Genomic DNA, 68,326 nt, shown 5'->3' with positions numbered 1-68,326 from the left:
TTGAGGGTCCCTGCTCTGAAGAGGGGTTGGCCACCTGGGGTGGGGGGTGGAGTGCGTCTTGGCCAGAGGACCTAAGTCTTGGAGGGCGAGCTGAACTGCACTGCGCCTGCCACCCCTCTGTGTGCATACGCACCCACGTGTGTGAGTGTGAATGAGAGGTTTCTCCTGGGTACCCGTGTCCCCACCACCATTGGGGTCAGGGTTGGTGCTCCTTCCCCACCAGCCGTAACTCAAGCCTGCCTTCCAGGCTGGGCGATACACACCCCATCGGGCCCCAGTCAGGTGCTTCCTCCCATGGCCTGGCTGGGCCAGGACGGATACTGAAGGAAGGGGGCACATGAGGCCTTCACCAGGACGGTTTCTGTGTTCAGTAAAACCACCATTGCCGAGGGCCATGGGGACCTTGGAATTCATTCTCTTGGGCAACCTGGACTGCTGGGGAGGAGGACAGTGAGGGGGCAGCCCTCCCGGGGCGGGGTGGAGGGGCAGGGTAGAGGTAGACCATCCTTAGTTTTCCTACCGGTGAGAGGGGCAGTTGGGCTGGGGAGCCTATCTGAAGCACTGATTTGCCCTTGGCTAGGGGAGCCAGGAAAGGAACGCCTCCCTTCACCCGTTGGTATGCAGCCTCCTGGAAGAGCAGGCCACGGCAGTGTCTTGAAGGAGGGAGGAGTCATCAGAGTGTCTTGGGTTCTTTCTTACTTCTGCCGAGTCAGGAGGCATCTCTCACCTGCCTGAGGGCTGCTTTTCCCCTGGACCAACTTGCTCCTTTCTACCCACCCTAGGTAGCACCCGGGTCACACAGCCTTCCAGGGAGGCAGCCTGCCTGATTCTGCTCAGAACTCTGGGCCCAGGCCACACTTGTTGGAAGGAATCTCTGGGAATGAACCCAGGAGTCTAAGTTATAACAAGCCTGCTTGACGCTGGCAGGCTGGGAAGGTAGACACTCCCACCTCTTTTGCTGACTGTCCTGTGCGTGCACCGCCCCCTCCGCACACACACACACAGAACCAGGTCTCCAAGGCCACAGGCAGCCCATATAATCTCTGAACCTCAGCTACACTAATGCATTAATGGAAAGCCTGAGACTCCGGAGCCAAGATGCTCCCAGGTGTGTCTAACAAGCATCTTATGGCATCATGGGGAACCCCAGAGACAGGCTCTGAGGGTGGATGTCAGGCCACGGGGCCAGTGAGTCTGAGTGTCCAGCCCCTGCCATGGAGCCTGTGGATATGTGAGGGTCACTCGAGACCAATGGTTGCACATGTCAGTCCTGAGCCTGTACCAGGACCCATCGGATGTGACCTGTGCTTCCAGCTGCCAGGCTGTCCTGGGCCTCCTAAGAGGGTCCTTGGTGGTGACAGAACAGGAGCCTTCCTGCCCCTCTCTGGACCATCACACTACACCAGGGTGCTGGGTCCTGGAGACGATGCCAGCCACCTGGAGGAGCCACCCTCCCAGTGTGCGAGGCTTCCTCAGAGGATTACATGGTTGTCCTCCAGACGTCTTGGAGCTGATTCCCGGCCATGTACTTTTCTTTTTTGGGACGAGTAACTGATGTGACTCCCAGACTGCCACTTCCTAAGGTCAGGAGCCACTGGGATGGTCTCCAAGCCCCAGGCTCTGCCCAGTTAAGCAGGCTCAGGATCCCCTAGGGGCCCCTAGGCTGGAGACATGTGAGATAGGAATGAGTGGTGGGGGCTAGGGGATTACTCCCAACCGTCTTTCTCCTCTGATCCCATTGCTGGAGTGGAAGCGCCCAGCCTGACCTAGCCCCTGAAAAGGTGTGGGGGTGTGATCCGAGGCTGCATAGCGTCCCCCCCCACACACACACACACAAAACTGCAATAGCCCAGGCCCAGCCTCCTACACCCACCCCCTCCGGCCACATCCCAAATCCCCAATCCCAGCAGCAGACCTCGGTGTTTGCCTGTTGCCATGGTAATGGGATGCACCTTTCTGTTACCATGGCAACCAGCCAGGGGTTTTTAAAATTCAGTTGAGGTAATTTCCACCCCTCAGTCCTCATCCTCAGACACCTCATTCTTCTCTTCTCTGAATCTTAGAAGGCTGGGGAGGGGAGCCACAGCCACCAGCCAGAGGTAGAGGGTCGGAGGGGCTGGTGGGAAGACTCCAGTCCCATTCCTCCCTGACGCCTCCACCCAGACTAGACCTTGGAGAATAGGGCAGCCTCTTCCCCATTTCCTCTTTAGGCCCAGTTTTATAGGGAGAAGATGCGAGCTCTGCCTGGCTGGGCAGGCAGAGGCCAGCATGCCTGGGGAGCCTGGCTGGGTGCAGCCTATGTGGCTGTGTGCCTATGCAGGAGCAGGGAGAGTCGGCAGGGACCATCCCTAACCTCCCCACTGGGTCCCCAGGACTCATGTGAGGCTCTCAAGGCACCAAGGCCCAGACCTCAGGACAATAGGGGACAGATGTTGTTTACGCTGTGTCCTGGGCCTAAGGAGCTTAGCTTATGGAACCCGGGCTGGCTGGATGTGGGCAGAGGGTATCAAGAAGGATGGAGGTAAGAAGGATGGACCCCTGTCAGCCCCTCCCCTAGGGTCCACACACGCATTGGCTTCTTTAGTTTGGTTGTTGTAAAGTCAAGAAGCCTAGCGTCCCCTCCCTGCCCCCACTGGCCTCCCAGCTGGGAGAAGAGGAGCTGACAGCCCACGACAGACAGGTGGATCCCTCCCTGAGCAGAGTAGACTGGCCATCAGGTGGGTACCAAGGCCAAAGGGAAGTCACTTCCAATTTTCCTGTCCTTTGGGCTCAAGGGCCAAGACCCTATAGCAACAGCCCTTTTGGGGCACAGATGGGCAGGCCAACCTTGAGGGGCTACAGAGAACCCAGTTTGAGCCTAGACTGCCTGAGGCCCTGCCCACTCCTGATTCTCCATCACCCAAGGCAGGCAAGTCTCAGAGACCAGAAGGTTTGTTTGGGGAAGCATTGCCCTCCCCCATCTCCTCTAGGATCTAGCAGCCCTAACCCGAGTCCACTCCACCTGCTGCCCTCCCCACCAAGGATCCACAGGGCCCTTTCAGGGTCCCCAAGTACCTGAACACCTAGGTCTGCAGCCCCCACATACAGGATAATAAAGTTTCGGTTTGACACTTTTCATGAGTTATTATTCCCACCAGCCCTGTAGGTTCCATTGGCCCAGACAAAGCCACGGGTTTCTCAATGGCAAGCATGTTAACTCTTTTCTGTACTGCCAGCCGGAGGGAGAGCTAAGGGAGGAGGGGTTAAACCAGAGACGTCTGGGAAGGGGTGGTGGGGCCTGGGGAGAAAGGATGGAGAAGCTTGTGGACACCACCCACTACCTGCCCACTTCTCTTTCTGCCCCTGCTCTTCTCAGGCTCCCAGACCAGGGAGGCCTCAAGCCAGGCTGGGGAGGAGGGAGCCCAGACCAAGCCCTAGGTGAGTGAGGATGTCTTTGGTGGGGACACGCTGGTCCTGGAGCCTTTCTCCACGCTCAGCCGGTAGGCACCTGCGAGTCTCTCTGCTTACCTCCCAGGCACCTCCTCGCTACATTCCACGACGCCTCCCGGGGTTATGGGACCCAGAGAGAGCCAGCCCCCATCTACGCAGTAATCTGTGGCTCCCGTGCCCCCCAAAGAGCTTCCTGGTACGAGGGAACTGAATGTGAACCACATGACAACTCTGCCAGGGCCTCCCCCTTGGAGAGGTCCGGAGGTTTCTCACGGGAGCAGCTCATGGTGAGCCTTACTCAGTGTGAGCTGCTGGTGGGGGCTTGGCGTCAGTGAGCGCACTGGACAGCTGGGCGGAGCCTCCAAGCAGGTCTGCTGGCCCTGGAGGCTTGTGCAGCACTGGAGACCCCATTCGGAGTCGGAGGAGAGGGGCAGGTGAAAGAGGGACGGGGCGGGGGGGGGGGGCACGGCAGGGCTGATCCAAGACCTCCACTGGGAGGATGAGGTCAGGATGGGAATAAAGACCACCTCATCCTAGGACACCTGATGGCCTAGCTTCTGGGCACCTTCTCTCCTCTGGGGTCAGAGGTAGCTCCCTGTCCCCCACACCCTGTGTGTATATATGCAGGGAGCAGGCCTCATCCTCACTGGTGGGACCCCTGACCCCCAGCCTGACCCCTGAATACAAAGAAACCCTCAATTGCCCTGCCTCGCTGGAGAGGGATCCCTGAGGTGCAGGGCCAGGGATCAGGACCCAGAAGCCTGCCTCCCCAGAGGCCATTTAAAAGAGAAGCTGAGGAAACGCTAACAACTGCTTACAGCCTGTGTGATGTGCCAGCTTGAATCTAGGACGCATGCCCTCATTCTCCTGCCAACCACCTGCCAGCCAAGGGGCAAGCATACCTGCTTTAGAGATGGGAGACCCCAAAGGTTCAGACAAAGCAGGAGACCTAGCTGAAATCCCACAGCACGTGGTCGGCACAGCCCTGGGAGCCAGACGGTGGGGGCAGGCAATGCCTAACCCAGGGCAGCGTGGTGGTGGGGAAACTGAGAGGGGGCATTACTCAGATTGCCAGGGCAGGGCTCTCGGCCCGGGACAGTATGGGCAGTCCTGGTCAGTGGGAAAAGGTGGCTGAATAGACCTCCTGTAGGGGAGTGAAGAGCCCAGTCCCCCCTGCATGGAGTTAAGGCTGTCACACTGTCTGCAGGGATGGGTGTGGGGTGGCTGCCAAGGAGCAGAGGATACAAATGATCGCATCAGTGGCTTAGGTGACCTAGCCACAGAGGCAGGGGCAGATCAGAGCTGGGAGCAGAGGGGTCACTGCCTGTCACTGAGGCTGGTCCCCACTGCTAGCTGAGCAGGCTGGACTTTAGAAGCTTAGTAAGCGCCCCCAACCCACCCACCTGATGACTCCACTATCCATGGAGCCCCTGAAGGAAGCACCCCTGCCCCAACCACCACAGTCCCCCTGGTCTCCTGATGCTCTCGCAGCCCACCCATCTCAGGTCTCTCTGGGCTCCTCTGGGACCCAGGGGCATGGCACCTATTCCCCCAGCCCCAGGTCTGTCCTCCAGGAAGATTCTGAGATCCAGGCAGGCAGAAACCATATCTGCCTAATGTCCACACCCCTCCCCACACCCTACCCACCCCAGGGCCCAGGAAAGAGGGGCACACAGGCTGTTCATGTGCGAGGCAATGCATTTGCCTTAAAGCTTTGGAAATGTATCTGTACGTTGTGGTCAGTTACTCCATCAGTTGGCTGAGTGGCTTCCCAGGTCTGCCAGGACCTGGGGACCAAGTGTGACTGATACAGAGATGGTCTCCATCCGTCCAGAGCTCTCAGTCCTATGGGCATGGAGGACAAAACAGATAGATTGGTTCAACTGTGATGAGGGCCACAGAAGAGGTGACACCAAGGAGGAGAGACGGGTGGCCTCTCCGAGGAGAGGTCCTGAGCTGAGCTGAGCAGGTCCCGGAGTGTCCAGTCTGCAACCCCGAGCAGCAGGGACATCAGGACCCAGGAAGAACCCCTTATGGCTGGAGCTGTCTCTACAGACTCTCCTTGAGAGCAAGCAGGTCTCAGTGGAGGATGATGGGAGGGGAGGTCAGAGGGGAGTGTAGGGAATACTGCTTGTCCAGAACGGATAGCCTGGGGACGTAAAGCTAAGACAAGGTAGTGTCAGGCCTGGGGTCACTGCCTGTCAGTGACCTGAAGTACAGGCCAGCTCAGATCTCACCGGCAGCTGGCTCCACGGATCTGCCTGGAGACTGAGAACCCAACCAGGAGGTGACCAGGATTATCCAGGCCAGTCACACTGGGGAACAGACTATGGGGCTACTTGTCACCTCGGCCTTATCTGGACCCAGGTGTGTCCCTTTCCAGTAGGCACAGCACAGCTGTTGTTGTGGCAGGTACCCCATTCCCAGGGACTGGTTTGTTTCCTCCAGGACCTACCAGCGGGTGACCCCCAATGCACCAGTCAGACGTACACCTGTCCCCCTCGTCCCCAGGGACACAGGTGAAACCCATTTCTCACCAGCCTTCTTCCTGGGAAACCACCTGCCCAGCTCAGGTTCCCTGAAATGGGCACCAACATCTGAACAAACAGCCCCGGACCCAGTTGGGGGGGAAAGGAGGGGGGCGCCATTCCCCGCAGGCCTGCTCTGGAGCTCACAGAGTTCCCACAGCTGTCCAGTGGTCCAGTCCTGCCCGATGGCCACATGGGCTTCCAGCCCCACTGCCGCCCACACCCAGCCAGGCTGAAGCTCTCCCCAAACAACCTGGCTTCGCGTCCCAGCACATGAATAGCCTCAGTTTCCCTCTAGAAAGACCTCTCGCGTGGTCGTCCATTCCTTGCCACCACTCCTCGAGCTGAGCATCCTTCCCAGTGCCCACCACTGCCATAACGCAGGGACAGGCTGGCACAGTGGGTACTCGGTAAACACTTGCCCACTGTCATGAATGACTCTGCGGTGGGTGCTCCCAGGGATGACACCTGAGTAGTTCGGGCCAGTGGTTCTTCCTGCTCCTCTAGCCCTGAAGGCCTGACCTGGGCTCAGTGTGGGGCTGGGCGCCTGGTGGGGAGCTGCCATCTGAGGACCACACTCAGTCCAGCTGTTCCTACCCCTGCCCATTCGGGGAAAGAAGGGACTGGCACAGCCCCTCCCCCATTCCCCTCACATCTGGCATTGGCCTGGGGTTGGAGGAGCCCTGTGACCTGGGGAGGAGCTTCAGCACTCTCTGAGAAATGGGGATAATGTGCTGCCAGGACCTGGGGACCAAGTGTGACTGATACAGAGACGGTCTCCATCTGCCCAGAGCTCAGTGCCACCGACAAGGAGGACAGCCATCTATGGGATGTGAGGCTGCTATGGACATAGGATTATGACCCTCCGTGCCTGACACCCTCAGAAGGCTTGGGCAGGGGGCAGGGGCTGTATCAGCCTCGCTGAGTCTTTCCCAAGGACTGTCCGGGCTCTCGGTCTCCTGATAGGGAAGGGATGGGTCTGTAGGACTGTATGTATTGGGGGCGGCTCCCCAAGGACCCAAAGGCAAGGGCACACAAGTATCCCTGACCAGCCTGCCTGTGCCCTTGCTATGAGACCTGGGCCAGTGGGGAGTGTGAGGTGTGCCAGCCCCACCCGCTGGTACTCCAAAAAGCAGCGAGTGCACCCCCAGCTTCATTTCCCACTTCCTGTAGGTCGGGTCTCAACCTGACAGGCGTCCCCTCTCACCTTCCAATTACCATTCCTCCCGCCCCTTCCCTCTCCCCCTGCCCCCCTTCGACTCCCCACCCTTTCCCCCACCTAATCAGAAGCGCCCACCCCACAGAGTGGTTTCCTCTCGCAGCATCTCATTCCCACCGCAGAGAAGGGGAGGCCATCACCCAGCCCTGCCTCCCTGGGTCCCAGTCGTCTCCCCTCGGTCCTTCAGGAAGCCCCCACCCCGTCCTGAAATGCCCCACCCTTCTGGATCCCTCTTCCTAACCTGGGATTCAGTGTCCCGGGGCCCCCACAACCAGCAAACTTGGCTCCTTTCAGCTCCCCTCCCTCGCGGGCAGAGGCAGGGCGTTCAAGTCCATTTAATCTTGGCAGAATGCAATTTCCTGCTTCAGGGAGCTGGCGGGTTTAGGAGGCTTAATGAGGGGGGAGGGGGGAGACACGGGGAAGAAGAGAGGCTGAGCCGAGCTGGGAGATGGAGACCCAGCCACTGAGAGGGGTGGTCCAGGAAGCTCAGGGAGGTGTGTGTCTGGGGGTGGCCTGGGGGGATCTTTGGGATCACGCTGGGGTCAGCTCTTCAGCTTCAGGCTCCCACTGGTAGGTCAGGGCTGTCAGCAAACGTCCCAGCCCCAGCTATGTGGAATGGAAATGGGGGAGGGGAGGGGCCTCAAAGTGGCCCACTGTCAACAAAATGGGGGAGGGTCTGGGGCGCATGTGTCTGAATGACTAGGGTTGTGGGGGTGCAGGTCCGAGTGTGCAAATGGGAGAGGGGGATCCAGGGGAAAATGTGCAGCTGGGAGGGGCTCCTAGGTGGATTGTGCCCTCTGGGCGGGTCCTGGGGAAAGTGTGCAGCTGGCAGGCCCCAGACCCCCAGGTGGGGGAATGGGCAGCTGGGCTGGAATTTCAGCCCCAATGGGATGCTTATCTGGATACTGCCACCAAGGAGGTGGGGAAGATAAGGGACAAAGGGGCCTCTGAGCTGCCGGAAGCCCCACACCTGGTGGGGGCAGGGCGGCTAAGAGCCCTGCCTGACATCCAGAACACAGACAACCCCTGGGGGAGACTGAGGCTCGGCTTCCTTCTGCAGGCTCCTGCCTGCAACCCTGCTTGGCTCCTCTCCTCACCCCTTCCCTCCTCTCCCCCCACCTTCTCTTCCATGCCCCTGCAGGGGAAGGAGGGGCACAACTCATAAACTCCTGAGACAGGGAGTCCCCAGGCCAGGCTGGCAGAGCCGGGTGGTAAGGGACCAGTCCAGGACCACTGTCAGCCCACAGGAAGCAGGCAAGGGGGCAGAGCGGAGGGCCCTTACCAGGAAGAGCAGGCAGCCCGGAGTCCTCCAGGAGCTGTGCCCTGGGTAGGGAAGCTCTGAAAGCCTAGGCCCCGCAAGAGGGGACAGAGTAAAGAGGGTGCAGAGGGTCTGAGGGCTCTGGAAGGCAAGCCTGAGGCAGCTGGAGGCACCTCAAAGCCAGCTTGCCGTTGCAGCCCACTCTTTCTGCTGGGAATTTTCATTTATGGGGCCTGGGAAGAAGGCCCATGGAGACCATGGCAGGCGGGAGCCCTCAGCCCCTTGCGCCCTGGGCCTCAGTTTCACCACTTGTGAATAAGGGTGTGAGGATAGGATCTCTGAGGAGGAGCCCATGCCTCATTGAAGCAGGCGGGCCCTGCCCCCACCCAAGGGTCATCAGCAGGTGTGCTTGAATGGCAGCCAGGTGTGCAGAGGACAACACTAGGAAGCTGGGGAGGATAGAAGGTAGGAGAGGGACACAGCCTTTGGCCTTGTGTCCTCCTGGAAGCCTGAAGGCTCCCAGCTCCCACCCCTCAGGAAAGCAGCATGTTCTCCAGACAGGCCATCCCACTGGGGGAGGATAGCTGGGAATCTACCTACCAAGAGCCTATGCCCAGAGGCAGCCAAGCCCACGGAGGCGGGGGATCGCTAGGAGCCCCCCACCTCAGCCCCTGTGTAGGGTTGACCTGCTTCCTTGCACCTCTGCTTCCCTTTCTGACTAGCTCACCAGCTGCCCAGGCTCAGCGGCTGCCCCCTCACTGGCCTCTTCTTCTAGCTCGGGCCTCCCCGAGGACTGTTCCAGGGCCTATATCTGCCTCTTTGCTGAGCTCAGCCCCGGCCCCTCCTGGCTCTTATAAGGGCCGGTCAAAATGGAGATCTGGTGCCACTGCTACCCCCACCCTGCCCTTGCCCCGTGCCCTCTCCCTTAGATTCTGACACTGAGTCCTGCTAACGACGGCTCCACAATCTGGCCTCCAGGACACACTTGGACAGGTCTTGGCCCCAGGCTCTAGCTCAGGTTGTTCCTGCATCCTTCAGGCTGGGAGATCTCTAATTGGTTCTTTAAGGCCCAGTGGCAGCATCACCTCCTCTATGCAGCCTTTCCTTAATCAATCTCTGAGCCCTCTGTGTACCCTCCATACACCTGCCAGGATACCTCCCTGCTGACTTGGAACTGAGCTGGGAGCCGCCTCATCACCTTGCCAATTACCACAGCTCCTGGTTCTTAAGTGTTTGGAGGAGTTGTGGGCTGGACGCTGGGGTCAGGGCTGGAGTGAAGCTGGCCTGCTTAAGGAAGGAGGCAGGTGTGTGGCCCGGGATTCCCAGGTGGCCTACTTTGCTAGCACTATGTTCCCATGACTATCTGGATGAGGGCCCTCTCCTGGGTGGACAGTGAGGTCGCCTTTGCTGGTAAAGGCTCCAGAGGGGCCAGTATGTGTGCTGTCATGCGGGTCCTAAATGCCTGACAAGCAGAGGCAGTGGCGGGATATGGGGTAAAGGCTGCCCCACCCTGAGGGGACCCATCCGCTGGATGAGAAGCAGACGCCTATCCACTCTCTCCTGGGGCCCCAGCCTGTGGTACAGCAATTCAGGCAAGCCCTCATGCCCCTGGTGATGGCTTCTGGGTCTCTCTGTCATCCGCTGAGAAGGGACAATGAGTCATAACAAAGGTGACGTGGGCAGAGTGTGCCCTATATGCCGCTCCTAGCAATTTGCTCTTAGTGGCTTGTTTCATCCTCCCAGCACCCTGGGAGGGAGGGGCTTGCTCTTATTTCACAGATGGGAAACTGGGGCCAGAGAACAGTCAATGAATGCACATGGGGCGGGGGTGAGAACCTCACAGTCAGGCATAGAGTTGGTCCTTGGTGGGGCCAACAGGAACCTTGCTGTGCATGTATGTGCTCACGTACAGCAGCCCCCGCCCGCTGGGCAGGTACAGTGAGGCCAGAGCTGCAGGGCTGTGCTGCTGCCCGAGCTCACACCCGTGTCCGTACTTATGTGAGCTCAGACTTCTCTAGATGTCAGGCCCTTTCCTGCCTGGGGTCCATCTCCCAGTCCTCATGAGACCTCTCCAAGGTGTCGGGTCCAGGAGAGGCGTGGGCCCTACAGGGACTTGAACCCCCAACCCTGTGCCATCAAGGTCTCTCAAGGTGGCCCCCACCCCTCAGCCCCAGGCCTACAAGCCTAGCTACTATTCCTTGGAGACAATGTTGAAATTTCAGGCCAAACTGAAATGGAGAGTCAGCAGTGGGGGGTGAGGTTTGGTGGCTTCCTTAGCCAGTCAGGAGCTGAGTGGCTGTCTGACCCAGAACCAGCCCTGCACCGTTAGCCCAGGGGAGACCCCATTAGACCCTCTGGAGTTCATGGTCCAGGACCAGGGTGAGATGTATGGAGATGTCAGCCTCTGTGGCCTACCTCTTGGCACAGGGTTGGGCACATATGATGTCTGCGGAATGAATGACAATTGACTGAGACACAAGGCAGAGTGAGGGCTTCCCTCCAGAAGCTCAGAGGACTGAGACAAGCTGCGTAATCAGGAAGGCTTTTGGGGGAGACAGCATTTGAGCCAGGTCAGAAGGACCAGGAGAACCTCCTTAGGGAGACGGAAAGACATTCCTGGAGGGAGACTGGCCTGGACAAGGGCTTGAAAACAACATGGTATTAAGGGTGACGAGGCTGTGTTCGCCCAGGAATCCCGGAGGGACCCAAGGAACCACACAGCCAGGCCCTGGGCCCGAGGCGCACTGGCACTGAGGTTTATCTGGGAGCCCCTGTAGGACCCCTCTGCCTGAACTCCTGGTCCCAGAGCAGGCAAACTGGGTTTTGCTGGTTCTGACTCAGATTCTCAGGACCCTCATTTTGTTTTCCTCATTTGCCAGTTGGTCTAGCCTGGTAGAGGGTGGGGGTTCCTGGCATGGGAAGGTGTAAAGACCCCATCATAGGACCCCATGGGAGAGCAGAGGGGTAGGGGTGAGTTCTCTAGAGCTCAGGCTGGGGGACGGAGAGGGCGGGGAGCAGGGTAGGGGGGGGTACTGCCCTTGATCGGCAGGTGACGCAGGTGACGGAGGGAGCAGGAACTGGCAATCCCCACAACAAGCCCTGTCATGAGAAAACACCAGGTCCAAGGGCGCCGAGGAGGAAGAGGTGGTGCTCAGGGGTTCAAAAGAATGTCTCCTAAACTCTGGCTGGTGGGGGCACACGCCTTATGCCCTCCCTAGCTCAGCCCTTACCTTGTCCTCCAAGGCTCCTTTCCTAGTTGAAGGCGCCAGGATGATGGGGACCCAGCCTGGACTACCTTGTGCAACCCCAGGCTACAGAACCTGAGACCTGAGCAAGCCAATGGTCCAGGACTGTGTCTCCTGTCGGGGTAACTAATACCAGTAAGAAACACCAATGTTATTCAGAGAATGGGCCCCAGCCAGCCTTGCCTGGCCCCTCCTGGGGGAACTGGGCCCCCATAGCTAGCCTGGGCCCAACCAGATCCTTGGCTGGGAAATGTGGGCTTCCAGGGCCTTGGGGTACTGCCTAAGATCCCATGGTTGCCCCCCCCCCCCCCCCCCCCCCCGCACCCCTCCAGGGATTCAGACCCCTCTCAGTCTAGGGTATAGATAGATGTCCTTGGCTGGGAGGTACTGCTTGCTGGCGGAGCAGCTGCAGGGAGAGCAAGGCCTGCTGGAGACAGACTGCTGTCAGGGAGGGAGATGAGACATAATCTATGGGACACGCCCTCAGGGGAATCAGATGCAGGCTGGGCTGGAAGGAAGTGCGGCAACTTGTGTGGCCATGACTGACATGGAGGTGGCACACAGTAGGTGATCAGGCAGGCTGTGCACATGTGAGTGAATCCTTCTCGGTGGCAAGATCAAGGTCCTGCAAGTTCGTCTGGGGATGCTGGAGACAAACAGGGCAGAGGGCAGAGTGTAGATTTCTGAGCTTTGCAGGTCCTGGTCCCTCCCTCCCTCACCCCCTTATCTGTCCATCTAAGCTGGTCCCTGTTCCTTCCTGCAGCAAACATGAGCTTTGTGGAAACTTGTCCTTGGATTAAAGCTTAAACCACTGTCTCAGGAGAGGGGGCAGGGAGGCCAGCAAGGCCACATGTTGGGGGTGTACCAGGGCCAGGGAAGAGGCCTCTCTCCCCAGCCCAAAATCTCAGGTCAGACCCAATGGATGGGCTCCAAGGGAAAGTTGAGGGGACCCTGGCTGAGTCTGGGAACACCCAGCAGCACTCCCAGTGATCAGGACAAGTCCCTGCTCTGTCTCCTGAATGCCCATAGCTTCATTTGTGCAACCCCACCCTCCCCAGGAGCCAAAGGATTCCTTTAAAATCTTTACTTCATCACCCTTGGGTCAATCCCAGTCTTTTCTCAATCAGAGGCTGCACCCCAACATTCAAGGGATCAGAGCCTTTTGTGTCCCCACCCTGGTTCATTCTGAACTCACCTGAGAAGCAATTGCTGATAGGTCCCAGGGCGCCCGTGTCTGGAATCCCCAGACAAGGTTGCCCAGGCCCCTACTCCACAGATAGCACAGGTGGACGCCCAATCCCTGGGTGCAGGGTCAGAGGCCAGGGATGGCCAAGGGGTCCACTCTGTCCAGCTATGTTTGGAAATCAAACCCTGATAGGACAGGAAGGCACCCTATCCTGGGGTAGGGTGCATGGGCTCAGCTTTGCTGCCCTGCCAACATCAACACAGGGAGCAAAGAGGTTCTCATCACCTGGATGAAGTGCTTATCCAGCACAGGTTGGCCAGGACAGGCTCAGCTCCCCATCACATGGCATTAGCCCTGCTACCCAATCTTCCTCCAAGGCAGAGGCCATGAGCTGGAAGGGGGATTCTTTGCAAGGAGCACTTCTCCTTGGCCAGTCCCCATGTTTCTGTGCCACAAAAGACTTGCCACCCGGAGCAGGCGATAGTGCTGGCCAACATCCTGCATTTCCTGGCTCAAGGGGGATGGAGACCAAGATGGGATGCTCTGGCCTTAGATCTCTGGTCTGAGGGTACAGACAGTCACCTCCTAGTACAGCCCTTCCTTGGAGAGGACCTGGAGCCAGGCTGAGAGAAGAGGATCAGGATGGCAAGGTGCCCAGGGTCTGCCCACCAGCCCCTCCCCCTTCCGGGGGTCTGCCTTTATCGGGGCCCCACTTCCCTGCTGGGAGTGAAGGACCAGGGGAGGCCAGCCGCCACTGTCACGGAAGGGACATTCCCCAGTCATTTGGAACTAAGTAAGCCCAGATCCCAGTTTGCAGGCCTAGCTGTAGGACCTTCCTTGGGCCTCCCTCCCCCAGGACTGTGGCCACACAGACACATGGAGGGGGTGTGTACAGCAGATGCTGGCCTGGGAGGCAGCCAGAAACCCCACAGGATCAGAGCCCATCGCAGTCAGCCTCCTCAGGGAGCGGCACAGGTCTCCCCCAGTTCTCCCCACCTCTGCTAAGGGACAATGCCTGCCCCTGGGGGGCTCACAGCTAGAGCCTCACTGCCTTTTAAGTGAAGGCCAAGTCTACCTGGAGTCCCTGCTGCTGCAGCTGGAGACACTCCCTCCTCAGCCCAGCTTTCAGGCAGAGGGGTAGCAGCAGCAAATGGGCTTCCACGCCTGCTCCATCCTGAGCTCCAAGTGAGTGTGAGCAGAGGCTCCAAGATGACGGTATAAAGCAGCTCCCAGCCCCTGATTAAAGTACACTCCATGCCTCCTGCCATGTAGTCAGCGGGAGCCTGAGGCTGGAATGTGCCTGGTACGGGAGAAAGAGTGAGGAGGATGCAGCCAAAAGCAGGACTCAGAGTCAGAGAGGTGGGCAGGGGCTGAGGGAATGGCCGCTGTAAGGATTTGGCTTTGACTCTCAAGGAAGTGGGAGCCATTGAGAATTTCGGGCAAGAGAGAAATGTGACATGGCTTCTGTTTTAACAGGGTCTCTCTGGATGCTGGTTAACTAGATTGTAGATTGTGCAAGAGCAAAAGCTAGGATTCCCTTATGGAGGCTTGTGTACTTGTCAGGAGAGAGACCTACGTTGCCTGTGGAAGTGGTGGCTACATAGATATTGGCTGCAGAGCTGGTGGCCAGGGAGCAAGCAGGAAGCGGTCACCTGACGTTTCACATATTTTGAAGGTAAAATTGAAAGTATGTGCTGATGGTTTGAATGTGGATGTGAGTGAAAGAGAGTCCAGTCTGATTCAAAGGCTTTTTGGCCCGAGCAGCTAGAAGCATGGAGCTGTCCCCAATGAGTTGGGAGACGCCAAGCGGTTGCTAGTAGGTGGCTCCCAGGTTGGGCTCCAGATCCAAGGTCTTCTCCACACAGACCCTGTCTCCATAGCTCCACTTGAGCCCCGTGGCTGGAGATGCCCAACCATTATTGACCAGGGCCCAGGCACTGGGCGACAAGGCAGAGGAAACCCAGAATCCCTACCTCTGTGTGGAGGCCTTTCTGGAGCCGGATAATGATTGAGCTCCAGGCCCAAGACCTGGAATCCACAGCAGGGGCTGGGTAGGCCCAGGAGGCGAGGGGCAGCTGTCTGGCCTCTGTCTAAACAGGATAAGCTTAGGTTGGCCAAGGGTCATGGGTCACTTGGCAGCTAGCCAAGCTTGGGCCCACCCAGCCCCCGCCTCCCTCACTCCCCCACCACACAAATACATACACAGGATGAGGAGGTGTGGGGTAACATGTGAGGATCCGAGCTCTGTGTTCCCCACACTTGTTCACTCTGAACTCACATGAGAAATAATTGCTGATAGTTCCATGTGGGGCCCCCTGGGAGAACCCAGAGGGGCCTAGGTTCTCTTAGTGTCTGGAGGGATGCAGGACCTGCAGGGGCCCAAGGAAATTCCTGACCCAACTATTGGGATTGGTTCTCTGGGAGGTAATGTCTTCCTGGAGGCTTGAAGGATCTAAAAGGAAACCGGACAAGCGTTGCAGGCACAGGGAAACAGCATGTGCAAAAACCCACAGATGAGAGTGGTGAGCTCCTTGAAGAAGCGTGGGGTGCTGGCTGAGCTAGAGTGTTGAAGGGGAGGATGAGGCAGCCTCAGGAAGAAAGGCCAGATCCTTGTGCAGAAAGGAACAGTGTTTGTGGGTGAAGGAGGTGGACAAGGGCTCTCTCTGGTCTAGAGGAAACACAGGGTTTACACTGGCGCTGAAGTCTGGGAAGAGCATTCCTCGTAGAGGGGACAAAGCAGAAAAGGCCTAGAGGCAGCTTTGGGGAGCAGCCAGAGAGGTGGGTCATTCCAGCTTTTGATCGGCTCAGAGCCAACCCCTGGGGCAGGCTGGGCAGGAGAAGGCTGAGCCGAACCCCATCCTGGGCTGCGGGTGACTCCACAATGCCCGCCCCCTCCTGCTGCTGCCTGAGCCGCCTCTCTGTACCCCGTCCCTGGCCCCCTTTCCAATACTCCCTCTCTCTGGGATCCAGTTCCGGGCGGGTGGGGGCTGGGCCAGAGAGCAGGCAGCGCCTGGGGCAGGAGAGATGAGAAAACCAGAAAGTGGGGAAACCTGAGCCAGCAACGCTGGGGCTGGGCGGGCCAGGGCTTGCTCAGCCTGCTAGGCCCGGGAAACAGGTTCCCCAGAGATAGAGCGAGAGGAGGGAGTGCTGGTTTAGCCTCCACCTTCATCCAGGGGGCATGGCTGGCCTCTGAGCCCCAGGCCTACCAAATCCAGACTTCCAAGTCTGGCCTTCCATACGCAGAGACCAGAAAAGAAGTCTTTCTCAAGGTTACCCAGTGTAGTGGGCTCCCCCGCCCCACCTGAGGATAGAGGTTGTAAGACCTTACAGAAGACAGTTGGGCAGCAGGAGGCCAGGGATGCACTTCAGTGCCCCACAGCATAACCTGGAAGAGCCAGAAGGAAAAGAAACAGGCATGAGCACTGCCAGAAACAAAGGCTGGCCAGGGGGAAAGGGTGGGGGTTTGGTGGGAGAAGACCTTCAAAGCTCTCCTGCCTGCTGCCAGCACTACCACCCAGGGTGGGGCCTGGGACAAAGGGGGCCAATTCCTTCCCAATTGCAACCCCTACTGCTAGGTTCTGTGGCACCTCAGAAGTTCCTGGAGACTGAGCCATGAGCCCATGGCTACATAATCAGGATGTCACTCCAAGAGCCGATCTTGTAGGCATTCAGTGTCCATCTGGGAAAGGAGAGGGGGCTGCTCCAGGAGCGGGACCCCAGACATTGCATCGGTGGGGAAATCAGACCTGGCCTAATCATCTCTGCACCCCCTACCACCTTGTGTGTCCAGAGGAGTACCAGGCTGGGCCATGGGGGAGCTGTGGAAGCATGCCTGGTGTCTGAGTGTCCCACAGAAAAGGGAGGGAGGCCTGGCAGAGGCGACCCCATAGAGCACCCTGGCTGGCTCTCAGGTGGAGCTAGCAAAGCTGAGTGGCTTTTGGAGGGGAAGACAAAAGACTCTGAGTGGCAGGGAGAGCGTCAGGTGGGGGCAGCCAGTCCAGAGGGGATGGATAGCAGGGCAGGTTGTTGGCTACTGGCCTCTTGGCTTTTGGCTCAGGTTCCCTCTCAGATCTGGTGCTACAGAGATTTGCTCTCTTCTTCATTCAATAAAGACATATTGACCTCCATAAGTGCCATATGGGGCTCCACACTGATTGCCAGCCCCGAGCGCCTCTCTGGGTTGCAGGCCCTTGGCTCCATATGGGCCCCATGGCCTGGCCCTTCCCTCCTGGAGCCTTGCCATAGCAGCTTTCTTCTGACACCACAGCCTTCTTCTTCCAGTCACTTCTTCCTCCTTTGTACAATGAGGACGCCAGGACCTGCTTCATGGCAGGATCGTGAAGTGCCTCAGGGTGAATAACCACAAACCCTGTTGGCAGACAGGGCCTCCCAACCTGGCATCTGGGGCTGGTTTCGAGGGATCTTTGGAGCCCCCAAAATGGAAGGCAAAATCATGGGAGGCTCTACAATTTCCTCCCAATAACGCATGTTTTATATATATAACACATGTAGTAATTCAAAATGCTCAGCCCGGCCCGGACACAGGGCAAGGGTGTAATGCAGACTCACTGCTGTAGCCATAATTGTTCTTATTTATATTGATTACTCAGCCTTCTCAGATTGTTTAGGAGAGGCTTAGCATTGCACTCTGCATAGCCAGCCTCAGCTCTAGCTCTGTTCCCTCTCCCTGTCCCCTTCCCCCCACCCCCCCTGCCCTCCAAGGCCTATTCTGTGTGTGTAAGTGGAGCTCCCGGGACAAATCAACTGAGTTTCTTTGCTTCCCAACCAAGCACCCTAGAGTCTTTGGCAAATCCTAACGGTTCTGCTTTAGTGAGTGACCCTGCTGATGATCATGCTGGCAGCGGTAACAGAGGTGGCCAGGCTATGAGGGGACAAGGGAGGCTGGTGGAAAGGGTGGCATTAGAAACCGTAGTGATGGTGGCATAAGCTGCATTGGTGATGGTGAGTCAGTGGTGGTGATCAGGGGTCACCTTGGTATGGAGGAGTGTACGGAGGAGGCATAACTGTCCTAGTGTTTTAAAGAAGGCACGACAGAGAGGAGAGGCAGGCACTGAGGCAGGCACTGTCACCGCAGCCATGTGACTCCAGGCTGGGGTTTTTGCCTGCAGCATGTGGGCCTTGGGTGGGCCAGCAGGATACCTAACATCCTCCCACACACACACATTTGCAGTCAACCAGGCAATGGGTCAGAGGGAGAGATGCCTTCTCCAGAAGGTCTGGTTAGCCAGGAAGAGAAGGGTGAGGAAGGGGGAGGGAAGAGGAGAGGAGGGAAAAAAAGGAGGGAGAAAAAGAGGAGATAGGAGAGAGGAGGAAGAAGAGCAAAGAATAGAAGAAGAGGGAGGGGGCAGAGGACAGAGAGGGCCCATGCCCCTTGGGACCTCAGCAAAATGCAGGGGGCAGGGCTGAGACTGTGGTCCTGGCCTTGGGGGTTGGGTAGAGGTCCCTTCCAGCTCGGTTGCTGGGTCCTGGGGTCATCAGGAAGCCATTTGAAAGCAAATGTCCCTTTCAGGAGAGGAGGCCAAGCCTCTCTGGCTTCTCTGGGTTATGGACCTATAATGGGTGGGTCCCTGAGGCTGCCGGCTTGAAGTAAGGCTGGCCGTTCGGGGAATCACAGGGACCCTTGAGTGGCTGGACAGAACTGTGAGGCTGGGCTGCCGCAACCTGGCCTGGGCTGGAGGGGGCAGGCAGGTCCAGCGGTGTCAGCCGTCCCAGGAGCTGCACCGCCACCTGCTGAGCGGCCGGGGCAGTCCTAGGTCCTGCGCTGAGGGGCTCACACGAGCGGCCAGCCGCAACTGGCAGCGAGTGGGAAGGAGCCACACGGCAGGGGGTGCGCAGGTGAGCGCAGGCTCGTTGCTCCCCGGCGCGCCTGCCCTTCCCGCCTGGGAGTTGAGTGCCCGGGTAAACACCAGGCACCGTGTGCGCAGTGTATCCACGGAGAGACAAAGCCAGGGCGGGGCGGGGGCGCCGCCCGCGAGGCCGGGACAGGGGCGCAGAGTACAGACTACCCTCTCCCGGAGCGTGCTGCCCCACCGCCTGGGAGACCCCAGCCCAGCCCGCCGACAGGTGGAGCGGGGGGCGGGGCGGTGGCCGGGCGGGTCCCGCCCCGGGGGTGGGGCCGGGCGGGGCGGGTGGGGCGGGGCCGCGCTATGCAAATGTCGCCCACGGGCGGCCAATTGCGGGCGCTCCCCGCGCGGTTCCTAGCGCCCCGTCCCGCCGGCGGCCGCGAGACCAGACCGAGCGAGCGAGCGAGCGAACGGTCGCGGTCCGCCGATTCCCGAGCGCAGCGCAGGGCCAGGGTGCTCGGCGAGGAGCGGCGCAGCCCCGCACGGCCGCCCGGCCCCAGCGCAGCAACCAGGCGGGCACAGCGCCACCGGGCCGAACCGAGCGCAGCGCCCCGAAGCCGAGCGCACGGTCGCCCGCGCCCCGCTCCCTGCGCCGGGGAATGCGCCCTCGGCGCGCCGGCCAGGGGGCGCCCGCAGCCCACCCGGGGGGAGGCGGCCCCGAGCGCCCCTGAGCCTTCCCATGGCCCGGGCTGGGGCCCGGGGCCTCGGCTGCTGACGCGCTCGAAACCCTCGGAACCGGTTAAGCCCGGGCCGCGGCGCCGACCCGGGCTCAGGCACAGCGGCGAGAGGGCGCGGGCAGGGCCATGGCCCCGGGGGGCCGCTAGCGCGGGCCGGCCCAACCCGGAGCCGCTCTGCCGCCGCGGTAGCCGCCGACGCCCGGGAGCCCAGGCCCCGCCACCGCGAAAGAGGTGAGTGCGCCAGGGAACCGGGAGGGAGCGGGCAAGCGGCCGGGCCACCCCGCGATCCCTCTGAGACCCGCGGCACTGCAACTCTGCGGAAGTGTGCGTGGCACGGGGCATGGAGAGCCAGGGACCTTCCCGCAGACGCAGGGGCGACAGGTCTAGAGTGGGCGCTGTACCTGTCTGGCGTGCCCGGACGCTTTGCATCGGGGCGACGTGGGGTTGTGTGGATGAGGTGACTTGCGAGGTCATCAGTGTGTAAAGCAACTTTTTCCCGTAAGGTTCTTGGTAGGTGGGTGCTCCCTTACACCCACACCCCCACGTTCCTGGAGCGGGAGTCCGGATGCCCCTTCTCCTGGCTCAGCTCTTCCACTCACTAACGCTTCTGGCAGCGCTCTTCCCCGGTAGGTGCGCCCGCCCTGCCTCAGTGTTCCTGCCTCAGTGTCCCGATCTCGCGATCGTCTGCTGGAAAGGAAGCGCTATCCTGGCTGCCCCCACGTGGAGGGTCTCCCGGATCTGCAGGGCAGGAGGACTGCCGGCCCCCAGGCTTTTCTCCCGGCACTGTGCCGGCCCTCTGATCTCCAGCTACCAGCTTGGGTTTCTTTGCCAGCAGGGAGTCTTGTCCGTTAGAGGCCGGCTGTATGTGGGGTGTAGGTGAGCTGGGGAAACCTGCAGTCAAGCCCCCGTTTGGGCAGGCTGGGCCCCAGTGGTGAAGTGGGCAAGGGACACGAGGAGCTTGGTGGGCTCTCCTAGAGCAGGTGGGACCAGGGAGTGTCAAGGTGGTCCAGGAACAAGGCAGGCATGGCAGGAGGGGTCATCTGGGGGAAGGGTTGGGGCCTGGCTGGATAAATAACTTCTCATTCTTGAGATAACTGTCTTGTGAGCACCAGCCCATGAACACCTGGGGGAGGGATGGAATTGAAGGCACTGGTGTGTCCGCCCTGGAGCTGGCCAGGTTGGGGGTTGCTGTCCTCCTGAATTCACCAAGATTGTCTCCCAGAAGCTCCTGTCCTAGTTGCAGAGATAGGGAAACTGTACCCAGGGTTTGGGAGGCTCATCCCAGCCCAGGGGGTTGTTTGAAGCTGGGGCTTTATCCCAGTCTGCAAAAGGATTGTGCCTGGACCCATGGGGGACCATGTCCTGGAATGGTGTCCTGGAAGGCGAGGGCACTGGGCATGCCTACCCCTACTGCAGCCCCTCAGTTCTGAAGGAGTCAGGTCCTCCGGAAGTGTGTGTGTGTGGGGGGAGAAGGCCAGCAGCCTAGCCTCAGCACCCCCACCCTGCTCTGCTAGGCCTACCTTAAGGGGGAGGATGGAGCCTAACCCAGGTGACCTTGACTGGGAAACCCCCGACCACCACGAAAGGAGGAGTTTCAATCCCAGCTATGCTAGGGTGGCTCTGCTTCCTGGTCCTTGGGGTGTTGGGGGAGGGGGAAAGCCAAGGAGCCAGGAAGGAGCTCTGGCCTGCAACGGGGAGTATCTGAGGGGCTGGGTAGGGGGTGATGTACTGTTAATAATTTCTTCCCCATGTTCCCCCGTAGCCCCTGCTTCTGTCTCCCTTCCATCCTGGCAGTTCTCAGCTCAGAGGAGTAAACCTCCCTTCCCTGAGGCTGTCTACCCCTCCACCCCCACTCTAAGCCTGGGAGGTCTGGAGCAGGCTCGAGGATTCGACCACCTAGCCCCCTGCCCCGCCCCCAGGTGCCTCCGGACCCCCTCGATCGGCAGCCCCTTTCCTGCACCCCTTGCCAGCCCCAGCTCCTCGGTTCTTTGTTCGCGTCTCTCCTCCGTCCCTCCCTCTCTCCTCCCTCTCTCCTCCTCCCTCCCGCCTGCCTGCCTCCCTTGCTCCCTCCCAGCCAGCCTTCTTTCCTTCCTTCTCTGCTCTCCTCCTGGTGGGCTCCCAGGTGGCGGTGGCTGTTCCTTCTCTGTCCACCCACCTGGACCTGCTGACTGGGGGCTTCTCTGGGGCTGGGGCTGAATGGAATGCAGCTAGGGGCTGGCAGAAGGGAAGCAACTATAGAAATGCCCTCCCCTTCCCACCCGCTGTCCTCCTCCTCTCCTTCCTTCCTCTCCTCTCCTCCATCCCCCAGGCTGCTAAAGAGGGGGCTTGGAGGCCCCAACAGACTTGAACATTCCCCATTCACCCCTTTAAAGGGCCAGAGCACTGTTGGAGGTCCCTGTAGGGATCCTTAGGGTAAGACCCTCCACCTTCCTGGACACCTTGGGGGACTCCAGCTGTCCTTGGTGACCCTGACCTTGTCACCGTGAAAATGGATGCAGGAGAAATGAGGTTACAAGGAGGGGGGAAGTGAGTGAACCCGAGCACCCCGATACATAGGATCAAAGCTCTCTGAGGGACCCAGACTGCACCTTACCCTCCCAAAGCCAGGACAGTGTCTCCCAGCTTCCTCGAGCCCCACCCCACTAGCAGGTCAAGTTCTTGAGCAAACATGCCTGTGAGGACGTGTGTGGGCATGTGGACGTGTGTATGCATCCACAACTGTTAGTGGGGGCCTCCTAGGTGTACCCCGAGGGTGGTGGTGGCTGCAAAGCCCTTTCTCCCACCTGCCTCCCTCATCAGAACTTGTCATTCATCAGCACCATCTTGGTGCCCCAGCAGGCAGGGGGAGGGGCTGGTTCTGATTCTGCCCTCCCCCAGCCAGCCTCCCCAGGAGGGAGCATCTGTGATGGGGGATTTTGAAGGAACCTGAGAGGTGTGTCAGGCACTCTGGAGAGGGTGTTTCCACAGAGGTCACCACATGGGGAATGGGCCAGGAGGCCTGAAGCTGCATTTCCTGCCTGAGGAACCATAAGTGGTTTGCCTAGGCCGGAGAGGCAAGGGTTCTGGGGAGGTGGGCCTAGGGAGGGCCCCGGGGTCTGTCTAGGGAGGCCCGACAGTCAAATGCGGAACCTGGGCCTTGCCTCAGCGTATGCCAGCCAGTGCAGGAGTAACAGGCCGTAGTACCCCTCACCCCGCCCCAAGGTCCTAACATTGGCCTGGGGTCCTGCCTCCCAAGTGAGAAGGTAATAGGGCAGATCTGGGGGATGGGGCTCACACTGTCATTCTTGGTGCCCCCACCTCCAGTGCATCTGGGTGGGGGGGTTGGGAGTTGGCGCTGGCTTTTGCTGGGAGGGAGCAATATGTTGCGACAACTGGTGCTAGGCTGCGTTTACCCAACAGCCAGCCTGCCACGGGAGACAATATTTGAAAAACAGTATCCAAACTTGGACCTGCTGGGGGTGTGGGAGTTTTGCAGGGGAGACTGCAGGCCTGCCCAGGCCAGCTAGCCATCCTAGCTCCCCTTCTTCACCCTCTAGAGGTAGAGCTGGAACTTTTCCTGGCAGGAAGTCCTTCCGTATGTCTGACCTGGATCCCTCCTGCTGTGATTTCAGTAAAAGTATACACTGCTATTCTTTGCCTCTCCCTTTCTGGCTGCTGTCGCTCTTTCACTTTAGGCTGTCTACGTGTGTCTCACTCATCCTCCACTCTCTCCCATGCACCCCGCCCCAATAATCAGGTCCAGATTTTCCTGTACTTGGAGGAGAGGTTTTGCTGGAGCAGGCAGGGCTGGACCCACCTCTTTCCCACATTCCTTGAGATGGCAGAGGGCAGGGGCAGTCCACATGGTTAGGGGTGGTACAAGGAAGAGCTCAGTTGGGAATGGAGAGGGCTGTAGTTCACCTGCTTGGGCTGGCTCCTATGAGTGGAATTCAGGAGTCTGGGGGCCGGAGATTGGGGGGTTGAGTCTCCAGGGGCCCCTGTTAGCTCTGCTGACCCTAGGCTACACCTGATTGTCTTCAGGCCTATTTGTTATACCTCCCCAGACAGAGGCAGGGACAGGAAAGTATATGAGGTTTCCACACTGGGGCATTCATGGCCCCAGGCTGAGTGTGTGAGCAAGGAGACACCCATCACCCTATTTGTTCAGCTAGGGAAACTAAGGTACCTTGGGCAGAATGACACGTGGGAAATGCGGGTAGGGCAGGACTCCCTTATCTGCCTCACACATTCCAATCTTGATTCCCCCCTAGCAGGTGTCCAGACTGCCGAGCCTGCTTCCTGGGCCCTCGGCCCCTCCCACGATGCCTGTCGCTGGTTTCCTCCTCTGGGCTTCCCTACTGACTGGGGCCTGGCCAGCCACCCCCACCCAGGACCACCTCCCAGCCACCCCCCGGGTCCGGCTCTCATTCAAAGGTAAGAGGCCACCTTGCTGTTCCTCATGCATAGCACTTGGCCCCATTGCACAGGAGAGAGGAGAGGTCAGGGTGAAAAAAGGACAAGTTGTGCAGCCACATGGGTCTCCCTGGGTGTGTGTGGTGGGGACAGGGAGGTAGTGGCCTGCTGGGAAGGGCTAGAGACTGGGCCACTTAGACATCTTGGAGAAGGGTCAGGAGTCGGCCCCTTCTAGAGCTAGCATGTGAGGTCTCAGGCTGGGTGGCCTTGGCTCTGCCGGCTGTTCCCCTCTGTGTTTGTAGAAGCCCTTTCTTGCCACTGCTATGCGTCTGGTCTTGCCCTGGGCAGTCCCTGGAGTGGAGCGTCAGATAGTCGTGCAGACCCTGAGGCCTCAGGAAGCAGGAGGAGCAGGACCTACTCTACTGGGGTGTGGGTGCTTGAGGAACCTTGCTGTGGGCCTCTAGCGGGAAGGGATTCCCAGGAATTGGGGAGGCTGTGACTGGGTAGGCCACCTGGTGAGTTCTGAGGGAACACAGGCTATGGTGACAAGCCTGAGCACCTGAGATCCCCAGTGAGCACTTTGCCTCGGAAGTCCCTGGAAGGTTATAGTGATGGGTTGGGGTCTACAGAGTGAGACGCGGGTCCCCTAGCTCCATCACCTTTGCACCTAACCCCACTGGGCAGGGGAACACACATGACACACACACCCAGCTGTACACATGTCTCACTCACTAGCCACTTCCTCGAGGGTGTGTGATTACAGTGTACCCTCGGCCTGGGGTAAGGGGCAGTGGCCATATTGGGGCCTGGGATCCTGGGGTCATTGCCGAATTCTCAGCCTGGGCCCTCCTCTGGCCCGAGGTCACTTTGTCCAGCAGGCTGTCATGGGTGCGGCTGACTTAGCAATGGCTGGCTAGATTTCCGGGCACACATGTTGGGGTGAAAGGCTGGGCTGACCTCTTTCCTTCCTCAGGCTTGGCCGAGGCCCAGCCCTCACCTTACCAAGTTCACATGTTCCCCAGCAGAGCCCCTCCCTTGCCCTCATCCCACCCCTGCAACTTGCTGGCGTTAGTGGGGATTGAATTTATGAGGATGTGCCTGGAAGGAACTGAGAAATGGGCAGAAGAGTGCATCAGTTTGGTTTGTAAAAGCAGCCCTCCTCTCGTAGGCCTGGAGGATGAGATATTTATTCTGCTGATATCCCCACCCTTCCCTGGTGGAATTTCTCAGAGCAGATTGATTAATAAGTCTTGATGGGACCTGATCTCCCCTCCTACCCCCTTCCCAGCCCAGGGTGCAGGGAGAGGGAGTAGAGCATCCCCCTCCCCCCATGGGAAGGAGGGGTGGCTTGGTCTCCACACCCCTGGGACTCTGGAGCCCAGACATCCATTCTGGGTGTTATTTTTGTCATCACCCTGGAGACCCATGAGAGGAAGCAGGAGGGACGAAACGTAGGGAGGTCCTCCGTATGCTCCTTTTAAACCTTCTTGGACCTCCAGGGCCAAAGGGGTAAAGGCTTTTGTTCCAGTTTTCCAGAGAGAAACCGAGGCTCGGGCAAGGGCAGGGCCAAGGTCAGGCAGGAGGCAGAGGCGAGGCCAGAAATAGAACCCTGGTGTCCTGGCCTTGTTGTCGCCTGACTCCCACATCAGTCAGGTCGATTCCCTCTCAGTTAGCTCTGAAGCCGACACCCGCGGTGACTAAAAGCCCAACTCCTGGCAGCCAGCCTATGGTGGTGCTGACTGCCTGGCAACCTGGGGTGGGGCTGTGTGCTACCTGGGGCCACCCCCTCCCTGGGCCTTGGTGCCTTTGCACACGCAGGTTTCCCTGCCCTGAATGGCCCTTCCTGTTCCCCACTTGATCTCATGTCCTAGTTTTATGCTTAAATATCACTTAGTTGAGCAGATACTTGAGTACCTACTATGCACCAGGCCTTGTGCTGAGTACTGGGGGCTCTGCAGTGAACATAGTCAGGTACTTACAGTCAAATTGACTGAAAGACAGTGGACACCCAGTTGGTCAGTGCCACCTGGGAGCCCGGCACCTCCTGTGCACCAGGCCCTGTGCTGGGTGGTCTTAGCCGGGTCATATACACAAAGTGGCCCTCAGTGAGGAGGAAGCCTTCACCAAGTGTTCGTGGCGTGAGAATGGAGACCCACACCTACAGAAACTGCCATCCCACAGCCAGGCCAGAGACTGGGAAGGAGGGGGCTTCTCCGCCGAGTACACAAGAGGGGCACAGAGGCATTGGTGGTCACTCTGGCCCCATGCCTCAGTTTCTCCATCTGTGCCTTGGGTGGACATAGTCACTGGTAAGCCAGGCCTCAGGGACTCAGCCTCGGCTCATGCCCTCCCTACCTGAGTCCTGCTGCAGGTGCTAGTTCCACCCTGGGGGGGCCAGGCTCTAAGGCGGAGGTGCTGGCATGAGGGGCCATACTGCCCAGAGCAGATAAAGGAACAAAGGCAGGAACTGGGCCAGACTCGGGTTTGCTGCCTGCCCCAGCCGGGCCTAAAGCTGAGAGGATGTAAGGGAGAAGGGACTCAGGGTTCAGTGAGAGTGTGTGTGTGTGTGTGTGGGGGGGGGCTCTTGGGACTCACCTCCTGAGCTTCCATCAGCTGCACAGCCCACGTCAGGCACAAGTGAGGGATCATGTAGAAAAGATGGCTAGAAGCAGGCGAAGTATTCTTTGAGAGCTCGGGGTGCTTGGGACTAGAGAGCCTGGACAGCAAATCCCTCTTTCCTCCACCCCTCCTTGCGTGGGCCTGGAGTCCTCTTAACCCCAGAGTAACTGGCCAAGTCTGAGAGAAAAAGCTCTCCTTCCCCCGCCCTGAAAGGGCAGCACCTCAGCTGCTGCAGGGAGGTGCCAGGGCCCTGCCAGGTCCTTTGTTAAGCTTGGGGAATGTTTATTTTTTCCCAGGAAGCCATCCCATAATACACCGCTGCTGCCTGGGCTGGCTTTGGCCAAGAGGTTTTTTGGTGGGGGAAAGGGGTCTTGTGATGACATGAGGTGGCTCGGCTACTTGGGAAACTGAGGCAGAAGTAGGGAGATGGAACAGAAGGTCATCTTGCCAAAGGAGGTCAGGAAAGATACGAATAATAAAAATAATAGTAGGTGTGCATGGTGATGACCAAGGAGTGGTCCCTGCAAGGCCTGACGGGGCCTCCCTGGGTGTCCTGTGAGGCATGAGACCTAGAGGCTCCCCATGTCACTCAGGAGCAGGACCAAGATGGAGCCTGGCTCTACCTGACGTCTCAGCTTGTCTCAGGACTGAGTGTGGAGGGTGGGATGGGGGATGCACAGCCCTGTCCCATGAGCTAGGGACAGGCTTCCAGGATCCTGCGGTGCCAGCTTTAGTCTTCCCAAGGGAAGGGATAGGGTCGCAGCTTCTCCTCCTAGGGAGCTCTCCCTTCAGAGAAGGAAAACCAGGGTCCTGCAGAGGAAAGTGCTCCTGTGTCCAGAGTAGCCTTGGGGTTCGAACCTTCTGTGACTCTGGTGTCACTGTCTTGCTCACTGCAGAAGGATATTCTGCAGGTGGAAGACGGGAATGGGTGCGTGCTGGTCAGTCCTGCCTCTGAGCCTGGTTGGGGGGAGCTAATGGCCCAGAACAGTGCCACCACTTACGGCATTTGCATGTGGCATCAGAGAGCCAGTTTCCAGGTTTCTTTGTTAGGAAATGATCAGATTTGGAAGTTAGGAGGGGTCACGGTTGGTGGGGGTAGGGGTAGGAGGTTGTGCAAGCCTTGATGGAGCGTTGCCCCACCCCCAGGCCTGACTGCACGGGCATGGGGGTGGGGCTGGGGAGCTGGAGGACCCACCCTGGCCCCCCAGGGGCTCCCTGGCCAGCTTCAGATTGCAGAGGAGGTGAGGAGCCCTGGGAGCTTGAGGCCAGGGGTGGCATTAGGGAGCTGGGCAGTGGTCAGGTGGCTTGGATAGCTACAGGAGGATCTGAATCTAGCCAACCAGCATGGGTGGGTATTCTAGGATGAGCCAGGAGGAGGGAGGAAGGAAGATCCAAAGCGTGAACTTGAGCCCCAATCTCTGCTTTTGGGATCGGTTTTCCTGGAAATGGGAGCTGCCTCACTCCTAACAGGGGACTTGGAACTGGCCACTTAGGGAGTTGGGAAGTCCTGTGGGCTGGCTGCCCACCCCTCAGCTGCCCAGAATCGGCCCTCAGAGAGAATGGGGATATGTCCTTGTGCTTGCAGAGGACCTGCCTGAGGTCCAGCCTGAGTCAGCCAGGCCAGGGGCTGGGGCCTTCAGCTGTGGTCCTTCCAGGTCCAGCCAAGCGTCGGATGGGACTGCCACCGGCTGGGCCTCAGCGGCACAGGCCTTGTCTCTGGTTCCCTGGCACTCTGCCTGCCCCTCCCTCCCTGGCTCCAGCTTCCCTTGGCACCGAGCGAGGAGCTGGTGCATGCTCAAGGAGTAAATCATGTTCCTTGGCAGCCCCCGCTGCTTCGTAATCGTAAAGAATTTAAAGAGAAACCGCCAAGATAAAAATCTCATCCTGGCCCATAAAAGCATCTTTCACCCTGTGGCTTAGGAGGCAACAGTCTCAGACTGGGCTCCCGGCTGTCTGCACCTGTATGTGTGCACCCCCAACCCTGTGACCCCTCTGGAGGTGATGGGGGCCCAGGGGGTGTCTTCAGAGCTGTGGGTACCGAGCCCCTGGCTCCAGCTCCTCGAGACTCCAGGGCAGGGAGTATGGCACTGAAATTTGGTAGAATGCACAGGTGGTGGTGGTGGTGGTGATGGGAAGGACTGGCCCTGAAGGCAGACAAACCCCATTCTACCCTCGCCAGCTGGGTGACCTCTGACAAGTGGCTTAGCCTCTCCAAGCTCTCGTCTCTTCCTGTGGAAGCAGCATCCTGAGGTTTCCGGCTACGCTGCTCGCATCCTGGCCTTGGGTGGACCTTGACCAGTGAGGTCCCTCTGTGTCCCTGCTACCTCATCTGTAAAATGCGGATATGGATGGTGCCGACCTCATCATGTTTTCAGGAGGATTCACTTTGTGAGTGTAGTTGCGGCCCCAGCGAAGAACTCTTAGTAACCAGAAGCTCCGCTGAGGGTGGCAGACAGGTGAGGGCTGATCCTGGAGGCTGCCCAAGGAGCCCCACACTGCCTCACCCCGCCCTCTGGATTTCTAACCTTTGGTGAGCGAGACGGTGTTTGGAGAAGACTGCAGGAGGGACCCTGAGCCCTGTGGTGGCGTGGGGTCAGGAGGAGGAGAAAGGTACCATGGGCATCTGGACAGGCTTCGTGGAGGAGGCTACATCTCCAGCAGGGGAAGAGAGATTGTGGGAGAGGGAAGAGCAGAAGCAGAGGCAAGGTGTTTGTGGTGTAGCACCTGGGGAAAGGGCAGGGTGCCAGGATATTGTTTTCACTTTCTCCTTGTGATTTTTAAGCTCCTTTTAATCCCAGCAGAGGTACCGCATACATATTGTAAATCCAATGATAAGAGATGTGTTTGCAGAGGGGATACCTTGGAGGGGGCTCCCTCTAAGATGAGCTCCCCAGTCTGGTTGGAGCCCACCATCAGTTGCAATGTCCCCGCCTCCGGTTCCTGCAGCGTGTGCTGGGTTGACCAGATCTGGGCTGCTCGCTTGGACATCTACACAGCTGGGCTGGGAGCGTGTTGGCCTGGCCTGGCCTGGCCTGGGAATCTGAGCCCCGCCTCAAGGGGGCCCTTGGCGCTTTGGAGAAGCAGAGAAGATTCCTGCTGCATTTTTCTTAGAAATAGCAAGAGGGCCCTTGCCAAAGGCCTGGATGCCAGAAGGCTCCAGTCTGAATCCCAAGCCGAGCTCACGTGGGCGCCTGAGCTTGGCAGGCCTGCAGCCACCCCCCACCCCCAAGGCGGCTGAGCAGCCCCAGGGAGAGGGCGGACGCCTCCTGGACTCCAGACCCTGACCACTGGTCCTGACCCAGCACAGAATCGGGCCTGGGTAGCGGGTGAGGAACACCCAGGAGGCCAGCCTGGGGCGGGGGGTGGCCTCAGCTAGGCTGACTTGTGGCATTCTCAGGGGGGCCACCCTGCAAGTCCTGCCTATCTGCCTTACCTCTGCAGGCAGGGACAGCCCCAAAGCAACAGGCGCCTCTGGGGACCAGGAAGCCTTTGGAGTGTGAGGCCTCAGCTGCAGACCCCCCTTCCCCCGCTCTTCTTCCTTCCTTCCTTCCTCCCCTGGTCCTTCCTTGCCTCCACCCTCTCCCATCACCACCCTGACCCCTCCTTGGCTTCCTACCCGGACATGTTCTTTCCTCTGAGGTCTCTGCACCTAGCCAAGAGCCTTGTTTCTTCCCACTTAAGGCTCAGTGCTGATGCCCTCATTTCCCTCTGGGGAAGAGTCCACTCCCTCTGTTCCTGCTGGTCAGCCAGCACGGTTAGCTCCTGTGAGTCAACCTTCATTGGCAGAACAGCAGCTAGAATGTGGGGGCCTGGTGGGCTCCTGCATCACCTGAGGTCAAGGCAAGTGGGTGGCACTCCAGGGGGTCTGCCCAGGGCGGTCTGCATTGTCATTCTGTTCAACACCTGCCTGTCCCAGCACAGGCCTGCATGGAGTACTTGCTGCTTTCCTGCCCGGGCTCCTGACTCAGCCTTGCTGCACCCCCAAGGCTGGCCCTGAGCGCACATCTGTCTGGGTAGTGCCTCAGTTTTCCCATCCAAATGTGTTGGGATGGGAGCTAAGACTGGCCGGGACATCCTGGGAATCTTCGGGTGTGTGATATGAAGAGGCTGCAGGGACCCCAGGAGTCAGAGGAGAGCAGCAGAGATGGGGGCTGAGCCCAGGGCAGGGGGAGGGGCCTGACACCCAGGAGCCTGTCGCTCCTATCCTGACCTGTCTGTCTGGTTGATTTATCGGAGTAAATGAGCCATGGAGAGTTTGTTGTCTTTTGCAGTCACAGGGTGGAGGAGGTGGCAGAGGAAGGAGTAAGGGGTTTCCGGGCCAGGTCTGGAATGTGGGAGGAGGGGTGGGCCCCCAGGCCTGTGGAACTGGAGGCCCTGATGGCCCTTTCCCTCTCCCCACCTGAGAAGTGGGTTAGTGCAGCCCTCCCCCTCAGGCCTCACCTCACCCTCACTCCCACCCCCACCCCGCCACACTTCTTGGGGCACATTCCTGTGTGAGCTGCTTGCCTGGGCGGCTCTGCCCCTTCAGACTATCCCGTCACTGCCTTGTGTCCTTTCCAGGCTGAGCCAGAGCTCTGAACATGGCCTGACCAGTGAATGTCCGGAGGGGTTCTCGTAATCAGCTGTGCACACCGCTAGCTAGCGTCCATGGAGGACTTCTTGGCGCCCTGAGCCACCAGCCCAGATGGAACTATCAGGCACCATGGGGCTGGGGGATGGGCAGGGATCCCCAGGCTAGAGAGCCCCCTACCTGCTAGGACAAAATGGTTGAAAGTCACTAACCTCCCGCTGGGGAACCTCTGGTTCCAGCTGGCTTATGTGCCAGGGAGTGTCCCTGCTGCCCCTTGCCTCCTGGCTTTTCCTGCGTATGATGAGCTGTGCCCCCAGCCTGTCCTCTCCTGGGCGGAGCAGGTGGGCGCTGGGGCGGAACGGGCGTGGGAACAGCATGCCAGGTTCTGCTGGCCCCAGACCCCCGAGCCCCAACCCTCCCAGCCCCAGCCCCCTTCCCGCCCCAGTTCCCCAGCCCCTGCCCCCCTGCCCACTGGGTGGTTCCTCCAGCTCTGGCTCCTGTCCAGCTTGGTGTTTACGGAACAGCTGGGATGTTTACAGCAGCCTTTAAGAAGGGGCCCCTCATTCCAGAGGGTTTCCCATCTTGAGGATTCTATTGGGGACTCTTCCAACTCGCCACCTCCCCGCACCCCTGAGAGAGGCCTGTCCGGAATGCAGGGGCAGCACCCACTTCCACCCTCTCCAGGGCTGGGCTGGGGTCCAGGTGTTGGCCCCTCACTCTCCATTCAGACTTCAGGTCCCTCTCCTGGAGGGGTGGACATTCCCAGGAGTGGCAACTCTAGGTGGTGAAATACGGTACTGGGTCTCCAGTTCAGACATTTAAATTAAATTCAATCAGAGCCCGTTATTGAATATAAACACTCCGAGTCATTTACATGTTAATTATGTTGAATGGACTATGAGGCCATAATTAGTTGCTAATTGGGTGAGAGCAGCTGTAATTGGTTTTGTTGGCATCGACCTGGCTCACCTGCCTGTGGGAAGGGGGGCGAGTGTGGATAGCTCCCCGGGAGGCCCCTGGGTCTCCAATCTGTAGAGCCTGGCCCGAGGATGGGATTGGAGGGGACAGATATTGAGGTGCTTGGGTCCAGAGGAGCCTGGAGCCGACTCCCTAGGGAGGAAGGAGGTAGCTTAAGCCCAAGGCAAAACCTTGGATCTGGCTTCTAGGGGTTTCCATCCAGAACATCCTGGGGTGGTTGGGAAAGAGACTGGGAGAGCCAGCCCCAAATCAGCAGTGACAGCCTTTCCTGCCCAGCCCCATGTGGGACTTGAACAAATGGGAAATGCCCAAGAGACGGTCAACAAGGGAACACAAGGCCGGTGACACCCTGGCATATCCCTGCCAATGCTGGGGCCCTGGCTGGCCTGGCCAGTGTGGGAGTTTTGGCCTTGGGGTATGAGTGAGGTGGGTGTGCTATGCAGGGGGAAGGTATGTCCAGAGGCTTTGGGGCTGCCCTGCCCCCAGCTCAGCCTGGCTGGGGCTCCCAGGGTTGCATGGCTGTGGCCAGGGGCTGAGACCTTCCGGTTGGCCGCTCATTAAAAGAGGATTAGGCCTGGAGCCAGGGGGCCAGCCCAACCCCTGGGCCTTCCTCTGGGGCCCCTCACAGCTTTAGGGGAGTGAGAAAGGGGCTGGGGGCCACCCTTCCCCAGAGCCCATGGGCGTATCCAGGTTAGAACCCTCTGGACGCTCCACTCCTGCTGTTGCCACTACGGCCACCTTCTTATGCACCTCAGTTTCCCTCCTCAGAAGAGCAGGAGGATGAAGGACTGACGAAGACCCTGGCCAGCACCCCTGCCCCGGCCCCCAGCCTCATTTCTCTCCCTTAGCTCAGGGAGTAGGCCTGCACCAGCCCACGTGAGGTCAGAGGTCAGGAGTGGCTGCAGGGACCTGTCTATCACCCCCCAGGACCCAAGCACACTGTCAGTCAGGGCTGCTGCTTTGTGGAGCTGTAACCAAGGGGGCGGGCACCTATCTCTGCTCCGGGAGCCCCCTTTTGGCAGCAGTCCCTTCCTCACTAGCAACAGGCCTGGTGTCCTAGAGACGGGGCAGCAGGGGTCGGCCCGCCCACTCAGGGTCCACGGGTGAGGGCTGCGGACACGCCTCCTCAGTGCTGCCCTCGTCCACTACCTCCTTTAAAGCATTATCAGCTGTTTCCAGAGAGGAGGAAATGGAGACCCCTGGACTAAACCCCCTACACATTGAGAATGTTCCTGCCTCTGGACCTTCGCCAGACCCTCCTGGGCCAGGACCCTGAGTATCTAATGGCCATGGGGGAGGGCTATAGGCTGGGAACTGCTGCGGAAATGAGGTGTCTGATGCCAGAAAAGGCCCTTCCTTCCCCATGACGGGAAAAGCCTTCCCGGATGTCACCCCACCCAACCTGTGCCCAGCCTGGGTGAGGGTATGGGGGTGGGGCACCTTTCCCAGGAGGCATTACCCACGCACACCACCCTCCCTCCCCGAGGTCAAAGCTTATCCAACTTGAGTCCCAACACTCTCAGAACCCATTGTGCCCCAGCCCCTCCCTCAGTATGGCCGTGGGGATGGGGGAGGGGTGACCCTCCCTCTATCAGAGCTGCGCCTGGGACTAGTGAAGCAGAGGTGGAGAGAGACTGGCCTGAGGACACGGCCAGGCTGGGTCCACATCAACGCCCCACACACACTCACACCCCGATGCCCCAGACCCTTGGTCTGTCTCTGCTCCTCAGATGGGCTGAGGACCAGTAGGATCTAGTCCTGCTGACGCTGCACGTATCAGAACAGGATAGCAAGCGTTACACAACTACCTCCTGCCCTGCCCCAGGCTTCTTGGAGGAATGAAAGCCCCCAGTTCCTTTGTCCTGTGGCAGGGTGGAAAAGGGGGACAGGACACCAGTTTCACTCCTCACCCTGTAACCTGAGGTGAGCACCCCTCTCCCCTGGAGCTGGGGGTGCAGGGCTGTCATAGGGCCCCTTGTTTTAATTCTTTCCTACAATTTGGCATCACTGAGATGAGCACTGCAGCCATGGGTTGATAAGGCCAGAGCTCTATATCTAATTCACTCTGGAACCCTGGGAAACTCCCACCCTCCCCACCTCAGTTTCCCCATCAGTAGGCTGGCTTCAGATGGATGATTTGGGGGTTAGCTCTGCTCCTGTGGGTGGGGGATGGGATGGAGACAGACTGGAGTTAGGGGAGGGTTGGGGCTGAGTCATTGTCCTCTCTGTTCCCCACTAGGAAATGGGGAGGCAGGGATGGGACTAAGGGTTGATGTCCTCCAAGAAAGGGTAATGTCTGAGATGCCAGCTTCCATGGGAAAAGAACTTGGGCGCCCATCCTATTCTCTCCCCACCAAAGCAGAGATGGCCCGGGAAGGATGGGTGGGGGGAGGAGCACGGATGGATGCTCAGCTGTAGCACTGCCCTGAGATCAGAGCAGGACGCCCACCCCAGGATCACCTAAATGTCAGTACTAAGAAGGCTCAGGAGATGGTCTACGTAGGAACGGAGTGCCCTGGCCAGGGTCATGAAGCCCGCGTCAGACCCTAATTTCTGACCCTTGGTCCCACGTCTCCTCCACCCCACACGGCCTCATGGGGCACCCTTTCCCTGCCACAGTTTCCACCGTGACCAAAACATCATGTCCTGTGACAACAGAGCCATTGACTCTGGCTACTGGGAGGAGTCCCGAGCGTTCTGAGTCATGTGCCCTGTTGGTGGAGGACGAGTCACCTTTCCGCTCTGGTCTTCACCACCAGGGCTGGCCTTGCCTGGGCCTCCCCTGCTTCCGTCCAAAAAGCCATGGACCTAGGTGGGAATCCCACCCCCCCATGCACTCCGGCACGTCATCTCCCTTCTCTGTGCCTTGATGTCCTCATCTGTAAATTGGATGTTGTGAGTCCTTGGCTTTATACATCATAAATAGGTGCTTGATGACTAAGTGAGAGACTCGCTCAATCCCCACCTCTGCCCAGGGATAGAGGGGCATGGAGGGTTGAGAGGTAGGATGTCAGATCAAGGCTGGTCTCCTGCTGCCTAGCACGTCTCCGTTTCCTCATCTACTGAATGAATGATCTGTCCCCTACCTTTCTCACAGATGGGAATGGAGCCCAGAGGGCTGGGGCTTTGAGTCCCGTAGAGGTACATAGATTTGGGACTTGGGCATGGGGAGGTCACAGCATGGCAGAGGGAGAGGGTCTGGATTCTAGAGGCCCAAGGCTGGGCAGGGGTGGAGGGTAGGGATTAAGTCTGGTTAAATCCCTAGGGCTAACTGTTTGGCGCTTCCCCCACCCCTCTGTCTGAAGGTGCCCACTTGAACCTCTGCTTCCCTCCTCTCCATTGTCCCCTAACTGCCCCCTGGCCCAGAAGGACGGGTCAGGACACAACCAAGGCTATGCCCCCAGTCAGGGTATAAATAACCCCTGGCGGGCTGTCCCAGCCTGGGGGGGCTCCGCTGGCAGCCCCACTTCCTCTCTGGCTACTTCCTGGCCCTGGAGGTGGGGGAGTGTTTACTTTCCTGTTGTCACTATGGCTGGGTGGCCAGGCAGGGGACTCCGAGTGGCCCAACAACAGGTGCAGGACAGGTGCCCAGGCTGCCCTGCCCAGGACTTCAGAGGCGCCGCCGGACAGGCGGGCGAGGCTGTAGCCAGGCAGGGATCGGCCCTTTGATCCCTCGGCGTCCCTGCGTCCCAGAGGTTGGCCAAGGTCATCACCTGTATTCTCTTGTCGCCCCACAGTCAGGACTGGGCAGGGCAAGGCCTTTGCTTGCCCCCCCAGCCCCTCAGACATGGGCTCTGGGTCTGCTATGTGCGTCCCCTGGCTGCCAGCCCGCCTCACACACCCATCCTAGCATATCCGGAAGCTCTGTCCAAAGCTGCACTCAGGCACAGCCCCTCCAGCTCCACTCCTGGATCCCTAACTCACAGCAGGGGTCAGGGTCAGCCAGGCCAGTCCCAGACGGCTGCCTGCGTGGAGGGTTACCTTGACTGAGGATGAGGCCACCTGCTGGTCCCACCTCTAGCAGCATCTAGGGCCTTGGATCCCAGCTGTTCTCTCTCCCCAGGCCTCCTCCTTGACTGCCTCACCTGTGAGATGCATAACCACCTGTGAGAGGGGTAACCAGCTGTGAGAGGGGTAACCAGCTCTGAGAGGGGTAACCAGCTGTGAGAGGGGTACCCAGCTGTGAGAGGGGTAACCAGCTGTGAGAGGGGTTACCAGCTGTGAGAGGGGTAACCAGCTGTGAGAGGGGTAACCAGCTGTGAGAGGGGTTACCAGCTGTGAGGGGGGTAACCAGCTGTGAGAGGGGTAACCAGCTGTGAGAGGGGTTACCAGCTCTGAGAGGGGTAACCAGCTGTGAGAGGGGTAACCAGCTGTGAGAGGGGTACCCAGCTGTGAGAGGGGTACCCAGCTGTGAGAGGGGTTACCAGCTGTGAGAGGGGTAACCAGCTGTGAGAGGGGTAACCAGCTGTGAGAGGGGTTACCAGCTGTGAGAGGGGTACCCAGCTGTGAGAGGGGTAACCAGCTGTGAGAGGGGTTACCAGCTGTGAGAGGGGTAACCAGTTGTGAGAGGGGTTACCAGCTGTGAGAGGGGTTACCAGCTGTGAGAGGGGTAACCAGCTGTGAGAGGGGTTACCAGCTGTGAGAGGGGTTACCAGCTGTGAGAGGGGTAACCAGCTGTGAGAGGGGTAACCAGCTGTGAGAGGGGTTACCAGCTGTGAGAGGGGTAACCAGCTGTGAGAGGGGTAACCAGCTGTGAGAGGGGTAACCAGCTGTGAGAGGGGTTACCAGCTGTGAGAGGGGTAACCAGCTGTGAGAGGGGTTACCAGCTGTGAGAGGGGTTACCAGCTGTGAGAGGGGTAACCAGCTGTGAGAGGGGTAACCAGCTGTGAGAGGGGTTACCAGCTGTGAGGGGGTAACCAGCTGTGAGAGGGGTACCCAGCTGTGAGAGGGGTAACCAGCTGTGAGAGGGGTTACCAGCTGTGAGAGGGGTAACCAGCTGTGAGAGGGGTAACCAGCTGTGAGAGGGGTTACCAGCTGTGAGGGGGTAACCAGCTGTGAGAGGGGTAACCAGCTGTGAGAGGGGTAACCAGCTGTGAGAGGGGTTACCAGCTGTGAGAGGGGTAACCAGCTGTGAGAGGGGTTACCAGCTGTGAGAGGGGTAACCAGCTGTGAGAGGGGTAACCAGCTGTGAGAGGGGTTACCAGCTCTGAGAGGGGTAACCAGCTGTGAGAGGGGTTACCAGCTCTGAGAGGGGTAACCAGCTCTGAGAGGGGTTACCAGCTGTGAGAGGGGTTACCAGCTGTGAGAGGGGTAACCAGCTGTGAGAGGGGTAACCAGCTGTGAGAGGGGTAACCAGCTGTGAGAGGGGTAACCAGCTCTGAGAGGGGTAACCCCCTGTGAGAGGGGTAACCCGCTGTGAGAGGGGTAACCAGCTGTGAGAGGGGTTACCAGCTCTGAGAGGGGTTACCAGCTGTGAGAGGGGTAACCAGCTGTGAGAGGGGTAACCAGCTGTGAGAGGGGTAACCAGCTGTGAGAGGGGTAACCAGCTCTGAGAGGGGTAACCCGCTGTGAGAGGGGTAACCCGCTGTGAGAGGGGTAACCAGCTGTGAGAGGGGTTACCAGCTCTGAGAGGGGTTACCAGCTGTGAGAGGGGTAACCAGCTGTGAGAGGGGTTACCAGCTGTGAGAGGGGTTACCAGCTGTGAGAGGGGTAACCAGCTGTGAGAGGGGTAACCAGCTCTGAGAGGGGTAACCACCTGTGAGAGGGGTAACCAGCTCTGAGAGGGGTAACCCGCTGTGAGAGGGGTAACCAGCTGTGAGAGGGGTTACCAGCTGTGAGAGGGGTAACCAGCTGTGAGAGGGGTTACCAGCTCTGAGAGGGGTAACCAGCTCTGAGAGGGGTAACCACCTGTGAGAGGGGTAACCAGCTCTGAGAGGGGTAACCCGCTGTGAGAGGGGTAACCAGCTCTGAGAGGGGTTACCAGCTGTGAGAGGGGTAACCAGCTGTGAGAGGGGTTACCAGCTCTGAGAGGGGTAACCACCTGTGAGAGGGGTAACCAGCTCTGAGAGGGGTAACCCGCTGTGAGAGGGGTAACCAGCTGTGAGAGGGGTAACCAGCTGTGAGAGGGGTTACCAGCTCTGAGAGGGGTTACCAGCTGTGAGAGGGGTTACCAGCTGTGAGAGGGGTTACCAGCTGTGAGAGGGGTAACCAGCTGTGAGAGGGGTAACCAGCTCTGAGAGGGGTAACCAGCTGTGAGAGGGGTAACCAGCTCTGAGAGGGGTAACCCGCTGTGAGAGGGGTAACCACCTGTGAGAGGGGTAACCAGCTCTGAGAGGGGTAACCAGCTCTGAGAGGGGTAACCAGCTGTGAGAGGGGTAACCCTCTGTGAGAGGGGTAACCAGCTCTGAGAGGGGTAACCAGCTGTGAGAGGGGTACCCAGCTGTGAGAGGGGTAACCAGCTGTGAGAGGGGTTACCAGCTGTGAGAGGGGTAACCAGCTGTGAGAGGGGTAACCAGCTGTGAGAGGGGTTACCAGCTGTGAGGGGGGTAACCAGCTGTGAGAGGGGTAACCAGCTGTGAGAGGGGTTACCAGCTCTGAGAGGGGTAACCAGCTGTGAGAGGGGTAACCAGCTGTGAGAGGGGTTACCAGCTGTGAGAGGGGTAACCAGCTGTGAGAGGGGTTACCAGCTGTGAGAGGGGTAACCAGCTGTGAGAGGGGTTACCAGCTGTGAGAGGGGTAACCAGCTGTGAGAGGGGTTACCAGCTGTGAGAGGGGTAACCAGCTGTGAGAGGGGTTACCAGCTCAGAGAGGGGTAACCAGCTGTGAGAGGGGTTACCAGCTCTGAGAGGGGTAACCAGCTCTGAGAGGGGTTACCAGCTGTGAGAGGGGTTACCAGCTGTGAGAGGGGTAACCAGCTGTGAGAGGGGTAACCAGCTGTGAGAGGGGTAACCAGCTGTGAGAGGGGTAACCCGCTCTGAGAGGGGTAACCCGCTGTGAGAGGGGTAACCCGCTGTGAGAGGGGTAACCAGCTGTGAGAGGGGTTACCAGCTCTGAGAGGGGTTACCAGCTGTGAGAGGGGTAACCAGCTGTGAGAGGGGTAACCAGCTGTGAGAGGGGTAACCAGCTGTGAGAGGGGTAACCAGCTCTGAGAGGGGTAACCCGCTGTGAGAGGGGTAACCCGCTGTGAGAGGGGTAACCAGCTGTGAGAGGGGTTACCAGCTCTGAGAGGGGTTACCAGCTGTGAGAGGGGTAACCAGCTGTGAGAGGGGTTACCAGCTGTGAGAGGGGTTACCAGCTGTGAGAGGGGTAACCAGCTGTGAGAGGGGTAACCAGCTCTGAGAGGGGTAACCCGCTGTGAGAGGGGTAACCAGCTGTGAGAGGGGTTACCAGCTGTGAGAGGGGTAACCAGCTGTGAGAGGGGTTACCAGCTCTGAGAGGGGTAACCAGCTCTGAGAGGGGTAACCACCTGTGAGAGGCGTAACCAGCTCTGAGAGGGGTAACCCGCTGTGAGAGGGGTAACCAGCTCTGAGAGGGGTTACCAGCTGTGAGAGGGGTAACCAGCTGTGAGAGGGGTTACCAGCTGTGAGAGGGGTTACCAGCTCTGAGAGGGGTAACCACCTGTGAGAGGGGTAACCAGCTCTGAGAGGGGTAACCCGCTGTGAGAGGGGTAACCCGCTGTGAGAGGGGTAACCAGCTGTGAGAGGGGTAACCAGCTGTGAGAGGGGTTACCAGCTCTGAGAGGGGTTACCAGCTGTGAGAGGGGTTACCAGCTGTGAGAGGGGTAACCAGCTCTGAGAGGGGTAACCAGCTGTGAGAGGGGTAACCAGCTCTGAGAGGGGTAACCCGCTGTGAGAGGGGTAACCCGCTGTGAGAGGGGTAACCACCTGTGAGAGGGGTAACCAGCTCTGAGAGGGGTAACCAGCTCTGAGAGGGGTAACCAGCTGTGAGAGGGGTAACCCGCTGTGAGAGGGGTAACCAGCTCTGAGAGGGGTAACCAGCTCTGAGAGGGGTAACCAGCTCTGAGAGGGGTAACCACCTGTGAGAGGGGTAACCAGCTCTGAGAGGGGTAACCAGCTCTGAGAGTGGTTACCAGCTGTGAGAGGGGTTACCAGCTGTGAGAGGGGTTACCAGCTGTGAGAGGGGTAACCAGCTGTGAGAGGGGTTACCAGCTGTGAGAGGGGTTACCAGCTCTGAGAGGGGTAACCAGCTGTGAGAGGGGTAACCAGCTCTGAGAGGGGTAACCCGCTGTGAGAGGGGTAACCCGCTGTGAGAGGGGTTACCAGCTGTGAGAGGGGTTACCAGCTGTGAGAGGGGTAACCAGCTCTGAGAGGGGTTACCAGCTGTGAGAGGGGTTACCAGCTCTGAGAGGGGTAACCAGCTGTGAGAGGGGTAACCAGCTCTGAGAGGGGTAACCCGCTGTGAGAGGGGTAACCCGCTGTGAGAGGGGTAACCCGCTGTGAGAGGGGTAACCAGCTGTGAGAGGGGTTACCAGCTCTGAGAGGGGTTACCAGCTGTGAGAGGGGTAACCAGCTGTGAGAGGGGTTACCAGCTGTGAGAGGGGTTACCAGCTCTGAGAGAGGTAACCAGCTGTGAGAGGGGTTACCAGCTGTGAGAGGGGTAACCAGCTCTGAGAGGGGTAACCAGCTCTGAGAGGGGTTACCAGCTCTGAGAGGGGTTACCAGCTCTGAGAGGGGTAACCCGCTGTGAGAGGGGTAACCAGCTGTGAGAGGGGTTACCAGCTGTGAGAGGGGTAACCAGCTGTGAGAGGGGTTACCAGCTCTGAGAGGGGTTACCAGCTCTGAGAGGGGTTACCAGCTCTGAGAGGGGTAACCCGCTGTGAGAGGGGTTACCAGCTCTGAGAGGGGTTACCAGCTCTGAGAGGGGTAACCCGCTGTGAGAGGGGTAACCAGCTGTGAGAGGGGTTACCAGCTGTGAGAGGGGTAACCAGCTGTGAGAGGGGTAACCAGCTGTGAGAGGGGTTACCAGCTGTGAGAGGGGTTACCAGCTCTGAGAGGGGTTACCAGCTCTGAGAGGGGTAACCAGCTCTGAGAGGGGTTACCAGCTCTGAGAGGGGTTACCAGCTCTGAGAGGGGTTACCAGCTCTGAGAGGGGTAACCAGCTGTGAGAGGGGTTACCAGCTGTGAGAGGGGTAACCAGCTGTGAGAGGGGTTACCAGCTCTGAGAGGGGTTACCAGCTCTGAGAGGGGTAACCAGCTGTGAGAGGGGTAACCAGCTGTGAGAGGGGTAACCAGCTGTGAGAGGGGTTACCAGCTGTGAGAGGGGTAACCAGCTGTGAGAGGGGTTACCAGCTGTGAGAGGGGTTACCAGCTGTGAGAGGGGTAACCACCTGTGAGAGGGGTAACCAGCTCTGAGAGGGGTAACCAGCTCTGAGAGGGGTTACCAGCTCTGAGAGGGGTTACCAGCTCTGAGAGGGGTTACCAGCTCTGAGAGGGGTAACCAGCTGTGAGAGGGGTTACCAGCTGTGAGAGGGGTAACCAGCTGTGAGAGGGGTTACCAGCTCTGAGAGGGGTTACCAGCTCTGAGAGGGGTAACCAGCTGTGAGAGGGGTAACCAGCTGTGAGAGGGGTAACCAGCTGTGAGAGGGGTTACCAGCTCTGAGAGGGGTAACCAGCTGTGAGAGGGGTTACCAGCTGTGAGAGGGGTTACCAGCTGTGAGAGGGGTAACCACCTGTGAGAGGGGTAACCAGCTCTGAGAGGGGTAACCAGTTGTGAGAGGGGTTACCAGCTGTGAGAGGGGTTACCAGCTGTGAGAGGGGTTACCAGCTCTGAGAGGGGTAACCAGCTGTGAGAGGGGTAACCACCTGTGAGAGGGGTTACCAGCTGTGAGAGGGGTAACCAGCTGTGAGAGGGGTTACCAGCTGTGAGAGGGGTTACCAGCTCTGAGAGGGGTTACCAGCTCTGAGAGGGGTAACCAGCTCTGAGAGGGGTTACCAGCTCTGAGAGGGGTTACCAGCTCTGAGAGGGGTTACCAGCTCTGAGAGGGGTAACCAGCTCTGAGAGGGGTTACCAGCTCTGAGAGGGGTTACCAGCTCTGAGAGGGGTTACCAGCTCTGAGAGGGGTTACCAGCTCTGAGAGGGGTTACCAGCTCTGAGAGGGGTAACCAGCTCTGAGAGGGGTTACCAGCTCTGAGAGGGGTTACCAGCTCTGAGAGGGGTTACCAGCTCTGAGAGGGGTAACCCGCTGTGAGAGGGGTAACCCGCTGTGAGAGGGGTTACCAGCTGTGAGAGGGGTAACCAGCTGTGAGAGGGGTAACCAGCTGTGAGAGGGGTTACCAGCTGTGAGAGGGGTTACCAGCTCTGAGAGGGGTTACCAGCTCTGAGAGGGGTAACCAGCTCTGAGAGGGGTTACCAGCTCTGAGAGGGGTTACCAGCTCTGAGAGGGGTTACCAGCTCTGAGAGGGGTAACCAGCTGTGAGAGGGGTTACCAGCTGTGAGAGGGGTAACCAGCTGTGAGAGGGGTTACCAGCTCTGAGAGGGGTTACCAGCTCTGAGAGGGGTAACCAGCTGTGAGAGGGGTAACCAGCTGTGAGAGGGGTAACCAGCTGTGAGAGGGGTTACCAGCTCTGAGAGGGGTAACCAGCTGTGAGAGGGGTTACCAGCTCTGAGAGGGGTAACCAGCTGTGAGAGGGGTAACCAGCTGTGAGAGGGGTAACCAGCTGTGAGAGGGGTTACCAGCTCTGAGAGGGGTAACCAGCTGTGAGAGGGGTAACCAGCTGTGAGAGGGGTAACCAGCTGTGAGAGGGGTTACCAGCTCTGAGAGGGGTAACCAGCTGTGATAGGGGTTACCAGCTCTGAGAGGGGTAACCAGCTGTGAGAGGGGTAACCAGCTGTGAGAGGGGTAACCAGCTGTGAGAGGGGTTACCAGCTCTGAGAGGGGTAACCAGCTGTGAGAGGGGTAACCAGCTGTGAGAGGGGTAACCAGCTGTGAGAGGGGTTACCAGCTCTGAGAGGGGTAACCAGCTGTGAGAGGGGTTACCAGCTCTGAGAGGGGTTACCAGCTCTGAGAGGGGTAACCAGCTCTGAGAGGGGTTACCAGCTCTGAGAGGGGTTACCAGCTCTGAGAGGGGTTACCAGCTCTGAGAGGGGTTACCAGCTGTGAGAGGGGTTACCAGCTCTGAGAGGGGTTACCAGCTCTGAGAGGGGTAACCAGCTCTGAGAGGGGTTACCAGCTCTGAGAGGGGTTACCAGCTCTGAGAGGGGTTACCAGCTCTGAGAGGGGTAACCCGCTGTGAGAGGGGTAACCAGCTGTGAGAGGGGTTACCAGCTGTGAGAGGGGTAACCAGCTGTGAGAGGGGTAACCAGCTGTGAGAGGGGTTACCAGCTGTGAGAGGGGTTACCAGCTCTGAGAGGGGTTACCAGCTCTGAGAGGGGTAACCAGCTCTGAGAGGGGTTACCAGCTCTGAGAGGGGTTACCAGCTCTGAGAGGGGTTACCAGCTCTGAGAGGGGTAACCAGCTGTGAGAGGGGTAACCAGCTGTGAGAGGGGTAACCAGCTGTGAGAGGGGTTACCAGCTCTGAGAGGGGTTACCAGCTCTGAGAGGGGTAACCAGCTGTGAGAGGGGTAACCAGCTGTGAGAGGGGTAACCAGCTGTGAGAGGGGTTACCAGCTCTGAGAGGGGTAACCAGCTGTGAGAGGGGTTACCAGCTGTGAGAGGGGTTACCAGCTGTGAGAGGGGTAACCACCTGTGAGAGGGGTAACCAGCTCTGAGAGGGGTAACCAGCTCTGAGAGGGGTTACCAGCTCTGAGAGGGGTTACCAGCTCTGAGAGGGGTTACCAGCTCTGAGAGGGGTAACCAGCTGTGAGAGGGGTTACCAGCTGTGAGAGGGGTAACCAGCTGTGAGAGGGGTTACCAGCTCTGAGAGGGGTTACCAGCTCTGAGAGGGGTAACCAGCTGTGAGAGGGGTAACCAGCTGTGAGAGGGGTAACCAGCTGTGAGAGGGGTTACCAGCTCTGAGAGGGGTAACCAGCTGTGAGAGGGGTTACCAGCTGTGAGAGGGGTTACCAGCTGTGAGAGGGGTAACCACCTGTGAGAGGGGTAACCAGCTCTGAGAGGGGTAACCAGTTGTGAGAGGGGTTACCAGCTGTGAGAGGGGTTACCAGCTGTGAGAGGGGTTACCAGCTCTGAGAGGGGTAACCAGCTGTGAGAGGGGTAACCACCTGTGAGAGGGGTTACCAGCTGTGAGAGGGGTAACCAGCTGTGAGAGGGGTAACCAGCTCTGAGAGGGGTTACCAGCTGTGAGAGGGGTTACCAGCTGTGAGAGGGGTAACCACCTGTGAGAGGGGTAACCAGCTCTGAGAGGGGTAACCAGCTGTGAGAGGGGTAACCAGCTCTGAGAGGGGTTACCAGCTGTGAGAGGGGTAACCAGCTGTGAGAGGGGTTACCAGCTGTGAGAGGGGTAACCAGCTGTGAGAGGGGTAACCAGCTCTGAGAGGGGTAACCAGTTGTGAGAGGGGTTACCAGCTGTGAGAGGGGTTACCAGCTGTGAGAGGGGTTACCAGCTCTGAGAGGGGTAACCAGCTGTGAGAGGGGTAACCAGCTCTGAGAGGGGTAACCACCTGTGAGAGGGGTTACCAGCTGTGAGAGGGGGAACCAGCTGTGAGAGGGGTAACCAGCTCTGAGAGGGGTTACCAGCTGTGAGAGGGGTTACCAGCTGTGAGAGGGGTAACCACCTGTGAGAGGGGTAACCAGCTCTGAGAGGGGTAACCAGCTGTGAGAGGGGTAACCAGCTCTGAGAGGGGTTACCAGCTGTGAGAGGGGTAACCAGCTGTGAGAGGGGTAACCAGCTCTGAGAGGGGTAACCACCTGTGAGAGGGGTAACCAGCTCTGAGAGGGGTAACCAGCTCTGAGAGGGGTAACCAGCTCTGAGAGGGGTTACCAGCTGTGAGAGGGGTAACCAGCTCTGAGAGGGGTAACCAGCTGTGAGAGGGGTTAGCAGCTCTGGGGCGGGGAGATGGGATGGGTGAATGCCTCCTCTGATGCAGGACAGGTGCACAAAAATGTGCATACCTGGGCCCTGTGCAGACATGCGTATGCTTTTCTTTGTGCTGCCATCTCAAGCCTGTGCTGTGAATATTCATCGCCCTCATTACAACCTTCCCTCTCTTGCTGAGTTAAAAATAACTAGAGGTGGGTGGAAGAGGGGTTCGCCAGGGGAACCCCTGGGCTCTCCCCCTGCCAGAGGAAGGTTCCTAAAATTCCTGGAGTCCTCGGTCTGTCATTGACCTATCACTGGACAATTCCTTCCTGTCCTTCATCTTCAGGGAGGAGGACTTTCCCCTGCAACTCGAGGGTGGGAGGGCCAAGCTGCTAGACTCACATAGAAGAGAAACTGAGAACTCAACTAGATCCTTGCCCAGCCCCAGGGAAACTGCCACACTGTGGAAGGGCCTCTCTCCTGGGAAAGACTGTTCCTGGCTGCTTCAAAGTGGCCTGAGAATTCCACCATTAGCAGCCCAGTGGGGCCTGGGGGAAGCCCGGCTCTGCTGGGTAATATGGCAGGACTTGCCGGTGTGCTGGCTAACCCTCTCAGACCAGGTGGGGATCTTGCTGTGTGCCAGCTCTGCCTTCTGTCTGATGGGCAACTGGGGTAAGGGCAGAGCACCTCTGTGCCAGCAGCTGGGAGCTGTCCTGGATGCATCTGCCCTCACCTCTCTACTTATTAACCATTTTAGGCCCCTGTGGGACGCTGGCCCCACCCTGAGAGTGGGAGCATCCAGCCCCACCTGAGCAAAGACTCTTTGATGCTGTCAGGCTCCCTGGCTCTCACCCACTGTCCTTTCATGGGGACCCAGAAGCTTTAGCTTTGGGTGTGGCCCCTCTCTGACCTACCCACCTGTCCTACTTTCTCCTCCCAGTAATCAGGAACTGGAGAGGGAGCTAAGTATTCCCTGGAGGGGAAGCTGGGCGTTTAAGGTGACCGTGTGGTGGGGACCCCCTCTGCCAACGGGGGGGGGTATGGCTGCATGGTCTCCAAGTGTCCTAACGTCTGCCCTGCCCTCCACCCACAGAGCTGAAGGCCACAGGCACTGCCCACTTCTTCAACTTCCTGCTCAACACCACTGACTACCGAATCCTGCTCAAGGACGAGGACCACGACCGCATGTACGTGGGCAGCAAGGACTACGTGCTGTCCCTGGACCTGCATGACATCAACCGTGAGCCCCTCATTGTAAGGGCCCGCCCAGATGTGGGGCGGTGGGATGAGGGACACAGGGCCCCGTGTCTGGGGCCCCGTCCAGCAGGCTGTACCCTCTGACCCCCGTCTCTGACAGATCCACTGGGCGGCCTCCCCACAACGCATTGAAGAGTGCGTACTCTCAGGCAAGGATGGCAACGTGAGTACAGTGGGGTCCACAGGTGGGGTGGGGGACAGGGGACAGGTGACCCCAGGGAGGCACTGGGGCCCGGCAGGCATCTGGGTACCTCCCCGGCTTTCCCTCTGGTCCCAGGGTGAGTGCGGGAACTTCGTCAGGCTCATCCAGCCCTGGAACCGAACACACCTGTACGTGTGTGGGACGGGCGCCTACAACCCCATGTGCACCTATGTAAACCGAGGCCGCAGGGCCCAGGTAAGTCCCCCCCACCCCCACCCTGTGCTGCCCCCATTGGTGGCCACATTCCAGGGTTCTGATGGGAGGATGGGCCACTTCCTGGCCGTGTGACCGTGGGTGAGTGACTTCTTTCACCTCTCAGAGCCTCAGTTTCCTCACCTGAAAATGGGGCTAATAGCTGCCTTTCTCACAGGTTGGTGTGAGGAAGAGGCAGTGAGCTAACACTCCCAAAGGTCTTAGTACTGTGCCTGGCACATAGTAAGCGCTCACTCCATTCGTGGCAGCAGTTCTCTTGGCTATGCCTGTGGACCATGCCCCTGCAGCCAAGACAGAGGGTCTGGCGGGAGCCTCAGCATTAGGAGGCGGGACACCTGGGTCAGCTTGTGCTACACGGCCTGGGGAGAGCTGCCCCTTCCCCAGCTCTGCCTGCCCCTGCCTGCTTCTGCCCTTTTCCATTTCCATGTGGGCATGTATGAGCTGGCGTGACCTTGTAGGGCGTGTGTAAGAGTGATTGGACCTAGGGGTCACATGTGTATGCAGGTGTGCACCAAGCTGTGTGTGTGTGTGTGTGTGTGTGTGTGTGTGTGTGTGCACGCACAGGTGCATATATGTACTCTGGGTGCCCAAGTGCTCACGTGTGTTCCTGGCATGTGTGGTGTGAGAGGCTGGCAGCCCGAGCCCGCTCCCCCAGCCCCTGCCACCCCTGGCTCTAACCCCTGTTCCTCCTTTTCTCAGGTTATGCCCTGGACCCAGATGCAGGTGGTCAGAGGCCGAGGCAGCAGAGCCACGGATGGTGCCCTCCACCCGACGCCTACAGCCCCACGCCAGGTGGGCCTCTCCCTCCAGGCCCTCGCCAGGCAGCACTGCCTCTGAGCCGAACTCACCCTGGGCCTGGCCTTCCAGGCCAGCCTCCCCGGGGGGTTCCCCTCTGTCTCTGTGCCCCCTCCCAGCCCTTCCCCTGCAGTGACTCTGAAGGCAGTCCCAGCTGGATTCATGTCAGCCTCAGTGTGACCCCTGCAGGCAAGAAATCATAACGCCATTAGGTGGGGAAGACGAGCCCTGGGGACAGCCATGCCTCAGCCCTCAGAACACGTGTGTAGACGTTCATGCACACGCACCCACATACACTTGGGCACCTGCAGTGCACACTCAACCCCACACTTTATTCACCCCCAGAGTGGGGCCGTGGCCCACGTGTGCAGTCTGACACATTACTCTCAGGTTTCCATGCCCCAGACCCCCCGTGGTTATCAGTGGGCACAGGTGTCTGCACACTCACAAGCTTGGGGCTCTCTTCTCCTGGGTGGGAGGGGCGGAGCTGTCTGCCCACTAGTCACGAACTGGGACTGGGCTGGGGGGGCCTGGGGCTGGGTAGGGGCGGGCAGGGGGGCAGGGGCTGCCGGTGAATGAGAGCAAGTGATCACTTGAGCCTGTGTTTGTGGTGGGGAATGCTGAAAAGTGGGACTACTCAGACTCTGTGTGTGCGCCCAGGGTGTGAACGGTGTGCTCTGTGTGCTGGCAGTGATGTGTGCCAAGTTGTGTGTGCAGCCCCGTGTGTGCAGGAAATCGTGTGTGCAGTGTAACTGGAAGCAGGCCTGTGTACACCTTCGCATCACCATCCCTGCCACCCGCTGCCACCTCCTTTCTGCCTCTTTGCCTCTTGCCTTTCTCTCCCTTCTCCCCATGAGCTCATCCTAGTCCCAGGGCTTTCACCAGCCTTCCTCCGAGCATCTTCAGGGCTGGGCTGGGAGGCACAAGGGACTTTGTTAAATTCTGTGTGGTCTGGGCTCAACCCCTCAACTCCTGGCTCCCTGGGGAGACATGGAGCTGGGGGCTCTGCTGAGGGGCAAGAAAAAGGCCATGGCCTATTAGTCTGTCCTGAGAACCACAGGTAGGGCACGAAGCCTGGGGACATAGTGACCTCAGAGCCCTCTGACTTGGTGGAACCTGATGCCAAAGGACAGAACCCCATGCCCTTGGCAGCTCCTTCTTGGCCCAGGACAGGCAGCCACAGCTCAAAGAGTTGTACCTGTATGGCCCAAGGGGACTCTAGCCAGCATCTTCCTGAACCAGATGGCGTGGAGTGGCTTCAGCCTCTATAAACCTACCCCACGCCCCTCTCATGGCCCCAAAGCAGAGCCCTCTGAGACCTGATTCCCAGGTTTTATCTGAGACTTGGGACCAGGCAGCACCTCCCTTAGAACCTACAGTGTGGCCCTGCCCTGGGAGACAGTTAAAACCCAAGGAGAACTGGGGAGTGAAGGGGGTGGTTTCAGTGTGTCCCTGGGGGCCTTGCCCTTCCTGGCTGTGGGACCAGCCTGGACCATGCTGAGCCCCCCTCTGCCCTGCAGGATTACATCTTCTACCTGGAGCCTGAGAGACTCGAGTCAGGGAAGGGCAAGTGTCCATACGACCCCAAGCTGGACACAGCCTCAGCCCTCATCAGTGAGTGCCCCCACCCCATCCTGCTTCTACAGCCTGAAAGTGTGGCCTCTGCCTCTGGAGTAGGGGGCGTGGCCCCAACACTGACCCAGGGTGCACATGTAGCTCGGAAGCCCCCCAGTGGAGCCCCATCTGGCAGGGGGTGGGGTACAGACACACCCCAGTGTGAGCTGAGGGGCAGAGACTAGGGGTGTGAGCTTCTATTCAGCCCCTCAGATCCTACCCTGAAATCCACAGTATGATCCACGCAAAGGCCAAAACCCTCCCAGCCACAGGCTGCCTGGAGGAGGAGACAAGCCAAGTGTGTACAAGGGGTGGTCCCCTAGCATTTTCTTGTTTGTCTGAGAGTCTGGGAGAGGCCCACAGAAAGCACCAATGGAGAGTCCTGGCCCTGTGACCAGCTGGGGGGAATTTGTTTCTGGTCTTCCAGGTGTCTGGGAGGGTTGGGGGAATGTTCTCTGAGGAGGGGTCCCGTCTGGGAACTCAGGAGCAGCTGTTGCCCCTACCCCCAGGTTGGGTGAGCCCACCGCTGACCCTGGTCCCTGCGCTGTGCCTGCCTTCTGGCCGCCCAACTCAGTCTGCCTCTCAGAGCAGCTGCTGGGCACCATGCCACCTCCAAACCTGGGAAAGGCCCCCAGGGCAGGGGTGGGCATTATCCGCCCTGTCTTGGCGAATGAGAAGGTCCTAGCCTGACAGCAGAGCCTGCCCTAGGGGAGTCTAGAGGGAATACCTGGAGTCAGCATAGTTGTTACATTTTCAGGTATTGTGAGCCAGCTGTTAAACACAGCTATTAGTAAAAAAAAATTAAATACATGCTCAAAACTCATTACTTCCTAATTATTTTAACTGCATTTTATTATTACCTATGCTCTTGAGGTTATTTACATCTATTTTGTATCTGGGGGGTGGAAATACTATACAGTGGTGTTGGTAGCTCTTCCCAACTCCACTTTCAGGGACCTCAGGTTAGTAGCTTGCAGTCAGCCATGGTGGGAGTATTTACCCACGGAAATCGGGTCTTGCTACTAATCCCAGCCCTCCCAGAGCCAGTTAAACATTTACCGGTGCCCCACTCGTGATACGATTGTGCCCTGGGGAGGCTCAAGGGGAGACAGGACCCTACCCTGGAGGTCATTTGGGCTGTGCCCTGGCCTAGCAAAGGGTGGTCCTCTTGACTGACCCACCGGCCACCCACAGATGAGGAGCTCTATGCTGGCGTGTACATCGACTTCATGGGCACGGACGCAGCCATCTTCCGCACACTTGGAAAGCAGACGGCCATGCGCACCGATCAGTACAACTCCCGGTGGCTCAACGGTGAGCACAGGCTGCCAGCCCTGGGGGCGCAGCATGTCGGGGATGTGGAATGTTGCATAAGGCAGCAGCCGTAGGGGATTCCGGCCCTTGGACTGGCTGGGGTGGGGGTGGGCACGGGGCTTCCTGTACACAGCGGGGATTCTGTTGGGAAGAGGCACTGGCAGAGCAGAATCACCTAGCTGACCCCTGCCCACCTGCAGACCCTTCTTTCATCCATGCTGAGCTCATCCCCGACAGCGCGGAGCGCAACGATGACAAGCTCTACTTCTTCTTCCGCGAGCGGTCGGCGGAGGCGCCGCAGAGCCCTGCGGTGTACGCGCGGATCGGCCGGATCTGCCTGGTAGGCTCTGCTGGTCCCATGCTGCCCCTCTCCGGACGGAGCCCTAGTTCTCTCAGCCCTTCTCTGCCGGCGGTTTGGGGATGAGTGGGCTGATCTGACTCGGCTCTTTGTCCCCTGCCCCCCCAGAATGATGATGGCGGCCACTGCTGCCTGGTCAACAAATGGAGCACGTTCCTGAAGGCCCGGCTGGTGTGCTCTGTGCCAGGCGAGGATGGCATTGAGACTCACTTCGATGAGCTCCGTGAGTACCCAGCAGACAGGTGGGGCCTTGTGGCTACTACTGGAAGGATGGAGGCTGGCTGGCTGGTCAGGTCAGGGCACCTTTGGTGGGCCCCCCTGAGCAGGAGTGGGCAGGGCCCACGGGTGCCTGGCTAAGGCACCCTCCCAGCGCCTTCTCCCTCTGTCCCCAGAGGACGTGTTTGTCCAGCAGACCCAGGATGTGAGGAACCCCGTCATTTATGCTGTCTTTACTTCCTCGGGGTGAGGCTGGGGCCAGGACCACAGTGGCATGGTGTGGCTGGAGGGGGGCTATGACTTGTGGAGGACCTCAGCCTGGTGGCGAGCTGTGGGGGGGGGCAGGCTGGGAGGGACCTGGGCCGAGGGTCTGCCCGGTCCACCTCAGCAGCCTGCCCTGCCCGCAGCTCCGTGTTCCGAGGCTCTGCCGTGTGCGTTTACTCCATGGCAGACATTCGCATGGTCTTCAACGGGCCCTTTGCCCACAAGGAGGGCCCCAACTACCAGTGGATGCCCTTCTCGGGGAAGATGCCCTACCCACGGCCTGGCACGGTGAGGACCCTTCTCACTCTGCCTTTTCCTTTCCTCTCCTACAAGGCCTGTTCTGAGTCAACCCTTAGCAGACATGGGCCCCACCATCATGGTGCTCACAGGCAGATGGGGGAGGTGGATCATGCACGTATAAACCCTCCATTGGTCCTCAGGAAAGCTGAAATTTAAAAACAAACAAAACCATTGACACACGGCATCAGGCTGTGAAGGAACCCAGCCAGGATCCTGAAACAAAGATGGCAGGCTAGGTATGGCAGGCTGCTCCATCTGGGGGGCTGTATGGGTGCCGAAGGTTGGAGGAAAGAGTCTTCAAGGCAGAAGCTAGGAGGCAGGGCTGGAGGTCAGTGTGGCTCACTAACTGTAGACAAGGAGGTGAGGGTGGGCAGGGGCTGACCTGCAGGGCCTCGGTGATGGTAGGAGGTGATTTATTTGATCTTGGTGTGACATGGGCCACAATAGGAGTCTAAGCAGGAGAGCAACATGATCTGAACAAATGCAATGGGCAGTTGTGGCTCCATGTGGTCAGGACTGGGATGGAGAAACTGGTCTCAGCAGAGGTCGGGGAAGGCATCCCCCAGAGGTGAAGTTGGATGCTGGGCTGGAGTGAGCTGGCAGGGGTGGGGGAAGTATGGCCAGAGTGTTAAAGGAGCCTACAATCTCGCTGAGCAGCGTCCAACGTGGAGGGGGTGAGGGTGTGTGTGGCAGGAAGTGGAGGAACATCCAGAGAGGAAGGAGACATCAGGGTGGAGGCCATGGAAAGGGAGTGGTCAGCTTTGCTGAATGCTGCCACAAGGTCACAGCACATGAAGCCAGGGAGGTGGCTGTGGGAGACCTTGGGACTTCAGCTGGAGTAGGACCTGCAGAGGCTGGGTGAAGGGCAAAAACCTGGCTGGGGGTTCTGAGGAGTGGAGCTGGCAGAGGTGGTGGGGACAGACAGAACAGCATCTTCTCTTGGAGCTCGCGGGTCCAGCGAGCCCCATGTGGGAGGCCTGGACCTGACACTCGCACCTGCCTGCAGTGCCCTGGTGGGACCTTTACTCCGTCCATGAAGTCCACCAAAGACTATCCTGATGAAGTGATCAACTTCATGCGCAGCCATCCGCTCATGTACCAGGCCGTGTACCCGCTGCAGCGGCGGCCCCTGGTGGTCCGCACAGGCGCTCCCTACCGTCTCACCACGGTCGCCGTGGACCAGGTGGATGCAGCCGATGGGCGCTATGAGGTGCTTTTCCTGGGCACAGGTACCCACTGCTGCTCCCGGCCCCTCCCGCGCTGGGCCCGCTGGGTGGAGGGTGCTGATCCATGGGGCTGGGACCCCCGCTGCTAGGGGTTGCTGCAGGCTGGTCAAGGTCAACTCTGCCACCGTCCTCCTTTGGAGCCTTCTCCCTGTTGCCAGGATAACAGACTAGGGGTGGGCAAACCTCGTCGTCATCCCTAGGGGCCAGGAGGCCAAGGACACTGGGTACCTGGGGACCCATGTAGGAAAGGGGGGACAGATGGATGGCAGACACCTCCAGGATACGTGGGTCCAAATGCTAACACACACATGCTTATAGGCACACATACAAGTGCACCCACCACAGTTCCAGCAGCCCTCACCACGGGGGACTACTCCAATGTCCTGTTCTGAGCAGTGCCCAAACAAGGATGGGGTGGGAGGGCCAGGCCCTGGCCCTGATGTCCCTTATCCTGGGCCAGTCCCCTCAGACCTCTTCCCATCACTGGGCGAAACTCTTCAGTCTTGGCACAGAGCTGCTGCTCCACTGCCCTCTGGGGTTTGGGCCCTGGTGGGGGAAGGGGCTGAGGCTGGTGCCCCTTCCCCAGCATCCTCAGCCTCACTGAGGCCCTGCCCGGCCCGTTCCAGACCGCGGGACAGTGCAGAAGGTCATTGTGTTGCCCAAGGACGACCAGGAGATGGAGGAGCTCATGCTGGAGGAGGTGGAAGTCTTCAAGGTGGGTGTGACCACCCAGTCCTGTCCGCACCCAGGCTCTCGTCCATCTGTACCAGCTCCTGACCTCAGACCTCCAGGGCAGGGCAGGGAGGGAGTCCCCAGGGTCCAACGCTGATCCCTATTTTCTTTCAGGACCCAGCACCTGTTAAGACCATGACCATCTCTTCCAAGAGAGTGAGTTTTGACAAAGTGGGCTGGGGGTAGGGATGGAACCTGCTACCCCTTGGGGTCATGCCCTTGGTGCAGGGGTGGGGAAACTGAGGCATGGAACAGGAAGGGAAGGAACCTGGCCCACCTGGCTCCTGATGGGGGCTGGCGATGGGAGGGAACTGATGTGCCCCTAACCCTCCCCCAGCAACAACTGTATGTGGCCTCAGCCGTGGGTGTCACACACCTGAGCCTGCACCGCTGTCAGGCATATGGGGCCGCCTGTGCTGACTGCTGCCTTGCCCGGGACCCCTACTGTGCCTGGGATGGTCAGGCCTGTTCTCGCTACACAGCATCCTCCAAGAGGTATGGACCTGCCGACCTTTGGAATTTTGGCCACCAGACCCAGGGCCCTGTCCTGGGAGTCTGGAGATGGATGCAATATCACCCAGGGAAAATCTATGAGCCCTGGATTCTTGAGGGTACAGGGACCTGGGAGGGGCACGCCTCTTTAGGCATACTCCTTCAGGAGCTATCCTCATCCAGGCGGAGCCGCCGGCAGGACGTCCGGCACGGGAACCCCATTAGGCAGTGCCGTGGCTTCAACTCCAACCGTGAGTGTGCTGGGCCTCCCCACTGGGTGCTCCGAGCCTCATGCAGCCCACTGAGCTGCTCACAGGGCCTCCACTAGAAGGATGCTCACATGGCCCATGGGGGTGAAAGGGCTTGGGGTCTTGGAGATGGATGCCCGATGGCTCATCTCTGCCTTTCTGGGTGGGTGTCCCTGTATGTGCTACTCGGTGCCTGCCCCTCATTGGCCTGCAGTCTGCCCAGAGGCACTGCTGCTTTCACACAGCGCCCTCTTGTCCAACAGCCAATAAGAATGCCGTGGAGTCGGTGCAGTACGGCGTGGCAGGCAGCGCTGCCTTTCTTGAGTGCCAGCCCCGCTCGCCCCAGGCCACTGTTAAGTGGCTGTTCCAGCGAGATCCCAGTGACCGGCGCCGCGAGGTGATTTCCTTTGCCCCACAGTCTTCCCGTGGATGTGGGAGTCCCTTGTACAGTAGAAATTCCACGTGGGTGAAAGGTGGGGTAGGAGCCAATCTGGGGCAGCCCTCATTCTAAGAAAGCACTTCCAAACTCCCTTACCCACGAGGAAATCATTTGGGTGAATCTAATTATATGGAGGGGTTTCCGTATTATATGAAACCATTGCTAGGCAATGCCTCTTTCCGTGAAAGCTTCGTATGTGTATCCATTGGAAGTGTACCTACTTGTAGGGAAACGTCATTGGGTGGGCTCCAGTATATGGACATTCTGTAAGGTAGCCCTCATTTTGTGGAAATGTCTTCCAGACATTTCCTTATGTGGATGTTTTATGAGGGAGCTCCAATTGGGTATTCTCATTAAATAGAAATTCTCTGTGGTGTGCTCCAAAATTTTCTCATTGTACAGAATCCCCTTACGGTCACCACTCCTGAAATGGAAATATGTGTGGAGGCTTCTTTCAGATGTTATGTGAAACCTTCCTGTGGGTGTGTCTTGGTATATGGAAATTCCAGATGGGTGCCCCTACGTGGGATGGCCACAGAGGTGGTGTGATCTAGGCGCTGGCTGGGGCAGCAGGGTGGTCACATAGCCCCTGAGCCCCCACTCTCTGCCCCTCAGATTCGTGCAGAGGACCGTTTCCTGCGCACAGAGCAAGGCTTGCTGCTTCGTGCCCTGCAGCTCAGCGATCGCGGCCTGTACTCCTGCACGGCCACTGAGAACAACTTTAAGCACATCGTCACGCGGGTGCAGCTGCATGTTCTGGGCCGGGACGCTGTCCACGCTGCCCTCTTCCCACCACCAGCTGTGAGCGCCCCACCACCCCCAGGTGCCGGCCCCCCCACACCACCATACCAGGAGTTGGCCCAGCTGCTGGCCCAGCCAGAAGTGGGCCTCATCCACCAGTACTGCCAGGGCTACTGGCGCCACGTGCCCCCCAGCCCCAGGGAGGCCCCAGGGGCACCCCGGCCTCCTGAATCCCAGGACCAGAAAAAGCCCCGGAACCGCCGCCACCACCCGCCGGACACATGAGGCCAGCTGTCTAAGCCCTGCAATGGGCCAGCCTAGCCCTTGTCCCTTTTAATATAAAAGATATATAGATATATATATATATATAAAAATATCTATATTCTATACACACCCTGCCCCTGCAAAGACAGTATTTATTGGTGGGTTGTATATAGCCTGCCCCGTCGGCAGCATCATCCAAAACTTTGACCCATGCTGGTCAGAGACGACAGAAAGCAGAGCCCACCTAATGAGGCCCAGTCAGTTGGCAGGGTCAGGCTAGGACTGTACAGCCCCCAGACTCAGCTGGGAGTCCACCTGCTGGACAGCCACCGCTGGGATCTACAGGACACAGGGAGGGAGCGAGCTCCGCGTGGACGGGGCACGGACTCCACCTTGGCCAATGTGTGCTGTCAACCTGAGCCATCGGCATAGACATGAATACAAGGACTGCTTTGGAGACTGGGGGTGGGAGGGGGGGCTCAGATGCACTCAGAGAGGAAAGAAGGGGTCGTCACAGGATGCCGGCCCCTGCCTGGGACCGGGGCACTCAGTCAAGGCCAGCCCCTTCCTGGGTATTTATTCTCTATTTATTGGGGACAAGAGAAGAGGAGCCCTGCATGGGTGGGGCAGCCCCTCCAGCCCCTCCTGCCCTCCCTGCCTGGCCACTCTACCTCCTCTTCGCTTTTTCTGTGCCACTGTGACTCAGGGGCTGGGAGAATAGCAGAGGGGCCAGGCGAAACCAGGGCTGAGGGGAGAGGAGGCCATGGTGGAGGCCTGGGGCCTACAGGGGCTCCCCAGGGCTCCCTTCTGCCCACCACTTCAGATGATGGGTGTAAATAGCTCTGGTGGGGCAGTTGGGTAGGTGGATGGGGGCTCCTAGCGGCCCTCTGCTGCCCAGGCCACAGCCGCCCTTGGGTTCCATCTTGTTAATAAACACTGGCTCTGGGACTGGACTTTGGCTTTTCTCCTTGGCAGGGGAGGAAGGATGGGGGTTCAGTCATGCCCAGATTCTGTGTCTCCTGCCCCCCAAACTCCATGGGTCCTGGCCACCAGTTCCCACACGTTCTCTTTTGCATCCCATTCGCTCATTCAATTGTTTGATCATTTGTTCACCATTCCTTCCTCACCTGTGTGCAGCCTGGTGCTGGCACTAAGGACTCGGAATTGGCAAGACACAGCCACAGCCCTCACAATCTAGTTGCCCCCACCCTGAGATTCCCAACAAAATTCCCATCCTTCTTGCCTCCTTCCAGCCAGCTCTCCATAGAGGGCCCAGCATGAGCAAATGTGCAGAGGTAGGGAGATCAGGGTAGGTGAGGAGCTGCTAGAGGAGGAAGTGGGGCTGGGCACCCTGGGCCAAATATAATGAGTCCGGCCCTGGTAGGGGAAGCTAGGAGCTGGGGAGTCCCATGGATCCAGCAGGGCTTAGAGCCATACCTGATAGCAAGGGGAGCCAGGTGGTGACTGGGAAACAGTAGACTGGCCCCACTTTAAATAAACCCAATAAGCAGAAACCAGGTTTTCATTGGTTTAACAAACCTGGGCTCCTGCAACACCCCGCCCCCCTGGGAAGTGTGTAAGGGGCTGCAGAGACCACCCCTCCCCAGCCCATTTACAACGTGGAGGTGGAGGATGGATGGAACCTGAAGGTTGAAAAGGGCGCAAATGCTCTTGCTTCCGGACAGATCTCCGTCCCCCGACAGAAGAGAGCCACATGTTAGGGACAAGCTTCAGTGCTCAGTGTTTGGGGCCTTGGCACCCCCTCGTGGTATCTTGGGTTGCAAACAGTTGGATATTAAAAGGCAGCCAGGTTTCCAGTAGTTGAACCAGGAGGCTCAGGGCCCCTAGATGGGGCCTTGGGAGCCCAGGGTTTAGATCTGATGGGAGGTCCAGAGCCTGGGAACTCAACACTATGGGCTCAGTTAACCACTTCCAGTCAGCAGCACTCCCCATCCTACCTGAACCCACACACAGATCCCAGACCCCTAAGGTGAGGCAGGCATGCCCCAGAAATACCCCTAGGCATGTCCCAGAGCACCCACAGGGGACAGAACAAGAGCAGAGCAGATGAGCTCCACCCCTCCTTGCCCCAGAGTGCCAGACCTGCTCTGGGACTGTTTCCCCATCTGACAACAGGCCTGCAAAACATTCTCTGGAGGAGCCTAGCCACCTCTGCAGGTCCGAGGCTTTGTTGCTCTCCAGTACATACAAACAGGTAGACACGTGAAAGTATGCACACATATAGGTACACACATAAATGCACATGTACACAGGCACATGCTCAGACACAAATACAGGAAACTACACATTAATGCATTGCACATTTCCGTGCATTTATACATTTACACACACACATGTTAATCCACACAAGCATGCACGTGCACATAAAGATAAATGTACAAAAGCACATACATACCTGTACACATGTATAAGATGTGTACATAAGGGCACACACATGCACTCACAAAAAGGCACACATGTACATGTGTACACACAAGTGTACACGGACAAATGTGTTGTCATCATGTCATTGGCTTGCTTGGTGCCAGTAAAGGATAGACACCCCCCCACCCCAGGCACAATAGCAGACATGCACGCACACCCAAGTCCCCTGGCATCATGGAGGCATGTAGAAGCCCTGCTCAGGTCAGATCCAGCCCTCACTATGGCGCAAATGCAATGTCTACCTTTGCGTCTTGATTTCCTGTCCCGTATAGAACTCTGGTCCAGAGTCACTCGGCCCTTCTCAGCCACCTCCTGCTGTATAGCCCTCTGAGCCTCTGCTTCCTCAGTACAATGGGGCTGATGACGTGGGTACCCTCCCCCAGGACCGGTGTGAGCTCACAAGATACTGAGCAGTGCTGAACCCAGTGCTGGGCATAGACCAGGTGCTGGGTGCATGCTTCTCCCTCTACTCCCTGCTGGCAACCCCAACCCTCCGTGGTCCCCACCCCCGGGGCTTGAAGCCCTTTCCTCCCCTTTCTAAGCTGGACCTTACCAAACATGTCTCCTTGCTCCAGGGCAGGGGCAGGACTGTCTCCAGGAGGGTTGGGGGGGGGTGGTAGAAGGGGTGCAGAGTCAGCAGTTGAGGGATTGGGGCCATACTGGCCTGATTAGAAGAGCTGGAGGCTGAGCTGGATTCACCTGTCCTTGTCTCTGGTTGGCTCTTGGGTACCCCCAGTACCCAAATTCCACTAAGCAGCCCTACCAGGGCCTGCACAGGTCTGTGGAGAGCAGTTGATTTCCAGTCCGGGGGCCAGGAGGTTGTCCAGGGAGGCCAGAGACTGCCCTGAGCCTGACTCTGGGGATCCCTCCATCCAGAAAAGCCAACTGACCAACCTGTTCCTTCACCCGCTGCGCGGGCATGGGGGCTGGGGCCAGCGCAGAAGAGAAGCACTCAAGGGAGCTAGAAAAGAAACTGAAAGAAGATGCTGAGAAGGATGCTCGAACCGTGAAGCTGCTGCTTCTGGGTAGGGATGTGGGCCCAGGTCAGAGGCTGGGGGCAGGCATGTGACCTTTGTGTGAAGCAGGGGTGAGCAGAATGAGCCTGCAATAGGGCAGGTTACAGAGGGGGAGCCCTGGCGGCCAGGCAAGGCCCAGCCTGACAGGTGATACCCCAGCTCCCCAAGTCTGGGTATGCCATGGAACTCCTCTCCAGAGGGCCCGCCTCAGGCAGCCTCCCCTCCCGAGAAGTTTGTGTCAGCCACTCTTATAGACGTGTGGGTATGAGGCACTTTTGCTCTGACTGGGCTTGTGGAGCTCCGGCCTTTGGCTTGATGGGTCTGCTGGGCAGGGCTCAGAAAACAGGGGCCTCCTTGGGAGCACCCGCTAGGGCTGCGCCCTTGGGAAGGAGAGGGTCACAGTCTCTAGGACCACCCAGAGCCACACACAATGGCCCTCAGTTTCCAGAGCTTTACTGTTGGCAGACCTGAAAAGCAGCTCAAGGGTGAGGAGGGATACTAAGGCCCAGTGGGGAATAGATAAGGCCATGCCCATGGTCTCATGGAAGTGAGGGGAGATGAGGCTGAGCCATGCCTCGAGGCCACTGCTTCCCCCAACGGGAAGAAGGAGCTGTTCTGAGTCAGGCTCCACCCAAGCTCTCCAGGGTCCAGTCAGGCAGCGGGATGTGGGCAGACAGACCAAGTCAGAGTGCCGGGGAAGACAGAGAGGCTAAGCCAGAAATCCCATTAACTGTGTCCAGCACCCTCGGGAGAGCAGGCTTAGAGGGGCTATCAGCTCCGTCTCTTCCCCCACCCAAAGGCGCTAATCCCCTCTGAGCCTCTTGGAGACACTCCCCTCCCACCTCAGCTGAAAAGCTAGGTTGACCCTACTCAAAATAATCCCGTGCGTGCAGTACCAGATATATCCACAAGGTGGCGCCCTAGGTTGTCTTTATTTTCGTCTCAGGCTAATAAAGACTGTATATCAGGGTCTTGGAGGTTCCTCAGCACAGCTGAGGTCGTTGATGCCCCTGGTCAGCCCTCTTCTGTCACTGCTGACATTAACAAACATTTTTCTGCCAGAATGTCAGGACCTTACCTTGGAGGATGGGGGGAAAACAGATGAAACTAGGGGCTGGGCTGGTGCTCTGGGTCTGCCTAGCCCTTTTCCAGGCCTCATTTCCATGGGCAGTAAGAGGAGTAGGGGAGAGATGCGATCAGCGCGGCTCTGAGGTAGGGCTTCCCTTCCAGGTGCCGGTGAATCCGGGAAGAGCACCATTGTCAAGCAGATGAAGTGAGTGCCCTTGCCGGTTAGGAGGCCTTGGGAGGGGGGAGGGGAAGGGAGCCTTGCGCACAGGGTCTGTCCTTCCCCACCCGACCACGAGGCGCTGATCGCTGCTCTCCCTGGCTGCAGGATCATCCACCAGGATGGGTACTCGCTGGAAGAGTGCCTCGAGTTCATTGCCATCATCTATGGCAACACGCTGCAGTCCATCCTGGCCATAGTGCGCGCTATGACTACACTCAACATCCAATACGGTGATTCTGCGCGCCAGGTGTGCCAGGAGGCGGGCTGAGCGGACCTCTGGGGACTCGAGGCGCCGGGCTGGGCCCAAGCCCTAATCACCGCCAACCATTCCCACCTGTCCCCAGGACGACGCCCGGAAGCTGATGCACATGGCGGACACCATCGAGGAGGGCACGATGCCTAAGGAGATGTCGGACATCATCCAGCGGCTGTGGAAGGACTCTGGTATCCAGGCCTGTTTCGATCGCGCCTCGGAGTACCAGCTCAACGATTCGGCCGGCTAGTGAGCGCGCAGGCGGGGCGTGGGGGCGCGGGCGGCGCCCTGCGACACTCCTGCTTTCCACCCACCCACACCCCGGCGTCTCCCGCAGCTACCTCTCCGACCTGGAGCGCCTGGTAACCCCGGGCTACGTGCCCACTGAGCAGGACGTGCTGCGCTCGCGTGTCAAGACTACCGGCATTATCGAGACGCAGTTCTCCTTCAAGGACCTCAACTTCCGGTACGACCCCGGGCCCGCGTCCTTGCTCTGGGGCCCTGCCAGCGAGTTCACCGCCCCGAGGCCCCTCGCGTCCCAGTGGCCCCATCCCTACAGGAGACCCTTCCGGTTCTCCGATAGCCCGCAGGCGGAAAGGCCCGGCCCCTCCAGGTGCCAGTCTGGTCTGAGTGAGCCCTAGCCAGCACTGGGAAGCTAGGGGAGGCCGGGGGCTCGCCGCGCCGGTTCAGGTCCCGTCTACCCCGCAGGATGTTCGATGTGGGTGGGCAGCGCTCAGAGCGCAAGAAGTGGATCCACTGCTTCGAGGGTGTGACCTGCATCATCTTCATCGCGGCGCTGAGCGCCTATGACATGGTGCTGGTGGAGGACGACGAAGTGGTGAGTGCCAAGGAAGGCCTGAGTGAGGCCCGCGGGAAGCAGGAGACAGCGCTGCGAGAGTGGGGAGTGTCTGGGAGAGGCATTCGTTTCAGAGCGGTCCGAAGGTGTAGAGGAGGCAGCCAGCAGCCCCACTGAGAGGCGTTGCGGGGAGACTGGCCTGCAGCTGTCGGCGGAGAGGCCCCGGGTGCCCCGAAGCCCAGAGGGGAGGTGTCGCTGCCCTTGTTCCCCGGTGCCCGACAGCTTCTGCCCTCTTCAGAACCGCATGCACGAGAGCCTGCACCTGTTCAACAGCATCTGCAACCACCGCTACTTCGCCACCACGTCCATCGTGCTCTTCCTCAACAAGAAGGACGTTTTTTCCGAGAAGATTAAAAAGGCGCATCTCAGCATCTGCTTCCCGGACTACGATGGTGAGACTCCGGGCCCGGCCGCCAGGCGGCGACCCACCCCCACGATCTCGGGCTGCCTCCTCCTGCCCTGCAGGATTTGGGGTAGGGAGTAAGAGCCCCCTTCTCCGCCAGGACCCAACACATACGAGGACGCGGGCAACTACATCAAGGTGCAGTTCCTCGAGCTCAACATGCGACGCGACGTGAAGGAGATTTATTCCCACATGACGTGCGCCACCGACACGCAGAACGTCAAGTTTGTCTTCGACGCTGTCACGGACATCATCATCAAGGAGAACCTCAAAGACTGCGGCCTCTTCTGAGGTGGGCTTCTCCCAGCCCGGATGCTCCCCTGCTTTGCCCCTTGGTCTCAGTACCCCAGCTCCATCCCAAGCTCCCCACCCCACCTCACTATAGCAGACCCACCCCAGGTCCCACCCCAGCTTTCCAGACCCACTCCACCGCCTGACCCCCAACTCCCAAACCCCTCTGCTTCCAAGCCCCATCCTGGCTTCTCAGGCTCCACCCACTGCCACAGGCCCCGCCTCTGGCTCACAACTCCCACCCACTTAATCTCTGACAGGCCCAACTCCCCAGGTGTCGCTGCTTCCAGATTCTCCTCCACAATATCTCTCAGCCTAAACTCAATTATTTTGGGGCTAGGGATGTTGACAGATTCCTTCTTGTTTTCCTGGGTTCCTGAACCCATGTACATCCTAAGACCCTGTAGCCCTAGCTGCCTTGTAGCTCCAGCCAATAGGACCCTATCATCTCCCCAGGACTTCTGGGCCCCAGCCTGTGGCCCCACCAGCCACAGATCCAAAACCCTGAGCCCCACTAGCCTTGAGGCCCTGACCCTCCCCTGTGATTCCTAGGCCTCCCAGAGCCGGGTGCCCCCAACCCCAGCTCTGCCCTTCACGGCCTGGTTGCCCTGGCCTCCAAGACCCAACACAGCCAGCGCCAGCTAGGAGCAGGCAGGACTTGGGGCAGCTCGAGCACAGAGCACACAGTGACTCAGCAGTGCCCGACTGACCAATCTCCTGCAGCTCTCCCGCCCCAGGGGGCCCCTGACTCACCTTGGTGGGTCTGGGCTCAGCAAACAGCCCTCCCTCCCAGAGTTTCATGAAGGGCAGAGGGGCAGGCAAGGATCCCTCCTCCTTGCCTCCAAGCCGGCCTGATGCTTACCATCAACCCGTTCCAGCTGTACCACCTCCATGTGACAAGTCTGACACCTGTCTACCCCAGCAGCTTCAGGGGTCCAAAGTCCAAGCCAGCTCTGGCCTGTGCAGTTCCTACATAGATGAATTAGTGAGCGGGGGCAGCCCTGGGAGCCAGAGAGAGAATCCAGCTGGACCCTTCCCCACATACCAGGCTCACAGTAGCCCCCTAGCCCTTCCCCCACAGGCTCTGTCCCCTCTGTCCTTGGACACAGGATCGGTGTCCTAGCTCACCCACCCACCCACAGTCTTGCAGGCCAGCCAAAGGGAGGGTCTGTTGAGGGCGGGTACTGTTGACACCAGCTGTAGCCAATGGTCAAACTGTCCTGAAGGGTGTCTGGGGGCAGAGTCCTGCTCTCATCGATCAGCCCCAGGAAGAGAATTTGGGACGGAGACCAGGTCATGCCCAGAGGGGCCTACCTCAGGTGGGGTCACAAGCAAACCCAGGTGACACTTGTCCCGGGCAGCAGCTTCTCTCACCCTTTCTATTCAGGGCCCATCCCCTGGCAGGAAAAACTGAGGGCCATACCTGAACTGTCAGGGACAAAGGCCCATGTCCCCACATCCCGCTCCCTACTTCTCATCGATCACCAAGTCCTTGCTGATGTCCATGGGCCAGGGCCTGTGCTACAGGCAAGAACAGGAGCTTCTGTCCAGCAAGGCCTGAGAACGATTCACACTCATCCTCAGCTAAATGCAGACTCAGCAATAAACCTTTGCATCAGGCCCCAGCTGTCCTTTCTTGGGGGAAGAGGGCGAGTGTTAATTATCACTCTCATGAGCATTGATGGAGTGTCCAGTGCCAGGCTGGACACGAGTGGGAAGATGGTTCCTCCTACGCTAAGGCACCTTCAGGGAGCTCTGTTGGAAGCATGGGGTCAACTTGTGCCTCTTGGTGGGGGCGAAGGGGGAGAAGAGCCATGGAAAATGTTCGCAGGGTCAGTCTTGGATTGAGAGGGAGTTTTGACATGGAAGGTCATTCTAGCCAGAACAGTAGAGTGTACAAGAACCAGGAACACGGACTTGAGGGCCACAGGAGTGCAGGAGAACAGGAGCAGGAAAGGGGGACATGGGACGGAGAGACAGTGGGCAAATGCCAAATGCCAACCTGAGGGCCTGGGCTTCCTCCATAAGATGATGGGTCTTGGAAGCGCTTGAAGCTAAGACATAATTGCAGGGCTGGGGTTAGGGTGAGGCAAATGAGGCATCACTTGATGCAAAATTTGGGGTGGTGCCAAAAGTTTCAGTAATGAAGATTAATACTATATTAATGCCATACTTAAAAAAAAATCAAAACGATTGCAAAAAAAGAAGTCCATGATGCACAAAATATCAAAATTCTAAATACAGACGAGATCTTAGAGAGCCCTGCCAAGCCATGTTGGTGCCACATTGGATCTGAAGCAAAAGCAAAAATGTCCACTCCTATATATGGTTTTATGTATTTTTAATGGTTAATTATTTTTACAGAACTTTAAAGTAGTTGAAAAAACATTGAAATAATTGACAGTAGGTATATTAAAACTCAAAGCATTATTTTAACCTGAAGTATTTTACTTATACCTAAACAGAATTTATAATTTTATTTTCCTGACTTTAATGGAAATGAAACCATCAATATTTTTCCAAACTGCTTCTGGAAAAAATAATCATTAAAAATTTTCATAGAAACGTATATACGTGCACACAGTTTTCCTGGGGGCTGGTGTGAGTGTGCAAGGGAAGGAGGGACCTTGGGATCCATGAGGAAGACTTAAGTCCCCATTACCCCGTGGGGCCAGGACCTGCAAGCAGTGGGGCTCAACGACAAGAGTCCAGATCTATGCGGTTGACCAAGGGTATGAGATGCCCCCCACCAAGCTGGGACTACAGAGGAATGTTGAAGGGTGTGAGTTTTCCAGACCTGTGACCCACCACTTGGGGGAGATGTCCAGGAGGCAGATGGTAGGTGGGGCTGGGCAAAAGGTAGCATGTGGCAGCATCCTCAACGTCCAGGGGGAGGACAGAGTTGTGAGCCTTAGGGGGTGGCTTAAAAGGGGAGAGTGAGGGTGCCTAGACCCAAGACAGGGTGTGGGGGGGATACAGGCTAGGTTAGGGAGCCCAGGACATGTATGGGCAGCCACGCTGGTGCTGCTCAGAGGCCTGAAGGGTGGATGATTTAGGCCCCCCACTGGGTGGTCTTGGGCCTGGCTGAACTGAGGCTGCTCCTCTCAACTAAGGATCTTCTGCCTGAGCAGTTTACTGGAGTGAGACGGGGCAGGGGAGAATGACAGCAGGATTCAATGGAGAGTGGCAAGGAGGAAGAAGGAGGCTTTCAGGAGCCGGAGGTGGTGGGCTAGAGACGGAGGAAGCTGTCAGGAGACATGGGTTAATGCCGTCTGCCGCATAGCCACCTTGTCTTGGAAGAAAGGGAATGAGATGAGCTCCCCAGCCTTCCTAGGCAAGGGGCAGAGAGAAGCCCAAACACCATGCAGGGGCTTGACTCCACCCTCCAGGGAGTACCCTCCCATGCATGATACTGCCCCCAGAGTCTGGGATTCAGGACCCATATTCCTGGATCCCACGGGCTGGGGACGCTGCCTGGCCTCAAGCTGCCCTATCCATGGCCGGAAAGCCTCTTCAGCCCCGTTCACCACACCAATGTAATTACACCCTAAAGAGCAGAAGCAATGGGTGCCCAAAGCCTGATTCACAGTCCAGGGCAGAGGATCAGAGAGCTGGCCCAGAGTCGACACTATGGCCACACCCAAATCTTACAAGTCCGGGGCATTTACTGCGGACACCTACAGCCACCACCATCCCTGCCCGACCTGCAACCTCAAGGTGCCCCTGAGGGCCCTCACAGCCTTTAGCTCTGGCTCTGACGGGACTAACCTGGCCCGGCCACCGACCAGAGATTAGACAGGCCTGGCAGAAGGTTAATGCCACTGACGTCAGGGCCTGGTTGGGTGACCACTGGGGGCTTGGGCACTCCCCACAGGCAGTAGCTCTGCCCATGTGACCTGGGCTCATTAAGCCGCTTCAGTGGCCAGAGAAGCTGGGGGCCAGATCTCAGGGGAGAGAGGGAGGGCACCCTAGGACTGTGGGGGCAGGCCTCAGCCAGACGTCACCAGCTTTGGGGACCTAGGCCAGGGAAGTGCTGGAGAGGAGGATCCCCTCTATACTTCCACCCTCTGTATTGTACCAACCAAATCCCTGCTCGTGTCTGAGGAGGAGTGTCCCAGACACCAACCTGGGCATTGAAGGACAAGTAAGAGTGTGCTGAGGAGGTGGGCCAGCGTGGGGAACCAGGACAGAGGCAAAGGAAAATGAAGGCAGAAATGTGTGTGGGCCACTGGGCAGTGGGGGGGTGGAGAGGCCGAGTGGGAGAAGGAGTGAGTTGGGAGGAGTCAGCAAGACCAGCGGGGTGTACGGCAGGGTGTCCAAGGAGTCAGTGGATACAGATGCTGGGCTCGGGGAGGACTGGGTTGGAGGTGAAGGGCCTCGCTGGTAGAGAGGGTCTTGGTGCATTGTGTGGATGGTGTGCCACAGGAGTTGGTGGCATGGTGAGAGGAGGCTGAGAGGATGTGACCGAAGAGGGAGGAGAAGAGCAAAGGGCTGCCAGGACCCTGGAAGGAGGGTCTGAGCAATCCTGGGACCCTCAGTTCTGCCTCACACGTCTGGCAGTCTCTTGGGCCTATGTCTCAGTTTCCGAAGATGGAGGAGTAGAGGTGGGGGTTGGACTAAAGGCTAAGATAAAGCTTCCCCGACCCGCCACTCCAGGTGGCTGCCCTCAACACTGAGGCTGCCTCGGTGGACATTCCCTCTGGTCTATGGAAGAAGGCATCCGGCAGCTCTCAGAGCCTCATCCTGGCTGCTAGCTGTCCGGCCACCACAGGCTGGGCTGGGAGATTCGGCAGGTGGCGGGAAAGGCCTTGGAGCTGTGTTTGCCCTGGCCAGGGCCCAGGCCTAGCATCAACAAACAGGCAGCCCCTCCTCCAGCCTGGCCACAACTGGCCTGGCCCAGGGACCCCACATCATGGTGCCTCTGGGCCTCGCACAGCAGCCCAGCCCAGCCAGCCCCTGCTCCCTCCATGCTGGATTGAGGACCCCAATACTCCCATGCTGGGTGACCTTGAATCCAAGCCCGGCCCCTCATGAACTGCCGTGGGAGCATGCAGCCTTTTGTAAATGGTTTCTCTGAGCATCCAGGATGTCTGCAGGTGGGAGGTGGGAGCTGACCTGAGCCCCTGGTCAGCACCTTTCCTATCTGCCTCTGTCCTATGAGCAGTCTTCAAGCCCCTTTGGAGGATGAGAGTCTTAGAGTCCCTCATGACCAAGGGAAGCTTTGATCTGGGGATTACACCAGCCCCAGATCAAGAGGGAAAGCCAGTTTCTTCCATTCTCAGCCGTCAGCAGGGCAGGAGCTCGGGTGGTTGAGGTTTTCAGGGATTGCCATCCTAATGCCTTTCTCTTTAGTCCTCCCAGGCCTCTGGCACTCCCAGCCAAAGCTGAGTCCCCTGCCCTTGGCTCACAGCTTCCCCTTCACCTACTCCCCTCAGAGCCATTTCCTTGTGACACAGAAGGAAACTGAGGCACGCTAAGGCTTGGCTGTGATACTGTTGTAAGTCAGTAGGAAGGGAGTCCGGGAGTCCTGACTCCCAGCCCAGGGCAGGGAGGGGTTAGGCCTATCGTCCGGGGCCATTCCCTCCAGCACCAGGGAGGGGAACAGACATGACACAGAGACATTCAGCTTGACTAGGAACAGCAGAGGCCACGGGATTAATCGGATCAGAGCCAGTGGCTGAGAAGCAAGGGACACAGCTGTTCTAGGAACCCCCCCCCCCCAGCTCACTCCCAAGGTCAAGTCCTCCCCCAGCTCCCTGCTGGCTGGGCCTGGAGGCCTTAACACCCACCACCCACCTCTGAGCACCAAGGTCTTGCGTGAGAAGCAGGCAGGGGTGGGATAGGAGCCCCAGCTGAGAACAGGGCCACCCTAAAACTCCTGGCCCCAGGACACCAAGTCTCAAGCACCACTTCTCATGAGCAGACTGACAACTGTCTCCCACTCTTTAGAAATAAGGAAATAGGGGACGTGGCCAGGGAGATCCCAGGCAAGGCTTAGCACAAGCCAAGCCTGGTTCCTCTCTGGTCCTCACTGTCCCTACCCCCATCTGTTCCAGCCTTAATCACTTCTGAATATCTGGGGTGAAGACTGAATTGCTTCAGGGAGCGCCCCTCCTCACCCCTACCCCACCTCTGCTTGGGAAGGGTGAGGCAGGCAGAAACACATTTTGTAGCCTGAGTGATGCCTGAAAGTCCCTCA

General features: G+C 58.7%; 2 protein-coding genes across 5 annotated transcripts; both read left to right on the top strand.

The window, feature by feature from the left end:
- The first annotated feature begins 19,393 nt into the window (after positions 1-19,393).
- Positions 19,394-56,554, top strand: SEMA3F (semaphorin 3F). 4 transcript variants are annotated; one of them, XM_033133188.1, is made up of 19 exons: positions 19,394-19,637; positions 23,660-23,819; positions 45,994-46,154; positions 46,258-46,320; positions 46,435-46,554; positions 47,272-47,364; positions 48,888-48,981; positions 50,176-50,295; positions 50,496-50,635; positions 50,762-50,876; positions 51,046-51,115; positions 51,277-51,421; positions 52,440-52,662; positions 53,286-53,374; positions 53,506-53,547; positions 53,729-53,886; positions 54,067-54,134; positions 54,395-54,528; positions 55,186-56,525. In XM_033133188.1, the coding sequence occupies exons 2-19, from the start codon at positions 23,708-23,710 to the stop codon at positions 55,594-55,596; spliced, it is 2,358 nt and encodes a 785-aa protein (XP_032989079.1). In that variant the 5' UTR covers positions 19,394-19,637; positions 23,660-23,707; the 3' UTR covers positions 55,597-56,525. The 4 variants fall into 4 exon arrangements, with proteins under 4 accessions (XP_032989079.1, XP_032989081.1, XP_032989080.1 ...); XM_033133189.1 differs by having other exon boundaries at positions 19,516-19,637; positions 23,657-23,819; positions 55,186-56,554; XM_033133190.1 differs by lacking the exon at positions 47,272-47,364 and having other exon boundaries at positions 19,510-19,637.
- Positions 56,555-57,268: 714 nt separating this feature from the next.
- Positions 57,269-62,887, top strand: GNAT1 (G protein subunit alpha transducin 1). The gene is made up of 8 exons (XM_033133300.1): positions 57,269-59,045; positions 60,267-60,309; positions 60,430-60,571; positions 60,669-60,826; positions 60,915-61,043; positions 61,286-61,415; positions 61,672-61,825; positions 61,937-62,887. The coding sequence occupies exons 1-8, from the start codon at positions 58,940-58,942 to the stop codon at positions 62,125-62,127; spliced, it is 1,053 nt and encodes a 350-aa protein (XP_032989191.1). The 5' UTR covers positions 57,269-58,939; the 3' UTR covers positions 62,128-62,887.
- The last annotated feature ends 5,439 nt before the right edge of the window (positions 62,888-68,326 follow it).

The sequence above is a fragment of the Rhinolophus ferrumequinum genome, chromosome 17, assembly GCF_004115265.2.
Source record: "Rhinolophus ferrumequinum isolate MPI-CBG mRhiFer1 chromosome 17, mRhiFer1_v1.p, whole genome shotgun sequence".
In the NCBI taxonomy this organism is placed as follows: domain Eukaryota; kingdom Metazoa; phylum Chordata; class Mammalia; order Chiroptera; family Rhinolophidae; genus Rhinolophus; species Rhinolophus ferrumequinum.
The sequence above is the reverse complement of the archived record's forward strand: the minus strand, read 5'-3'. Positions and strand labels throughout refer to the sequence as shown.

Excerpts from the sequence above, each read along its gene's own strand:
- GNAT1 (XM_033133300.1), top strand. The coding sequence starts at position 58,940 with ATGGGGGCTGGGGCCAGCGCAGAAGAGAAGCACTCAAGGGAGCTAGAA. Across the intron at positions 59,046-60,266 it reads CGTGAAGCTGCTGCTTCTGG|GTGCCGGTGAATCCGGGAAG; the intron begins GTAGGGATGTGG and ends CTTCCCTTCCAG. Across the intron at positions 61,044-61,285 it reads TTCAAGGACCTCAACTTCCG|GATGTTCGATGTGGGTGGGC; the intron begins GTACGACCCCGG and ends TCTACCCCGCAG.
- SEMA3F (XM_033133189.1), top strand. The coding sequence starts at position 23,708 with ATGCCTGTCGCTGGTTTCCTCCTCTGGGCTTCCCTACTGACTGGGGCC. Across the intron at positions 23,820-45,993 it reads GGTCCGGCTCTCATTCAAAG|AGCTGAAGGCCACAGGCACT; the intron begins GTAAGAGGCCAC and ends CTCCACCCACAG. Across the intron at positions 46,555-47,271 it reads ACCGAGGCCGCAGGGCCCAG|GTTATGCCCTGGACCCAGAT; the intron begins GTAAGTCCCCCC and ends TCCTTTTCTCAG.